General features: G+C 37.4%; 5 protein-coding genes across 8 annotated transcripts; 1 reads left to right on the forward strand and 4 right to left on the reverse strand.

Annotated features, from left to right (window-relative positions):
• Positions 1–6911: 6911 nt before the first annotated feature.
• Positions 6912–9172, reverse strand: LOC137730759 (small ribosomal subunit protein eS1y). The gene is made up of 7 exons (XM_068469719.2): positions 9034–9172; positions 8900–8947; positions 8636–8741; positions 7988–8125; positions 7707–7892; positions 7285–7485; positions 6912–7166 (listed from the first exon to the last, which is right to left on the reverse strand). The coding sequence occupies exons 1-7, from the start codon at positions 9042–9044 to the stop codon at positions 7077–7079; spliced, it is 780 nt and encodes a 259-aa protein (XP_068325820.1). The 5' UTR covers positions 9045–9172; the 3' UTR covers positions 6912–7076.
• A 976-nt stretch (positions 9173–10148) lies between these two features.
• LOC137730526 (Leucine-rich repeat (LRR) family protein) lies at positions 10149–11460 on the reverse strand. The gene has a single exon (XM_068469518.2). The coding sequence runs from the start codon at positions 11441–11443 to the stop codon at positions 10283–10285; it is 1161 nt and encodes a 386-aa protein (XP_068325619.2). The 5' UTR covers positions 11444–11460; the 3' UTR covers positions 10149–10282.
• A 1966-nt stretch (positions 11461–13426) lies between these two features.
• On the forward strand, positions 13427–18866 carry LOC137732222 (uncharacterized). 2 transcript variants are annotated; one of them, XM_068471522.2, is made up of 8 exons: positions 13427–13763; positions 15490–15583; positions 15712–15762; positions 15868–16041; positions 16372–16551; positions 16775–16894; positions 17521–17654; positions 18282–18866. In XM_068471522.2, the coding sequence occupies exons 1-8, from the start codon at positions 13588–13590 to the stop codon at positions 18349–18351; spliced, it is 999 nt and encodes a 332-aa protein (XP_068327623.2). In that variant the 5' UTR covers positions 13427–13587; the 3' UTR covers positions 18352–18866. The 2 variants fall into 2 exon arrangements, with proteins under 2 accessions (XP_068327623.2, XP_068327624.2); XM_068471523.2 differs by having other exon boundaries at positions 13441–13763; positions 17521–17648.
• Positions 18867–19238: 372 nt separating this feature from the next.
• On the reverse strand, positions 19239–24849 carry LOC137730462 (sulfate transporter 3.1-like). 2 transcript variants are annotated; one of them, XR_015957819.1, is made up of 13 exons: positions 24273–24844; positions 23825–24032; positions 23538–23709; positions 22860–22925; positions 21537–21650; positions 21275–21391; positions 21015–21141; positions 20514–20800; positions 20231–20421; positions 20053–20138; positions 19878–19954; positions 19386–19768; positions 19239–19305 (listed from the first exon to the last, which is right to left on the reverse strand). XR_015957819.1 is itself a non-coding variant. In XM_068469451.2 (12 exons), exons 1-12 carry the CDS (start codon positions 24586–24588, stop codon positions 19580–19582), a joined length of 1950 nt encoding a protein of 649 aa, XP_068325552.2. In that variant the 5' UTR covers positions 24589–24849; the 3' UTR covers positions 19239–19579. The 2 variants fall into 2 exon arrangements, 1 of the variants encoding a protein (XP_068325552.2); XM_068469451.2 differs by having other exon boundaries at positions 19239–19768; positions 24273–24849.
• Positions 24850–42068: 17219 nt separating this feature from the next.
• LOC137732402 (protein IQ-DOMAIN 19) lies at positions 42069–44510 on the reverse strand. 2 transcript variants are annotated; one of them, XM_068471711.2, is made up of 4 exons: positions 43888–44510; positions 43473–43709; positions 42564–43265; positions 42069–42474 (listed from the first exon to the last, which is right to left on the reverse strand). In XM_068471711.2, the coding sequence occupies exons 1-4, from the start codon at positions 44341–44343 to the stop codon at positions 42454–42456; spliced, it is 1416 nt and encodes a 471-aa protein (XP_068327812.2). In that variant the 5' UTR covers positions 44344–44510; the 3' UTR covers positions 42069–42453. The 2 variants fall into 2 exon arrangements, with proteins under 2 accessions (XP_068327812.2, XP_088543362.1); XM_088687236.1 differs by having other exon boundaries at positions 42099–42500.
• Positions 44511–71804: the final 27294 nt, after the last annotated feature.

Genomic DNA, 71804 nt, shown 5'->3' on the forward strand with positions numbered 1-71804 from the left:
TGCACACACACCGTCGATTTTACAACACGTTATCAGCACGAGAAGCTCTCATGTCAGTGGAAAACACAACGCCATAAATCCGGTGAAGCACTATCCACCTCTCACCTCTGTCATCTAAAATCTCACATAATAAAAGGTATGTCCATTTTTCGTCTCTCCCACTGCGCCAGAAGCGCCCCACCGAATTCCGTTGAGAATTGAAATTTACGACCTGAAATCGTCACGAGATGAGAAAACTCGTACATGACAACTGGTTTCCAGAAATCCAGAAGAATCTCATCAGACTTGGAAACCCAGATCACGTTGTTTTCGACGGATCTTGAGAACTCCCATGAATACTTGGTTGTTTGAGATGGTGATGGCAATAATGAATCCACACAGGCCTCCCTTTCTTGTGCCTCCGTCAACCCCACTGTCATCTATGTCTCTGTAAGGAGGTTCTTGCTTAATGATGCCATGTTCCCTGGGTCATGCAAGAACAACGCCAGTCTCTAGTAGCCTTTTGGATTGAATTGAATTTGGGCAACCTCTATAACTACCCAGCTGGCCTTGTCTGTCGAGACTGGCAGAGACAGAGAAGGAAGAAAAATAATAAAAAAGGGGGATTGATGAAATGGCAAGGCACATGTGAAGAAGGAAAAAAAGGATGTTGACTGCAACCTAAGAAAAAATATATATAAAAGGGATTTGAATGGTGCACGACACCATTTGGTCAAAATAATATAAAGGTTTCTGTTGGTGCAAGGCACCATGCTGCAGAAATAAGAAAAGTAACAATAATAAGGTTTGAATAAATGCTGACAAAAGAAAGAAAAATAATAAATAAAAGGAGGTATGATACTTCTTGTTATTTATGTGAATTGGTGTTGGTTTAAAACCCTTTCATAAGTTCTATTTATTTTAAAGCAATTTATTTATCATGGACGGTTTTACCGCATACTGCTTTAATTTTTGATTTATGTGAATGGTGCTGAATTAAAGCCATTGTCACAAGCTTTATTTACTTAAATGCAATTTATTCATTATGGCTGGAATTACCGCCTATTGCTTTAATTTATTTATTGTACTTCTTTTTGTTACGATCAGTACATACTGGACCCAAAGTTCCTTGATTAGATCAGAACCTGAAATTTCTTGATCCTCATCAAATAAAAATGATTGGACCTGAAGTTCCATCAAACAAAAAGATCGGGCACGAAGTCCCTTGGTCCTCAAGATCAGGACATGAAGTTCCTTGATAAGTATCTTAAGTTTGAGGTGCCGTAGTGCCTCAACTTAATTGCAATAAAAGCCATAAGAGTCTCAGTCTACAGACTATTAAATAAGGACCAGAAGTTCCTTATGTCCATACTAAAAAATGGTTTAGCTGAAGCATTTATTAAGCGGATGAAATTGATTACCCGCGCTCTACTCACGAAAACAAAATTGCCAATTTTTATATGGGTACATGCTATTTTGCATGATGCATTATTGATTTGGTTGAGACCTGTTGACAACCATCAATATTTCTTAGTACAACTCGTGTTTGGGAACCAGCCAAACATTATACATTTACGAGTTTTTGGTTGTGTTATCTATGTGCCTATTGCACTGCCGCAACATACTGAAATGAAGCATCATTGCTGATTAGGCATTGATGTTGAACATCATCTATCATTCAACATTTGGAACCCTTGATTGAGGATATATTTACCGTGTGGTTTGCAAACTGTCATTTTGATAAGACAATTTTCCCGCCGTTAGGGGGAGAAAATAACTTTGTTTCAGAAGAACGATGAGCAAATATCATTCCAGAAGAATGATAAGAAAAAACCGTTCCAGAAGAACGAAGAAAATTTGTCTTATTTTGATTTATGAAGCAATCAATATACAAACGAAGTGAGAATAATTGAATGATGCAACGATATGCAAATCAAATGCCAGATGCATTTAATGATGCAACAAAAGTGATAAAATCACATATACTTGCTGCAAATGTGCCTACAAGAATTAATGTCCCTGTTGGACAAAATAATATGGCAGCAAATGATTTATTTGTTGCACGCCTGAAGGGTGACAGACCCTCAAACTCAAAAGGTTCAGTCCTTCAAAAGAAAAAGAATGTGGCACTACTAAAACTATTGCATTCCCGAAGCAAAACTGTCGCATGCCAGACGCATGACAGTTGCCGCGGACATGGGAATATTGATGTCTCATGCATAAAGCATGATAGACGTATAGGTTCCAATGACTCAACTCCCGAAGTGGAGATTAAAATCCAAGCTCTATAATGCTCAAGAGGAGGTGATGATCCGCATTCTCTAAATTATAACTTATCCTAGAAGAGATAGTGTAATGCCCTTGAAGAGGCAATGGATATCCAAAAGAAATGAAAAGCTTTTATGCATGCGCATGCACATGAGAATATGGGATCGCAGATTGATGATAACTAATGGTAATTTTGGTTTTTACAAGTAGCTACTAAATTCATTAATGAGCTGTGTTGATATTGAGTCTCGTTCTTTTTCCATCAACAAAATTATTGGCCAAAATGGAGAAAGGCAATTCCATTACAATTTTGTAAGAACGTGGAAAAATAAACCTATATACTTGAATACAATACAAATAGCCAAAAGATGTTGAACCTAGAAGGTTACATATGAGCATCTGTAATACCGTGAAATACTCACATGATATGACACAAGGTTGTAAACGATTTCAAATAATGGAGAATTATATATGAAGGGTTATGAGTCGCCCACTTCATATCTCCATAAGTAAATCCCTCAAATATACATGGAAGCAAATTGCTCTGTATAAATTCCAAAGGAAAATGTGTCATGAAGTGTAGAAAATCCCTGAAGGATTCAAATTCCTTGAAGTAAGTCCGGAAGGATAAAGCATAAAATATGTACTCAATACCAATGGATGATATAAATTGCCTTAGTGAGTACTTTCAATTATGGTATTGTTGCAACATATTAAAATCTCTTGCAAGAGTTGATGATATTAAATTGGGACTCCTGAAGAGTCAAGAAAGATTATAAAGTGTTGAGAGAAATATTGTCTCGAACTGCAGAATCGAACAATATGCCGATACGAATCTTATCCATGATATTTATGATATTAAAGAATCATATGGATTGAAGATTATGAGTTGAATACTCAAATGATTTAGACACTAAGAATAATCATTTATCTTCGCGAGGGCAAAGATAAATTGATATTTGGTTCAGAAATACCACATCTTAGTGAAGTATATGCTTTATTTAGCACAATACATTGAATGAAATAAAGCTTATATATTAATATCTCCGAGAAATTACATACACATGAGTTAAAACAAACAAACATGAGGGAACCTTCACAAAGGTTGCTCATGTGAAGCCTCAGTATTCAGAAGTACCCCAGAAGGGGGAGACACCAGAAGTTGATTATTTGGAGTCTCAATACTTGGTGGAACTCCAGACAGCTGAGACAATGGATGTCTTTGGAATAAAGACTCGAACCCCCGATTGTCATTTTGAGTCCAACATTCGAATTCCAGTAGCTGGTCGAGCTTTCTTTTCATGCTCGTAGAGTAATTATTTACAAGCATGTATAACACTTTATTCTCGTGCTTGAACCCTCTAATCTCTTATTTAAGACTTGTCACCTCAGCCATTAATGATTCAATTTGGTGAGTTCGAGCAAGTAGGTGATGGCCCATATTGGATACAGAGCCCGCACATTGAACACTGAAAGCCAATGAGTCTTGAACGGCCGCCTTATCAGACCGGTTTGAAAGGATTTTTTTATCGTTTGAAGTAAGAAGATTCCTGGTTACCACTGTAGCAGTTATGTTATTCTTCATCACAGAGTCCCCAACCGTAAGAGGACCATAAGAAGATGAAAAGAACGGGCGCCATATGTTATTCTGACGCTGCTCGTCTGTATCACTCCTGAGACTCAAATCTAAGCAAATGTTAGATGGGCAAGCCATTTTCAGAAATGATGAAGGAAGTCAGATAAAATCTCAGAAGTGCAAGAAAGGGAAATTTGTGCAGGCAACAATTTTCTAAGTGTTTCTGAACAAAATTGATATCTCTATAAAAGGAGGGGCAACATGACCACTTATTCAAAAATCGAAGAGACATCGATTTTCGAATTTCAAAATCTGGATTTCCCTGCATGACGTCTGTCAACATTTCTCAGATGCAATCTCAGCTCTTGGATATCACATGCAACTTTGTCAAAGATCTCTGATAAAGTTGAAAACGCGTGAATCTTACTGTTCTAATTACACCACAGTTGCTGACAAGAGTAAAGGCACAACACTACTACCTGCTATTGGGAAATCCATATATATGTCAACGTCTGTCCTCCATGGCAAGGCAGAACTGAAAAATATCTAACTCTTCCTCATCTCCGAGAATGCATCTTTCACAAAGTATCTCAAAATACTCAGTTTTCTTCCTCTCTGAGAATACCTCTACAAACAAGTCACACCAGAGTAAGAGTATCTCATATCATTAGGGACGAGAGCAAGAGTATCTCATATCATGCAATCTCCTTGTCCTTTCCTTTGCCATTGTTCTTACCTGCCAAGACAAGGACAAAGAAAGCAATATGTCGGAACCTCCACTCAAACTTTCGCTGCCACCAAGAAGTGATGGCCCATTCAAATGCAAGGTTTGCATTTAACTCCTGCATCGGTGAGCAACTACTACAAGAGAAGATACCACACATGCATGGGGAAAAACTAGGGAACATACCACTTCTGCAAAGGGAACAAATAAGGCAAGTGAAAATGATACATTAAAGCATGTGGAGACAAGCACAACAAACACATGTCAGTTCATCCCCGACAAAGTCTAAGATCACTTGTCACATGAAGCTCCTCATGATCCAATTTCATTCAAGATCAAGCCCAGACGGTCTTTGAAGAAATCACAATTTCGATTCAAGATCAAGTGTCCACCACCCTTTGAATCAAATTTAGCTCCAGATAAAATAGGTAAATTCAGACATTTGGAGGAAGTCTAGCAGAAGACCCTCCAACCCAGTTCAAGAACAAGCATGTGGAAAGTTAACAACAAGTAAAACACCTCATTTGGCAACTATCACCGCTAAGAGACTAAAGCAACAAGATCAATGATCAGCCTAAAGAATTTGAAATCAGGGGGAGATACTCATCAAGAGGGAGCATCCAAAAATAGATCAAGATTTTAACGAGGCAACTAATGTTGATATGTGGGCATCCAATGGGGAATGTTGAAAATAATAGTGGGTAATGAATGCCCACATAGAAACCGAAGACATTGGGTAGATTTTCAATGCCCATAAAATTAATCTTGACTTGGGAGACGAAGGAAGAACATATTATCAAATATGTGTGCTTGGAGTTGCTCTATAAATAGAGCACTCCGTATGCTTTCAATGTAGAGAGAGCAGAGAAAGAAAGAGAGGAAGAGGAGAGGAGAGAATACATAGAGTTATCTTTGTACTCCTATTATTTCAAATTATAAAGAAAGCATTACTGCTGCCCGAAGACGTACTCCAGTCACACTGACTGTAGAACCTCGTAAATTTTGTGTCTTATTTTATTTATTCTACTGCACACACACCGTCGATTTTACAACAGTAATCTTTTGTTATACTCAGCATGCAAGAATCTCTCTTTCTCTCTAAATCTCTCTCATGCTATTCCTCACTCTAGTTCTTGGTGTCTGTTTCTTCTTCTGCAAGATTACAATTTTACTAGGGTCTCTGATCCAAATTACTTAATGTAGGGGTGGTTTTTAAATGAAGATTAAGAAATTGAGTGATTTCGATTATAAAACTTACACAACAAAATACGTTATGGGCAAGAGATAAGATATGGACATTTCCATGAAAAATGAGAAGGATTATCCGTGAGGAAATCACAATTCCCTTCAAATTAACCTCTGCAAACAACTTTCGTCCATATTTTCCGAATTCCACCACGTACGTAATGATCTTCCCAAATATGTTTATAAGACACGTCGATTTTGTCACCTTTAACAGCAGTCACCTTGCATGTAATGTGCACAGCCAGGTTTGGCTGTCCTTACTTGCGATCTCAAGGAAGTGATAACTGCATGCAGCAATGCGAGATGAAAATGAGTGAAACTTGGCAGAAGGATCAATGTAAAACACAGTGCAGGCAGCAGGGAGTTTACCAATATCAGGGGCAGGGGAAGCAGCAGTGCGAGCAGGCTTGCCAGGGCCAGGGACGGCAGTGCCAGGAGTTGTGCCAAAGACGATGAGGCAGCTATATCAGTGCCTGGATCAGTGCCAGATGCAGGGGCAACCGCAAGAGCAATGCCAACAGATGTGTTGGCAGCAGCTTGAACAAGGGCAAGGAATAAAAATGGTGGTCAACTAGTCATCTAAAATTGCATGTGTAGAAGCAGCATGCAGCAGTTATGCTTTGCTAGAGTTTAAAAAGTAGTAATACTACTACTAGTCTACTAGTATGTTGCTCATGTAAAGTGAGCTTTAACTTGAGTTTGTGTGTGTTCAACAAGGATGCCAGAGCTCTAGCTTTCTGCAATTAATCAACCAATAAAAGTTTATGCCTACACATCTAGTTTTTCAATATAGATTTATACATGCACTTAGCACTACGATTTAATAATATTACACTTCACTTGTAAATGAAAGATTTTAAGTTTGATTATTACAAAAAATCCTTATTATTGCTAGCCTATTATAAGACTTCTTTCTCTTAGTGTCGATAATATCGTTTGTATAAAAAAAATTTTAAAAAAACATCCCACATTAGTGGTACCATTTTAAAGGGAAAAAACCCATCGAAACCAACACGGAGCACAAAACCTCTACCAAATTTTGGGTCCGGATGTCTGATACGGCTGGTACAGTACAGCCACCGTGGGTGTTAACGGAAACGGTAAATAACCAAACAGGAATAAAAGAATGGAAATTTAGTATATAGATTAAAAGCACAAAATTTCGGTCAAGCAAGTTTAATCTTCTCAAATGCTAGAACAAAACAAGCAGCAAGTAACATGGTCTTCTAAGTTCACAAAAACATAAACTGAACCCTACTTAAAAGGAAATAGCAGAGGCAGCACTTAAGCACCAACGATCTCTTGCTGCACCTCAGGCGCTGCTTCTTCGGCAGGCCTCTCAACCTTCACACCGACGTCTTCGCCACCGTAAACCTAGTTACACAAAACCCATTTCATTAAAGTTAGCATACGGCCACAAAATCAAGAAGTACAGATTTTCAAGTATCGGTCCACCGAACATGTTACGGCAGAAAGAGCAGAAGGGGCATACCTCCATGAGCTTGGTGAGATCAAACTTGGGTGCCTTCAAGATCTTCACCTTCCTAATGAAGACATTTTGCAACGGATAGATGCTCATTGTAGCCTTCTCAATCTCTTTACCAATGCTCTCTGCAATGAACTTGCTGACCAAGCCCTTAAGATCACTGGATGTTGCCTGGGCAATCATGATCTCGCTCATCTTGCGGCGGATCTGACAATAAACGTAGAATTATGGCATCAAAAACAAACCTTACTATGCATAAGCACAATTCATGGTAAAGATACATCAAGCAAGTTATTAAAGTAGAGCATTGCTTACCCGCACATTTTTTTCTTTTCAAGTGTGAACGGTTGAGATTTAACTAAATATCAACCGTTCACTTGTGAAGAAAAATGTGCGGGGGAGTATTTACATATTAAGGTATACATTACCTGTCTGACTTGGCTAGACTGTGCATAGCAGGTCCTCTTGACCTGATTTGGACGTCTCTTGGTAAAGCCAATGCAGAACATCCTTAGGGTATAGTTGTCAGTGGTCTTCACATCCACATGAGCTTCAATCAAAGTTTGCCATTTACGCACCAAAGACCTAAGCTTGTCAGTGGTGAAGTTCATTCCCTGAATTATTCAATAATTCATGAGCACCGGTTCATTAGAAATCATACAAAAGATACCTAAAATATACATATATGAACATAAAAATTGAAGCATACCCAGAAATTGGTAAGAACAGTCTTCCCTTGGACATCTTCAGCTCTCAACCGCATCTTTCTGTAAGCATGTTCCTCATCACCCTGAAGGTCGGCGAGTGATACCTCAAAGACTCTATGTTTGAGTCCTTCGGAAGCAATCTGTTAAACCACAACTACTTGTTAAAAGCATGGACTATGTCAACAATTTAAATATATTTTGCACAAGCAATAATACATCTAAAACTTTTGTCCAATAACTACTGATGCATGGAAATATTTCTCAAACTGAGATATTGCGAAATGTAACAGGCGTAACAGTCATTCTATTCTACTTAAAAAGGCAAGCGATTTCCGCACATCCCTGTTCTACCCTTCCGCCCTAGAATTTATATACGGCATTTGAATAAGAATAAACAGAGTGCAGAAGGAGAACACAGTATGCGGAAACCATTTGACAAAATAAACTGAATACTGCAAGCACAAAACCCAAATCGCCACTCCAAATCCCAGCCTTCCAGACAAAACAAAATCAGGCCGTCCTAAAACTCTAAACAAAAGAGTATAATCAACACATTTGCAATCCATGAGCTGAGAAAAGCAGGGCTCAACAAATGCACCATTCAACAATAACCGCAATCTAAAACAAAGATCGCTAGATAAAAACAATACCTTGGTACCCTGAGTACGGGAGACGAGGGTTTTGCCCACATTCTGGTGGTTGAACAGTTTTGGGGCCTTGATGTCGTACCAATCCTTCTTGGCAAACGGATCAACCCTATATTTTCATTTCACAAATACAAATTAATTAATAAATAAGCAGGATTATCACAAAATTAGCAAATCACACGAAATGATAAAGAAAAACAAAACTGAAAAAAACCCAGATCTGTACAAGTCCGTGTATATGTATAGGTGTAAAAAAAATGAGCTTACGCTTTCTTCTTTCCTCCTTTCTTCGACTTGGAGATTCTCTTGTTCTTTCTGTGTAATAACAAGGGTTAATGTGTCAGTGAAAGATCCAAAAATTCAAGAGCTGAAATATCTTAGTGTGTGTAGAGAGAGAGTACCCGACGGCCATGGCTGGAACTGGAGGAGCTCGAGCTCGGGGTCCCTGCAAAGAGATGAAGGGAAAAGCGGCAGAGAGAGCAAACCCTTGTCTTTGTAAAACACAAAACCCTAAACACTCTGCTTATATAAAAATGGGATAAGATCTTGGGCTTAGGTTATGCTCGGCCCACACTTTGTTGTTTTCAAATACAATGTTTGGGCTCTCGTGTTACGTCTGGACCAAAATCCGGAGTTTGTTTATAGCGTTCAAGTTCTAGTCCAACTACTTAGGTTTTAAGCGGAGGTGTAAATAAAAAGTGTATATATGTCGGTGTAAATAATATCGTATGTAATAAAAAAATTATTTAAAGTCATTTAGCATTATAATCTAATGATATTTATCTTTACTTAGTGAGATGTCATAGATTTGACTCTCGAAAATAGAGAGCAAGTTCACAACTAATTGATTCCCGTGTGAATGCAAGTCCAGTGTTTGAGGGGCAACGCCTTAGTTCAAGGCTTCAGATTTGTGGTATATCCTACGTAAGATATATTTCAATCGTAGGATATTAACATGATAAAGGACGGATCTATACATGGATCAAAGTGGTCCTAGGACCCTCTGAAAAGTTCAAAGAAGCGCGTGTGAGGACCTACAATGACGAGAAAATTTTCATTGTGACGAGAACATGAATGGTACACCAGACTACCCAATCGAGTGCAAGGGTTTCAAATAAAAATAAAATGTGGTATTAATTAACATAACAAAGAATACTGAAATCCTTTTTCGTCTCCGACGCCGCACAACTATTCTTCCTCTTATTTCTTTTTCGGCCTTTTCCTTTTGTTTCTATAATCTTTTGTTTTTTTTTTTTGGAAGCAGAACCGTTGTTCTTTGATATGCATATCTCTAATTCGAGGTTTATATTCTAATCAATTCATCATCCAAATCGACCCCATTTTTTATTTCGTGAAATTTACAGTGAAACTTGAAAGATCCAGAAGAGTAACGAGATTTTGATCCGCAAGGTACCCTTGCAACGCTTGGTTCCTCAAATCGCTTTTGAGCGAGTCCGGCTAGCAATTCTCTTACTGATAAACTAATAATTCGAAAGAAGTTCATTCATGCGTCCAATAAATGAAAAAGTCATGTATTTCGAGTCAAAGAGAAAATTAAATGCGATTTTTTTTTTGGGATTTCAAGTTAACAATCCCTCCAATACAAAGCAACAATTAGCTAGCATGAAAAAAAATTCTTATTCTCTATGATCATAGATAATGATAAGCCACATGAGGCGGAGGAGGAGGCGGTGGTGAGCGTGGTGGTGGCGGGCTTGGACTTCTAGGTTTGCAGCCAAGGGCATCACAATTGACCAGATTTGCATAAAATGTCGCACACTCTTTTGGTGATCGTTGCAATTGCCTATATGGAATACAATTCTTCCTGTCATTTTGTTCTTGCAACTTCATGCACGTTGGTGGTTGAGTACAGAAATAGTTATAAGAATAGGTAAAGTTCTCCAACTTAGGCAAAGAGCAAATACTTGCCGGAACCTTCCCGGAAAATTTGTTATTTGCCACGTTTAGCTGCTCCAAACTCTTCATTCCACCCATAGATTCTGGCAACGCGCCCACAAGGTCATTGTTGCTTATATCAAACACCTTGACTTTGTCCAATAGCCCTAAATTTGATGGCAAACAACCCCTTAGTCCACTATTCATGAGTATAACTTCGTCTAATGTGTCCTTCAAATTCGTAAAACTTGAAGGGATGCAACCCTTAAGATCATTATTTGCCAAGACAATCACAGAGAGTGAGGAGTTGCCGATGTTTTGTGGCAATGAGAATTGGAACTTGTTGTTGTTGACGAACAACGCATCGAGTTTTAAATCGAAGAGGGTAGATGGAATTTCTCCCAGAAAATTATTGTACCTGACATCTAAGAATTTGAGTGATAGAAGGTAAAGAACAGACAAAGGAAATTGGCCTGAGAATTGGTTGTTGCTAATGTCGAGCTCGTGGAGAAGGTGAAGGTAACGAAAGCTATAAGGAACAGTGCCATAGAAGCGATTGGAGTTGACGTGGAAGAGGGCTAGGTCAGTTAAGAGGCCAAGCTCTTCAGGCAATGAACCGACGATGTTGGCATGGTTAAGGTCTATGCCGGACACTGTGACAGTGTGAGGGTCATCGGGAGCTGGTGCGCAGTAGACACCGGTGTATTTGCAAACATTTAGGCCGCACCAGTTGGCGGTGAAGTTGTTGGGGTCGGAGGTGATGACATGTTTCCATGCTTGGAGGGCTGTGTAAGCCTTTAGAAGTCTAGGGTTGGGAAGGGGTGGAGGAGGATTAGAAGCCTGATGAGAGGGTTTGGAGAGGAATATGAAAGAGAGGAGGAGAGAGAGGACTAGAGTGAGATTAGGGGTTTTCATTGTTTTGAGAAGCTTGTTTATCATTATCTGTTCGCTAATGTTTTAGCAAATGGAATATATATATATATGGATATTGAGAGGGTAGTATTGACTTATATCTTCTATCAATGTAGGAAAAATGAGCTAAGTAATATATAATTGTTTAGTTGGAGTAGTACAGTATACGCGGGGCCTTCTGCAACACCGACTTCATTGGTCAATTAGTAGGTAACAAGAATGTTCTTTCGTTTTGCATGCAATGTTTTGGCATGCATGGAAAGGATATATATATATATATATATATATATATATATATATGATTGTTTCTTGTAGAGAGTCTAGAGACTAAAGAGGGTCGGCAGGAAATTGGCAGCAAGATGTATATATATGTATGATTGTTTCTTGTAGAGAGTCTAGAGACTAAAGAGGGTTGGCAGGAAATTGGCAGCAAGATGCTACCAAACACACGGTTTTTACCAGCTCGGCTTTAAATTAATGTGTACTCGAAAAGTACGTAGAATTGATCAACAGATTAAAAATCATATATTTTTGCTATTTTAAAGTTCTATATAATTGCACTTGATGCCGCTATAATTAATGAGAAAACTTGTAGCGCGAAAGTCATAATATCATGTGATGCTATCAATTACTATTATTATAAGGTATGTTTTTATTTATTTATACATTCGTGAAATATCAATCATATTATATTTCTACTTATAATGAATAACATCATATGATAGTGTGACTGTCTTCTATAAAAATGAATTCATATCCCAAAGTACGTAATTAGTTAAGCCTCAAGGAAGATATCAAAGTCACTCGACAGAGCAGGTGGATTTAAAAAATTAGAAGGATACAGCGCGCAGTTGCATGGTCCATTCAAACATGCTTTCTTTTGATTTATGTTTTCTTTTGGAATTGGTTTTTCTTTTGATTAAAATGGTGAATAATTTAAACCCACTAATTTGCAAGTGGAAACTTGTTGAGGATGGGCGAAGATAATCCAAGTCATAATATGAGACAAGTAATAATATTGAAGACATAAAATTCGGAAACACACAGAGCGAAGTTAGCAAATATACAATTGTGAATGTCATGAGAAAAATAGAATTGTGATGGATTTAAAAGGTAAAAAGGGAGGTAGAGAAAGTACCAATATCACTTGAATTATACTAATTAAGCTCATCTTATAGAATCTATCAACTCTAATAATGTAGCTAAGCAACATACCTTCTCTTTTAAATATGAAATGGCAATGAGGAAAAGTAAGGTAGATTTAGGGGTGACGATGAAATTTAAAATCTCCTATTGCAAAATTACTATGTTTAGAATCAAATATGAGATTTATAATTCAAACTCAGTTCGTATACCCTAGACCCTATAACCTGAACTCGTATTTATACTGTGCGCTCGAGTTGTGTACCTCGTATGTAGCTTAAAACTTGAGCTCGGGTTGTGAACGCTGCAACCACAAACCTTAAACTCTAAATTTGAAATCCCAAACTCAAGATTTAATTGTAAAAGAACTTCTAAATGCATTTAACTATTCTAAAACAAGTTCTTAAATGTGGATTTGGATCCTCTCTAAGGCAACTGGTCGGGATCCTCCTAACCAGTGTTAGTGGACCGTTGAATTTTTATTCAACGGCTACAAACAGGAGGTCCTCTAAAAGTTATAATAATTGTAGCCGTTGGAAAAAAATCCAACGGTCTACTAACACTGGTCGGATGTCAGGAGGATCCGACCAGTTGCCTCGGAGAGGATTCAAATCCCTTAAATGTTGCAAAATAGGTTAATCAATGTAAAGTTGTTTCCATAAAATAAAAAAAAATGGGTTCAATGTAAGGTTGAGCTCAACTTGAACAACGCGAACCTAACCCTAATTTTCCAAGTGTGAACTATAATATCTTTGGGCCGAGCCCTTTTAAATTCGAAAAATCTTTCTGACCCAATTAGACATGAAGCGGTTTAAACCCAAGGCGGACAAAACAGCCCGACCCATTTTCACTTTTGAAGTCCAGGTGAAACCATCGGTCGGAATCACGGTTCTTGAAACGTACCAGAGGAACCAACGTGGGGTTTAATCGCAGGAGAGAGGAGCTTTACTTGCGGTAATTCATAAACCCCAGTGAGCAGTGACAGTCAGTAGAAGCATATAAGAATGGCGGAAGCAGAGGGGGGAGGATCAGGTAGGGCGGGCGCATCGGCTGGAGGTGGAGGAGCTGAGTCTCTGAAAGATAAAGGAAATGAGCAGTTCAAAGCAGGGAACTACCTCAAGGCCGCTGCGCTCTACACTCAGGCCATCAAGAAAGACCCCAATAACCCCACTCTCTATAGGTACATACATTAACCACCTCAAATTTCCTTCTTTTTTAAAAAAAAAATTTGTTTATTTATTTATTGGGATTTTGTAGTTTTGAATTTGATATGCATTTTGATTGGTTGGTTATGTAGTTATTTGACTTGTTCACATGGGTTTTTGTTGAATTTGGATTATTTTTGTTGCGTTTTTGGGTAATCGTATGATTTTAATACTTGTAGGAATTTGAAGATGTGTACTTTTTTTTTTGTCGTCAATCGGTAGACTTTTGCTAAATTAGATGTTAGATTAGCTACTGACGGGTTTGAACTCACGCCGTCATGCAAGAGCTCAACTCCTTTCCACCACTGTGGTAAATGGCCACCTGCTTGAAGTTGTGTACTTTGTTTATGTAGAAACCAGATGAATGTTCTATTGTTCATGTTGTATATGTATGCTCTTTTGAACTACCCCAGAATTTTGTAATCTGTATGAACTTCGAAGTTACATGAGGTTCGGAGTTGATATACGAGTTTGTTGTTCGTTATTTTGATTAACAAAAGTTGTGGTATTCAGATACAGAATGAATTCCTTTCATACGTTACCAGAAGAATTTCAGCGACCTTGGTAGACAAGATATAGATTTTGTAACCGAAAATGTCTGCATAACCGTACAAGTATTAGTAACATAGCAAAAATGCGTTCCTCATCATTAATATGTTTGCTTGCGGTAATTGTGGCCTCTCGGGCGAATCGATGATTGCATCTTTGATGCACTTGCTAGTACATCTGAGAATTCTTAATTGGATAGTTGTAAATAGCCCTAGACTGTGGAACAAAGGATTAACCCGGACCTACACCGAGGTATTGATGGTGATTCCCAAATATAGCAGAACAAAATGTGATACGATGAGATAGAATCCAATAGAAACAAAGACTTATGGTAGATGAAATTTTTTAGTTGATATAAGATGAGATGAGATGATGACACCAGCAGGCTGGAATAGAAGCCTCAGCTTTCCTGTGCTTGAGTGGCATTAAAACTTCTGGTTTATTTGAACTAAAAAATGGTATTGTTTCGGTAGAGAATTTTAGATTTTGGTTAGCGTTTCACTTATTTGTGTGGAAAAATATTCTTGGGTCTTATGAAATATGGAATTTATAGAAGAAAGCAAGGCCATTAGGAATAAAAACTGGGATATAAATTTGAAAACAAAACCTTGTTGGGGCAAGAATATCTACTTTGGTACCACATTCAGGATGTCAAATTGTGACTATGGTCTCTTTATGTCCAAGTAAATGTGAAAAGAAAATCTGGTCCATTATGTCAAATGCTACAATTGTTTCAGGGTCTATTATGTATTTTTTCTGCTTCAAGTGCTACCACATGCATAGTGTTTATACTATTTGTTAAAACAAAGGGTTGATCTGTGAAAGATGTTAGAGAAAGCTTAGGGTAATCTTGTAATGGTTTTTGAATAGTTCGGTAGCCTGCTGCTTTCATAATCACTGAATGATTATTGGTCGACTTTCTTTATGTATATTTTTCATTATTTTGTTTATAAGCTAGGGTTGTTTTTTCTGTTTACTGTTATTTAAAGGATCTTAATTCAAACACTGAAGTTTTCCATATGAAGTAGCATATGAGTAATGAAAAATTAACATTACCAAGGATACACTGTCTTGGCTGAACTTTCTCATGTAACAATCATTGCAAGGATACTGATGCATCTCCTTTCATTTTGATGTTCCATTGTTGGCCAGCAACCGTGCTGCAGCATTTCTTCAATTGGTTAAGCTTAGCAAAGCCCTTGCTGATGCGGAGACAACAATTAAATTGAACCACCAGTGGGAGAAGGTACTGTTATCTTATCGTATCTTTTCTAAAATCCTATTTTGCTTCAACAAGCTTTTACTTTTAGAAATCCAAAAGTCTTGATTTTTGTTATTTCTTCCTTTAAAAGAATCTTTTGTATGCATCTTCAGGGATATTTCAGGAAAGGTTGTGTATTAGAGGCCATGGAACAATATGATGATGTATGTCTAGAAGTTCTTTCACTCATCCCAATTTTATGGCCTTCTGGACAAGATCACACAAAATTGGTTTTCTGCTACTGATATCCTACTGTTCATCACATGTAGGCTTTGGCTGCTTTCCAAACAGCTTTGCAATATAACTCGCAAAGCACAGAAGTATCAAGAAAGATAAAAAGGATTTATCAGTTGGTGAGAGATAAAACGCGTGCAGAAGAGGTGGAGAAAATGAGATCCAATGTTGATATGGCGATGCATTTAGATAAACTGAAATCTGAAATGGTGAGTGTATTTCTCAAGGATTCGTGATTTTCAGAAAACACTGTACATTATTATTCTCATTTTGATTTCTTCTATTATCTTTGTGCGTGAGTGAGAAATATAATTGCTCAGTCATTTATATACATTATTCTTGTTTCAATCTGCTTTATCTTTCTTCCCCTGAATGGTGCGACTAGCCAACTTTCATATATTATATGTAGATGCATTCTTAGCCTCCTGAAGGTTTAACATACTGAGTTCCAGAAGCTTATCTAAAGACTTAAGATCACCTGCACTTGGACTGTTTCAGTCAGTCAGTCCTAATAATTAAGTCACTCTTATTCTTTGCAGTCTGTGAAGCGTGGATCTGAAGAATGTTGGGAAGAATTGTTTTCTTTCCTTGTTGAGACAATGGAGTCAGCTGTAAAATCATGGCATGAAACTTCTAAAGTGGAGGCTAGAGTTTACTTTCTCCTAGATAAGGAAACAACAGACACCGAGAAATATGCTCCAGCTGTGAATATTGATAAGGTATTAAATTTAGAGCTTTCATTTTTTTTTCATAGTATCCCTTTTCTGATTGGTTGAAAAGTAGGCATTTTTTGTCCTATGACCCCTTTTTTCCTGTTATGATAAAACGATTTATTGCATTAAGTATATTCTTTTTGAGCTGTGAGCCATCATTCTGCTACTGTTATCCATACTAACAGGTGAATTTTTTGTTTAACTAATCAATGCTTGCCCGTTATTCCAGGCCTTTGAATCACCCCATACACATGGTAGTTGTTTTTCATTTCTTAGGCAGTATGCTGAGGATTCTTTCTCCAGAGCAGCTTGCTTGGTGACTCCCAAAAGTATCATGTCATATCCACAGGTACATTTTTCACGTCATTTGTATTTACACCGGGTATAAATTTGATTCTGTTGGGAAGACAATTATTAAGGGTCATTGTGTGACATGATGGAGAACTTTCTTTAGATGATAAGCACGTAGGCAAATCTTAACATGTTTCAATTTGAATTTGGGTGCTTGCAAAGGCCCAAGAAAAAGCTGCTCATAGATGCTTTTGTAATGTACCATGGAGCATCTGTCATGCATTTTCAATTGTTACCTTCTTGAGTTATTTATAGTTAAGGAATTAATGAGCATTTTCTTCTTAAACTAAAAAAAGAAGGAATTTAATGAGCATTTATCATAAGTCGTGACTTGTTCGTGCCATATGTGTGTGTTACATGTGCCTAAGTCTCTGTATCTTTGTGTGGGGTGTAGGTGTGTGTGTGTGCAAGACTACAAGTGTTTTAATTACTTATTGGTATGTCTCAGAAAAAAAAAAAGTAGTTGATTGGTCTGTTTCAGATGTCACTAGCTCTCTCTGGTTCCAATTTGCTAAATCCAACTTTCATTCGCAGGTGATCTAAATATAGGGCGGAGTATTGACTGATTCAATAAAAGGTTTTTGTTGTTAACAAAGAATTTTATTGATCAAATACTTTTTGCAGGTTTGGAAAGGTCAAGGATCAAGGAAATGGAAACACGGGCAACATGATGGTTTCTTTGTGCAATTTGAGACCCCTTTCCTGCGGAAGCTGTGGTTTATTTCTAGTTCTAGTGAACTGGGCCAGACATTGTGCAGGTCTCTCTCTCTCTCTCTCTCTCACACACACACACACACACACACACAATCTGTTTATGAGGAAGTGCCAATTTGCAACTAAATACAAGCTCAAGTATGGATGACTTGTAATTTTATTATTTAAATTACCAAGAATGTATTGCAAAGTCTGAAGTTTCATAACCCGTCATGTGCTTCATCAGAACTTAAGTTATATTTGGTGGTTGCATTTCGAACCACCTTGAAGCTGAAGCTTTAGGTTATCTTTTATTACCACCTTGGAGTTCTAATGTTAGTTTCTATCTTCAATGTGCAAACCCATTGAAGTATTGTCCACTTTGCTTTTAAGAGAATGAATAAATGGAAAGTTTGAACATATGGATGTGAAAAATAATAGTGGGAGGTGGGTTTTTGTTTTTTTTTTTTTTTACGTTAATCTATGTAAGTTTCAGGAGGCTTGTAGGAAATTTTCAGGTAAGCAGGCTCAGTGTGGTTGCTCACTTAATAGTTGTTATAATAATGTCCAACTAACCTAATGTACAAAACCTATCTGTTAGAATATTTTTTTTGTGTTTTTCATTTCATATCTGTTAGAATATTTGATCACATCAATGGAGCTAGGGAATCTAATGTCTCTGTTTCTTTCAGGGATCCGGAGGAGTTAGACATCGGTGCCCATGAATTGATTCCGCGCCTATTCAAACAGTCCAATTCATAAGTTCCTTTATTTGCAATTTGTTGGAGGAAAGTCTCAGGCCCATTATAGTGAGAGATCGTGTATTCTAAAGAGCGGACAGCACTGGCGACAGTCTTTTGCGTTGACTCAGTTTGCAAGGTTTTCTTTGGCCCTGCTTATTTGCAAGAAGGTGCTTTCTATAATCATAACATGCGCTTACTCAAGGTTTTGTCTCTTTCTAAAATTTTAAAGCCTTTTTGTTTTGAGTGATTGTGTTTTGCGGAGAGATCCATTACTGTGAAGTTGTTAGCCTGTTTTTCCAGAGCAAGGAGTAGTTTGGCCCTTGAATTAAGTTGGATTGTTTCCAATATTTACACTCTGCTGCTTATGTATGAAACCAAAAACTTGAAATTAGGTACTACTGAACTGATTTTATTTGTAATTGTCCAAATAGCAGTGTAACTGTTGAATAGGTTTCGTGCATCTTTGCTGCCCTGTATGAATGCTCTATGTATCGTCCTTTTATTATTCTAATGTGAGTTACACCATTGTTCAAATATCTTGATGGATGCATAATTCATGAGCATGAGTCGTGACGCTTCTTTATGCATTACCTTGACATTGCTTGACAGTGACACTTTCTTTTCCTTGGATGAGTAACACGAAGACTTCTTTGTATAATGCATTTGTTAATTGCCAGTCAATTCATCGAATAGCTGGTCATTAAAATCATAAAGGAAGCTAGCTTTTAGTAATTAGGAGTTTTAGTCCAATGATTTTTCTTATTTTGTTCCCCTTCAGATTTTATGGCTTGAACTTGAACTGCTGTGTTTGTTGCGAAGCTTGCGCAAGTTTCTGTGTTATTTTGCCTACGATTACAACCGAAGTTTTGTAAAATGTGTCTTTGCTGGTGTTAGTGCAAAACTACCTTGATTTATAAATGAAGCTTCATTGATAAGGGATTATTACACCGTTAAACGATCTGCACAGAAGGCCCTCAGGCTTGATTAATATAGAAGCCTGGCCTCAAATATCATCTGCTTTCTTCATAATCGTTTAATTTTGTGCATCACAACATCAATGAAACATAAGCTTAATACTTAATAAGCACCCTAGCTATGTCTTCATCTGCAAGAAAACCCTCCTTCCTCCAAACATGCGGATCAATTATGCTCCGTGTATACAGTAATTCTCTTTCTGTCAAAAGCACCGATCGTTGAGGTCGGAGCTCTTTAGTCCTAAAAACTTTCATCCATTTGGTCATCATAGATTAAACATTGCCATCTTGTCTGTTTGTTTCTGTTTCTCCGGGATTCGGCTTGCAGGTGTGCAGCATGAAGTTACATGCCGATACAGCCTCTGCCACTGTAAGGTAGATCCATTCCTGACCAATTTTCTCGATGAACTTGGACTTCTCGAGCTTCTTGATCACCTCGCTTCGGGGGTTTGCTATTACAAGCTGATAGATCAAAAGAAAGATTAAAACATAAGTATAAGCACATGATCAAGCAAAACTATGAACTTCACTATCGAACAGCTTGCAGAACTAGTCTACCATAATGTCATACCTTGAGACCCTTACTGTCAACGTTTTTCTGGACCTCTTCAAGCATGGTGATCCCGCTCGTATCGATGCTTCCAACAGCTGTAATTTGATTTTAATTTTAGCATTAGACTCATAATAAAGCTTAACGCAGGAGATCGTAAATGTTAATTTGCGACTCTTGCAGATTGATCACTTACTGCCAATGTCTAGTATAACGTAGTGTAAGCTTGTTTCTCCAGAAGATTTTATCTTGTCTTCCTCCTCGTATATCCATCTTGAGATCCTGTGAACCAGATTTTGAGCACAGTTTAAAACTCTATTATGCTAACTACGTCGTTTTTATGAATCGATATCTATCTTAAGAAGTTTATTTACCTTTCCCTTAAGTAGTTTGCATTAGCAAAGTAGATTGGTGCATCAATTTGAAGAATGAGAACTCCTGGAATATTGTTCGCAACCGGGTACTGATCGATGCTTCTATAAATCGATGAGTTTGGAATGTTGCCTAAAATGAAAGTCCGTGGCCTCGCTACGAATAGCAGCACCCTTAGCAATGAAACTGTAACCTGCAAATACATAAACGTTGTGTGATCAGAAATGTCGAAGCAACCATTTCTTGTAACACAAGAAAAAGAAAACCTTCCAATGCTCTACTTACTGCAATGACTAGGCCGATCTCAACACTGCCAAAGACAACACCGAAGTATGCACTCAGGCACACCATGCAATCCACCTTGTCTACTTTCCAGAGATGGATCATGGCTTCGTAATCTATGAGGCCGAGCATGGCAGCCATTATAATGGCGGAGAGCACCACAAGTGGAGTGTAATGGAACAATGGCGTCAAAAACAACAGTGCGATCATCACTGCAGTCGCCATTACAATGTTGGAGACTGCAGTTTTGCATCCTGCATTGAAGTTCACCGCAGTTCGTGAAAATGGCCCTGCAAGTAATCACAGTCGTAACAAACGTATGATTAGTGAACCTGACCAAAATTACTAGATAATAGTATACGCGTTTGATTAAAAACTTATGCGTTGCTAGATTTGTGTTCCTAGTTTATACTATCAGACTGTGAACCGACATTCAAACAAACAAGAGCGCAATTCCCTTCACATATATAGTGAAGCTAGGTATGGCATGGAAATGGTATGTACCGGCGGTCAAGTAGCAAGAAGTGCAAGAGCCTGCAATGTTCATCATCCCGAAGGCGATCATTTCTTTGTTACCGTCAATGTGGTAGTTCTTCAACGAGGCAAAACTTCTTCCGACGGCTACTCCTTCCTGCACATTCACCATCAGCTCTAGCAATGTTAGCCTAAGCCCTCGTTATATTAATTGAGTGCCAAACAGTACAGGCATGTTTGAGATACAATTAGTGAGTGGCAAGTAAAATTTGAGGAATGCAGGGACTTACAGCAAGGCCTATGACACCAGTGATAATCCCAGTTTTAATGGCTGTTGAAAGATATGGCGACCCAAAAGCCAACTCAGACATGGATGGCGGGTTCAACCCTTTTTTAAGGTGTCCAATCTGCAAAAAGAAAGGATCTAATTAGCATACCATACAAATTAATCAAATAAAATGTTATTATGTGATGTAATATTGTATAACGTATATATATGTTGGGAGAGAGAGAGAGAGAGAGAGAGAGAGAGAGAGAGAGTGAAATGCTTACTACTTGAATGCCATGATTTTCAGCGTGGGTTAGGAAAACTAGAAGGCTTCCCAAGATCAGAGAGCACAGTGGCATCATTGCGTTTATCCAGAAGAAAGCCGGTTTTCTCTTGCTCTAATTGTCATAGGCACGAATAAGCATCGATCATCATTAGTACAAATACTGATAATTGTACTGGGCCTTCAATTTCTGAAAGGCCCTCAATATTTTTCATCCTCCTATATTTATATTACATATATACATATATTTTCTAAACAAAAAATTGGATAAAAAGCTTTTGGTTTACATATGACAATGAGTTTTTCTTTCCACTTCTTTTTCGTAAATCATAATTAAATGAAGTTTTCGATCGATATTTAGGTTGTAAGACCATCTCCATCCTAAAGGTATAAATCCAAAGTTCAGGACCTCAAAAATAAATTTTGGCTTCTTGAATATCTTTTTGCCTCAACTCTACAGTATTAAAGTTTAGCATATGAGTTATATTAATGGTTGTATCCTTCTAGGAAATTATATAATGATGTTTATCAAACTGTGAATCTGAATTGGTAATTAAGTATCGATTGTTATTTGAATATGTGGTCCATATTCACAATATGTTAATATTTTTTAAACAATATTATTGTTCTAATCTAAGTTAAGGGGAGGGGATATTTTAAATTTGAAACACATTGAGTTAAAGATGAATGTCTTATCAACCAGGGCAATCCACCGGTTGTAAATATTGTTAAAATTAACAAGAATCATGCTTGAAAGCGTTAGTCTTTTGGTTCAATGAACCTTTTTGCAACTTAAGATACATGGTTCATGAAAGCGTGAGTGCCATCCACTCATTTTTACTTTTCACACATCTCTCTCAATTTTCTGTCATTCAGATCAAATGAATTGAAAATAATCAAATGACAAAAATAAGATAACAAAGAGTGTGTGAAAGATAAAAAAAAAAAAAAAAAAAAAAAAAGAAAAAGGGTGTGCACATCACCCTTCATGAAAAAACTGGAGTGATTATATAACTCGTGTTGGTGCTTCTGGTGACGTTTTATTAATAGAAAGTGTTATTTTTAATATCTATTTGTATCATCATTTGTATCATCTCTCTAACAAAAATAAGGCTCATCTTTATTAAAGAGATGATACAAAAAGATGGTAACTGATAATTAAGTGTAGCATTACTCTTTATTAATTAGTTTTTACAGTAACAAGCTAGTAAACGACATGCATCAAAAGTTTTTACGTGAAAATAATTCCTTATATTATAGTTAAAGGTTGAGCTTGGAATAATGGATTGTATGTATCTCAGATAGGTCCGTGGTATATACTTACAAAGTATCTTGTGAGCAAGAGAAAGAAGAGGAAACAGCATCCCAGCACAGCGCTTTCCCACCTCCACTGCAACATAATTTACATCCATTATTACCTCCATTATGTAAATTTGATAATGGAAGCTTTTAAGGGAAGAGATTTTTTTTTTTTTTTTAAATAAAAATGGGGATTAGTTGTGGGATTCACATCACATCGAATTTTAACGATCTGAACGGTCTAGTTTTCAAGTTGTACCTCATAGATCATCCTTGCAAAATATTAGCCAAATCAGAAATATTTGAAACATCTAATTGGGTTCAAAGAAATAAACGAATATTTTGTTATGTAAGAAACAATGAAATTTGATCTTGATAATTAAATAGGCAAATGATTTCGGATTAAATTGAATTTTGCAAGGATGATCTATGAATCGAGACTTACAAAATAGACGGTTCGGATCATTAAAATTCGATGTGGAGTGGGTCCCACACCTAATCCCCAATTTTTTCAAAAATAAGAATCCCTTTGTATAAAGGGTCTGTATTAATAATAATGTCCAAAAAGGCATATGTAAAAAAAGCGACAAAATATGTGGAAGTGGTAAAGCATTAGCTAGATTGGATTAGATTAAAAAGAGAATTGTATACCTCGTGCAATATTTGGAAAAAATTAGAATAGATTAAAAAGAGAATTGTATACCTCATGCATTTGGGAAAATATAGATTTCATGACGGATACAACATCTGTCTCATGAGTGAAATGAATCAACCCTAGTACCCCTTTAAGCTGCTGAAGACATACAACAGTGGCTGCTCCACCCATGAAACCCACTATTGTTGCATGAGACAGAAAGTCCACGACAGACCCAAGTCTGCAAATACACATATAGTTCGTTTCAGAGGGTTGCTTCTTGATTGTTTTTTATTTTATTTATTTATATCAGAATTTAGTGCAAACATAAATTGGCAGCATATTAAATAACATACCTTAAGAAGCCAAGAGAAGCCTGGAAAGCTCCAGCAAAGAAGGTAGACGTGAGAGCCAACTGAACATAGAGCTTAGGGTTCTCAGTAGGGCTAACAACCTTCCCCAACATGGAAGATATGAGAAGGGATGCAACCGCTACAGTACCCACTGCTAAATCCTTTGAGCTTCCAAGCATGGCATACACCAATGGAGGCACAAAGCTCGAATCTGCATTCATTTTTCCAAAAAGAAAATAAAAATGACATTTTTGCATACAAGATTCCACCATAAAGTACTTTTGTTGTTACTGTGAAACTAGAACACTGATCTTGCTAGCTCGTTCTTGAATGCATGACCGAGCAGATTAATAGTTTGACAACAAAAGCATTGGTCTCACAAGAAAATATTATTCTATATGACATAAATTTATATAATACGTGTGATAACTCATAATTTTTCTGGACTTACATAGGCCAATAATTGGGGGCAAGTTGGCTAAATTTGCATAGCTGATCCCTTGAGGAACTGCAAGACTGGCAATGGTGATTCCAGCAATGAGATCAGATTTGAAGAAGTCAAAAGTGTAGCTAGGAGCCCATTCGAGGATTGGCACAAAGTGTTGCAATCCCAGAACAAGTTTTCTAGACGTGGGTTGGTTCTTAAATTGCCTGAAAGGGTCATCGGGAAAGAAAGTTTCTTTCAGAGATGATTTCAGAGCCTTGAAAAATGGCTTGGTAGGAGGAATTTCAACACGGTGCGGGCACTCATAATCTGCGTTGCCCATTTTACCTAAGAAAAAACACTTGAGGCTAATTAGAGACAGCTAATTAAGTGAAGCTTAATTAAGAGCTGATCAAGTTTGGCTAATATTGCTAATTGTGGCAATGATGCGTAAGTAGGTTTTTGTTTAGCGTTTATGGTATAGGTTGTATAGATTCGTAAGATATGGTTTGCATGCTAGCTAGTGAAGCAAATGGGTTTGCATCAGAGAGGTATAGTGGAGAAAATTGGTGGTTAAAATGCTTAATTAGCGCTAGCTTGCAATGACACACATGGTGGACTGGGTATTATATAAGGTGGCGAATGTGACACAGAGGGAGAGGGAAGGAAGGAACGAAGGATGGAGGGAAGGAATCTTTGAGTGCGTTGTGGGACCCACACGTGGTCTCACTCGTAGCACATACATAAGTCCATTGACCAGAGCACACCCCTCCCTACTAGGGATAGTTTTATCTGTTAGGGTTTTAGGATTGACGGGTGCAGAATTTAAATACAACCAGCAAATGCGGATTAAGCCAAGTAATTAGCGTGGAGAGTGAATTTTACATTAATGAGATGAGAGATTTTGTATGAACTTATAAGTTGGATTTTTTCATATTTTCAATTGGTTTAATGGTAGAACTACTTTATTTATGTTATTAGAGTAGGTTGTTGCACGTGTGAAGCCTAATGGCTATACGTGTTCCACATCACCCCGTTTGTGTTGTTCACGTGTTAGGCTTAAAATTCGACACACGTGAGGGGACGTGTTGAGAATGAACCGCACGTTGTTGAGAGGATGGACATTGCATGGAGAAATTTTCAGTATGCCGAGACCATTGCCTAGTACACCAAGGTCATAATGCAAGTAGTTTGGATATTATTTTTTTCAAGTATCCAACCACTTGTATATTATGACTCGTGTAACAAATCGTGTTCTCGACACACCTAAAAATTGCATAGGCGTATAAGTAAGTTGTGTTACTTTCCATATTGCCAAATTAGTTTTAGAATGCATCCTCAACTTTCTTTAATTAGTACAATAGATTTAATTAAGGCGTGTGCTATCCACACACCCATTTTTACTTCTCACACATCCCTTAATTATTTATGTATGTTGATATTTTTCAATTTATCCAATTCCGATGGCCGAAAATTAAAAGGGTGGGTGAGAAGTAAAAAGCGGTGTGTGGATATCACACCTCTTAATTAATTAACACAGTATGCTTGCTGAATTATTTTCTGTAAATTAGAGTGCTTTAAACATTTGCTTTAATAAAAATTTGACCTATGTCTCAATTTAGTGAAGGTTTTCTAACATCGTAAGGATAGTGCTATTTAAACACCTATATTTACCTCTCACATACTCTTATTATTTATCATTGATATTCTTCAATTTATTCTATCTAACGGTTAAAAATTGAGAAAAATGTGTAATGATTGTATGAATAACTTTTTACCTTTTAACTTTTTACAAAAAAAAACTTTACCTTTTAACTGAACCTACCACCAATAACAAGAAAATAGGAAAATTGTACCGGAAGAGGTTCCTCTCAGGATCCACTTCGCTATGGATCCCCACATCTTAATCATTCATCATACATTGTACGACCAATTTTTATCAAATAGTATTCATGTTTAATTTTAAATAAAAATATTCAAATTATTTATAACCGTACGATACACAATATGAATATGGAGAGGATCCTCTTCCAATTGTACCAGCTCACCATTAGCAGCTAGCGTGGCATGTAGGGCACGTGCTCCACTCTCATTGGGCTGGGGTAGTCAAACCCTACATGTATTAGGTCAATGATCTGGAGAACCTGTAAAGTTGGGGCCCTAAAGTTAGAAAAGATCCGCAAAATTTGGGGGAGGATCCTCTCCGGACCCAAACCCACCGGATCCTCCTTCTTCTTCTTTTTTCTCCGCAGATTTTCATCATCCTCGTCCATTTTTTCCAGCTGAAACACCATTTCCAGTCATCCGATTCAAAACACAGCCTATATATACACGGAGGATAATAATGGAAGAAGAACTGAAATCTTCATACGTGGAGGAGTTAAAGAGATTATGCTCCCAAAATTTGAAGAAGCATAAGGAGGGGGCAGATTTGTAGAGTTTGGAGAGTTGACTGGAAATAGTGTTTCAGCTGGGAAAAATGGATGAGGGTGATGAAAATCTGCAGAGAAGAAAGAAGAAAAAGGAAGATCCGGAGGATCCGGTGGGTTTGGGTCCGGAGAGGATCCTCTCCCGCAAAATTTATATACAATTAGCACTTTGGCAGTTGATATAATACAATAATATTTTTAATCCCACCAATGGTTTTGTTGCAAGTCGCTAGCATTAAGATCATCTGTTTCCAAGTGGGCAGGATGGGAAATATCGAGTTGTTTGCAGCTGTGCTTAACTTTTCTGACAAGGGCCGGTGCCAAACAAACGCCCACCAACTTTGATACCCAGAGAATGTTTGAGATCTTTGGAAATCACCTACCGGCCTACACAATATCAGAATATTTTCAAACTAGCTGTGCTACCTTAATGGGAAACATTAAGGAAAATAATTTAGATTTTCATTTCAATTAATGGTAAGAATGCTTGTTTATTTTTTTTTTTCTACCTTAATTATTTTTAAATGAAAAATACCAATTATTTTTATTATAAGCGATACTCTATACCGTTCTACAATAAGGAAAGAAAAATTTTTTAGATTCGAGTCGTAGTAGAACGTAGAATGACCTACAATCCACTACTTAAAATTATTATTTTTAATATGGTTGAGATCAAAAGTTAGGAATGCTAATTAAGACAAAAACGAGACGAAATCCCTTTCCGTAATTTGCTTTCTCTACTTTTAGCAGAAAAAAGATGCAGAGTCCTTCACCAGAGTCTGGTGGCCTGTGGCCATCGCAATCGGCATTATGGTTTACCATTCACCAGTCACCATTCACTTCTTGGTATTAACAATCACACTTCTCAACCTACAATTCATCAACCAATTATTACACAAGAGGGCTCTAGCTGTCATGAAGATTCTTCCTTTTTTTTTTTTTTTTTTTTTTTTTTTTTTTAATAATGAAAAAAAAGGATGATGTTTAACTGAATCAAAAAATTAAGAAATAAAAAGAGGGCTCTATTATTTCAAAATACTGAGATTTACTAGATTAGAGCATATTTGCGTAAACAAACGTTTGAGGAAGAATTTGACAATTATAGCAATGAAAATAATACAATCAGACACATATATTCATTGATTTTTTTTAGATCAAATAAGATTTTATTATGAATGATCAACAACGAAAAATCGCATATGTGGAAATAAAGTAGTGTACATTACAGGTCTTTTCTCGTTTCTCTTTTCTCTTCGTTTGTGAGAGCCTCTCTCTCTCTCTGTCTGTCTGTGTGAGTGCATCCAGTCTTTGAAGATTCACGTCGCCGCCGGCTCTAGCTGTGGCTAGGGTCGGTGGCAGTCCCATGGTTCTCCTATGTTTTTTTTTTTCTTTTCCTTTTCTTCTTGTTGTTTGCTTGCTTATCTTCCCTGTTTTCCTTTTGATTCTACCATCTTTAACCCAATTCCACATCACCCGTTTCCTCCATATCCCTCTCCATCATTTTCATTACTAGGTTCAATCATCTTTCCAACCATCTACAATTTCGATCGATTGCCGTCTATTTTCTTCGCGATTCGTTGCGCAATCTTGGGAGGGTGTGTAGAGCTTCGGCTCTGGTGTTCACACCACCACCTTTGTTGGCCCGAGTTAGTCCTTCCCCCTATTCGCCTTTGTTGGCGATGTTGGCCGTGAGATTTGTCTTCTCGTGGTCTTTCTTTAGCTACAGAGTCTGTAGCTTCTTAAATATGCGGCGGCGATCGTTGTTGTGGTGGTCTCGGAAGGATGCTACAACTTATCTCTTAATCAGATTTGGGGTTTGTGTTGGTGTGATTGCAGGACATTGAAGGGGGCGACTAATCGGGTTGCTTGTGGAGTGGAGCGAGAAGTATGCGGCGGCGGTGATGGCTACAAGGACTGTAGCTGTGTTAGGGGTTTTCTGTTTGTTTTTTTCTATATGCTTGCCTCCAAGACTGTCTTTGGGCCATTTTGTGTTTTATGGTCCATCTTATTTCTGTACTTCTCTTCTATCTGGACCTTTTGTTTTGTAATTAGTGGTGTTGGTAATAAATTTATCTTTTGAAAAAAAAAAAAAAAAAATCACATACGTGAAAAGAAATACTACATAATTTTATTATTACAAACTTATCATGTTTATAATTCAAATTTTCAGCCACGGAGGACGGCATCTGACCGACGTGAGATAACACTCACGAGGACTAAACTTTGTATATTGCTGATTTACCATAAAGACACCACGAGAAAAAACTGTACCACCCTATAATGGTATTGTAATCATCAGCAAAAAAACATTGCTATGAGTTACCTGTAATAAATATTGAGCCTCCTCTTAATAGTCTTTTTTCATGTGCACACTTGAACTCTGAACAATAACCGTTGCTCAAATAAGTTTGAGTCGTAAGTTATAAACGCTATAGACTATTTTAAATAGAGCAAAAGAACTGCCACACATAAAAATGATTAAAAATGAGAATAACATAAAGAGAGCTAAGAAAGGCCAAAAGAAATTTGCCGTCAACCAAAACCAAAGGCAAAAGTCCGTATCCCAGGTATCTTTTCTCTGTTTTTCTCTTCAATGGCTAGGTTTTATTTATTTAATTTTTTTTTATTTTATTTATATACGTTCAATTGATATTTAGTTTATAGATTACATTGATATTTTAGCGGCTATTGTTTAGTTTATAGAGAAAATTGTAATAATGGTTTCTCAACTTTAATCTAATTGGATGAATGGTCTATCAATTAAAAATTCATGATCATTGGTATCTTAACTCATTAAAAAGTGCAACTACGATCTTTTTCGTCAATTCTGTCAGAATTTCATCAAAATGACTCATGTTGGAAGGATCATTGCTACAATTGGGTTAAAGTTGAGGGACCATTGCTACAATTGAGTTAAAGTTGAGGGACCATTTCTCCAATTGAGTTAAAGTTGAGAGACCATTATTATAATTTTTTTCATTTAGTTTTCATATTTGTCCCTTGATTTAGCTTCATGTGCGTGACACGTGACTTATTTTGACAGAAGTTCTAATGGAATTGATGAAAACGACCATATCTGCACGTTTTGATGAGTTAATGAATCACTAATCATGAATTTTTAATTAAAAGATCATTGTTCCAATTTGATTAAAATTGATGAATCATTGCTACAATTTTTTTTAGTTTATATATTCCATTGATATTTAGTAGTGAACTTGTGATACTTGTATCAGCTGTCACTTATCAGCAAGTTGGACGGTTTTACCTGTTTTTATAGTTGACTTGTGGTCCAGTTTCCAAATCCAAGTTCCTCATCCTAAAATTAGGAAAGTTGACCAAAGCCCTACATTATTAGGGAGGGTCAGAGTCTCAGAGACACTTGTCAACAAGATAATTGTGAGGCTGGTTTTTAGGTATATACCAACCTTTCTCCTTTGTTTGTTTCATCTTTCCGTATAAAATCAAATCAATTTGTTTCTCTATAATTTCTTTACTTAAATATCATGCACCTTGTAAATGGGTCTAAACGTCTTAAGCAGCAGCAAAAAGGCAAGTTCTTGGTACTCCATCTTTTACATCAATATAGGTACATGCACTTTTTAAAATGTGGATATATTTGTGTATATTATTAATACAATCGATACATACATAATATGAAATATGTATGAGTATATATATCGATCTTACAATTATTAATATTTGGTTTATTTAAGTGTTGATATTCGTCAATATTCTTTTACCATATGTAACTTAGTATAATTTAAGATGATAAGACACATATGGTTCATTTGACATTATTATTTCTTGTAATATAATACAAATTTAAGATGATTAGACACATGTGATACATTTAACGTAGTTATTATTTGATGGTACATTGATTTGACTTAATGAGAGCTTTGTAACGGAAAGAGATTCTTTCCGGATCCCTTCCACCAAGTCCTTCTCATCAACTTATCCGGACCGTTGAAATTTGATCCAACTGCTACAAACAGAGTCCACTTTAAAAATTATAATAACTTTAGCCGTTAGATCAAATTTTAAAAGGTCAGATAAATTGATGTGGAGGATTTGATGGAAGGGATCTGGAGATGATCCCTTTCCTTTTGTAACCTACAAATGTTCAGAGCTATATATTTTGATCTTTTCTCTCTTCTTTTTTTCACTAACACTCAAAATAGAGCCGAATAAAAGGATGAGCACGTTTATGCGGAGAACCGTTGTGACTTAGAAAAGAAGGTTCTTCACGGGACGCCATGGAAACGTTAAGAATGTGCTAAACTTGATGCGTATGATTTCACGTGGAGGGGAGTTGATGATGGATTTTAAGAAGGCCACAATCAACAGTGGAGTTTGTTTGACCTATTCATAAAAAGCTAGAGGAATAGAGCATTCCCCTTTTTTCTTTTCTTCTCCATTGCCCTTTAATCATGGCAAGAAAGAATGGTCATGTATTTCCACATTCATCTCTCCAAGTCAGACATACAAATTAAGACTTGTTTGATAATTATTTAGAGCCGGTTTGATAATCATTTTGTTAAAATTTTTATTTTCATATTTTTTTTCTCTATATCTTCTTCTGCCTCCCACCACCATTCTTCAATTATCATTTCTCCTATATAATTTTCTCATACCTATACCACAAAAAGTAAAAAGTTAAAAAACAAAATTGTAGCACCAAAGGGCCTTAAGAAGTCACTCATTCTTCATTTAGTCCTATGAAGATGCTATTAACGTATCCAATTCCATGGTTAAGTATGGGAAGTTTTCACGCACACCCAATTTGTCATCCTGCATGTCATCTGAGAACATTAATTTCCAGTTAAATAGGAGCATTATCTCACTGATCTTGATGAAATATGTGTGTGTCTGTGTGTGTGTAGAGAGAGAGAGAGAGAGAGAGAGAGAGATGAGTTATGAGCATAAACAAGAGCCTATATACACTATTAGACAACTAATTACAAGAGGATTGGTAATAAATCACTGTTATGTATATTTCGCCTTTTCAAATCAGAATGATTGTTGACGAACAAATTATCTTTGCATTGCATTGCATTAGTGGACCTTCTTAAGCTAAATTTTATCTAGCTAGCACATCCAACAGTAATAGTAAATTCCATTACCTTATTAGTTATCAATCCTAGATTAGTTTGATCTCTTCTACCTCTTTTAAATACTCTTTTATTTTGCTTTAAAGGGAACCAAATTGTTAACTTGTGCCAAATGGATTAGCTAGGTATCAAAGATCCCCGCGTGCAGGCATTAAGAAACAATTATATATAATGATCTTTATAATTAACAATGTTTGACCTTAATGAATCATACGTAAAAAATGGCCACGTAAGAGTTTCATAAGTTGATGACACCATGGATCACACAAAGTATCATTAATAATTGATCTGAAATCTTGATTATTCTATTAAATTTGCAAAGACGAGGAAGGTTTAAATGCACTATAAAAGAAATAATTGCAGCATGATTGAAAACATGCTCATCACATGATTGAAAACATACAAAAAGTAAGATGGAAAAATTAAAATACAGGTAACTTTCTTGAGTACATTTCATGGAACATCGTTGAAATTAAGCTCCCACTCAACGTGATATTGTTTTCATAAGAGGGATAAGGGTTCTTGACTTCCATATGAAGACATCACAAGTTAAGAACCTCCCCAGAAGAAACCTATCGTTCCCAGCTCTCTCTCTCTCTCTCTCTCTCTCTCTCTCTCTCTCTCTCTCACATATAAGCAGACTAACAAAGTCCACTAATGTTAATGTACGTGTTTAAGGATGGCTCCTTAATTGGTCTTTGAGCAACGCGAGCTACATTCCCTTTATATGTATTTTTCCTTCTATATATACCTTCTTCATTATTCTTTGTCAATTAGCAAAGTGTTCTGATTATCGGGACGTTCATTCCCTAACCCACGTTTTATTTATGAGTAATCTAGGGAAACCAAAATTTTAAACCAAAATTGTAAACCAAATGATGTGTTATCAATAGGAAATAAGCACGTTAATCAACGCTTAAGTAATAATCAAATCATTAGCAAAAACATCATTTGATTTATAAAATTTGGTCTCCCTAACATTATCCTTTATTAAAACATCAAACCACATGAAAACATGTTTGGTCTTTTATTGGTTTACGTATACGGTACTCTTTATAATAAAAAAAGTACTGGTACCCCTTCTATCCAACGGTGTTTTTGTAATGTATTTACATCCACGCATTAAACCCTACCTTGGAAGTGTAATACAACGTATATAGCATAAAATCCACCTTGTTACAGTAATAATAATACTATTATTTGATATTAACTATAACCCTACCGTTCTGTAATTTTAGATTCTAAAGGTTGACGAATTATAAGGTATACCTCTTTGTACTCCAGAAAGTGAGTGTTAGAGGTCATGTTGTAAGACCATTAAACATGAAGGTAGAGAGTACAAAAGTGAGTGACGATAACGGATAATTTCATGACATCCACTAGTAATAACTTACGTATGTTGTAACCAGACGTTTATGGTATAATAGTTAACGTTGGTAGTGTAATAAACAATATCATTCTATAACCTCACTATTATAAAAGGATAATGTTTGTGTTCCCTCCATGGGAGACCTACTTGTCTCTCCACTTAGGATTAACGTATCTTTACCGTACGAACATCATAATCGAAACCTCTTTATCATTATCTAAAGATCATGTGTTCCTTTCATGTGGGAACCTACTTGTCCCTCCATTTATGATTAACGTATCTTCACCTTACGAGCATCATAATCGAAACCATTCATTCTCTTATATCATCATTTGAAGATCATATATGCAAAAAATCATTTAATTTGGACCATTCATATGCATCAAACAAATGGAAGATTCATCATGAGGATGTTACTTGTAAAGAAAAATGTTGATTGGTTTGACGGTATGGATGGCTAAACAACCTTCAAATTTAATGATTTTTACATATATGACCTTTAGATGATGATAAAAAGAATGAATGGTTCCGATTATGATGGTCATATGATGAAAATACGACAATTGTAAGTGGAAGAAAAAGTAGGTTCCACCATAGAGGAACACAAGCATTATCCATTATAATATAGTTGTACAATAAATTTCGACGATTATAATGTAATTTAATTAAAACAAAAGTATTAGTATGTAAGATCCCACATCGCCCAGGGGTGAGGATCTGGTAAGCCTTATATGTACATTCCCACCTCCAAATAGTATGAGGCCTTTTGGGAGCTCACTGGCTTCGGGTTCTGTAGGAACTCAGAAGTTAAGCGAGAAAGGGGTCAGAGCATTTCCCTGGATGGATGACCTACTGGGAAGTTTTGCTCGTGTGAGTTCCCAAAAACAAAACTATGAGGGCGTGGTCGGGGCCCAAAGCGGACAATATCGTGCTACAGCGGAAGCGGGGCCCGGGATGTGGTGGACCCCGGGTCGGGTTGTGACATAGTATTATTTTTTTCTTAAAGGTACTGTAGAATTTCTCATCTTCTAATTGTTACCAAATAACTAGACTAACCCCTAATTAAGGTATATCACCATTATGATGCAATCAACTTCAAGGATGTTAATTGTGGAGTTGAAGAAAACGTTACTAAACTTGAAAAAGCTCATCCTGAACTTAAATATATAAAACCACAAAAAAAAAAAAAATTGTAAAAGAAATAGTGCATGATAGCATTTTTTAAGTGCCTATAATTATGATGTTAATGCGAAAAAGGAAAACAAATTGGCTTATGTGTGCATCCATGCAGACCAATTTTATTTTTTTTTGGTCGAGTTGATAGCAGATGGTTAAGGATGAAAAGAGAACAAGTTTCGTATTCTACCTTGGGAAATAATATATAAGACAAATTAGATTTATCTATAACCGCATTTGGTTTCATGCTAAATTTAATTGCATTACTATACAAATTCTTTTTGTTTAGAAAACAAAAACTATAAAATAAATTTTTTTAAGACCACAAATTCTTCTTTAATAATTATTGGAGTAGCGCAGACTGGAGTGAGCATAGAAAATGCGATTGTGGGGTTAGAAGTAACATACTAGAACCACAAAGAGAATTCTAAAAGGAATATGTGACGCAAAGTTATTAAGAGATCATGAGAATTCATATCAAATCATCAATAGCTGAGTTTCTTCCCATTCAATTGTGGGAAGCACTGTTTTGTGCATCACCATATGAACTTATTTGCTTAAAAGGATGATACGAAGGCCCTGTGCAATTATGTCTTCTTGAATTTGATTTACAATGAGACTCTCATAGGCAATAGGAATTTAATTTTATTGGTAAGTACCATATATATTGATATTGATGTGGAGCTGCAAATTAAGGACAACCACATTTGTTAAATTGAGGTGGTAAATTGAGTGACCATATTGTGTCAACTTTCAACATTTTAGAATGGCCATATATAACTAGTCCCTTATCACAAGTGCGGCACATGCAATAATGTTGCAAGGGGAAAATTTTTTTGTGGATCAGCTGGTTGCTCGCTACAGAAAGACTTATAAATAGTCACTGCTGCAAGGCAATGGATCCGTATATGTAGTCCCTCTTTGATTCCTAAAGAACTTATGGTCGGACAATGAGAGGAGGATGATTAAGGGCACTGCATCTCACACCGCTAGTTTTTCCTTCAGCTCTTCTTCTTTGTTTATATACTTTAATTCCTTGAAGAGAGAAAAGGAGTGCATAAATTATTTTCAAAGTTAATGCTGACATTCCTTCTATAAGAATAATTTTTTACCACAAAATTTGAAGAGTTACTTCTTTGGCAATATTGAGTGTATCCACTAGGTGAATACATATACATCTTTTGTTGGCCGGGAAGCTCTTCAATGGGACACAATACTCATCTTGATAGAAATATGCAAATGAGAATCAAATGTAATTTTTAGATTTTAAATTTTCATCTCTCTATTAGAAATACTCTTAGCTTTGTATTTATAAGCTTAATCATATATAATCCACGTATGGATGTACAAACAAACTTATTGTATGTCAAATAAAAAATATTGTTTGATATTGGATACCAATTACTTGGCCACTATGTTGATGCAATATTGACTATATACAAGTTATTGTAACTTGACACTCAATACTAGCCAATCAAACTCTAAATTTTTATTGGACCTATAAAGTTCTCAAATTAATTAAATACGCTTAATATGTCTCCAAATAATGCAAAACATGCCACATTGTAGGAACATGGAGATTCCTATAAAGTGCTTTGTATTCTTGATATAATATAGCATTTTAAAACACATGGTATGATCTATTTTGTTTAAAGATGCATGATTTAGTTGAGGAATAGTACTTGATCAATGTAAAGCCACAGAAAAAGGTCCACGAGAAATGGTGAGTGGAGCAAACGGCAATGTGCTAGAAGGGAAGACAAAAGTTAGTGATGCGCACAGAGCATGCCAAAGTATTCACATGCTGCTGCCATCTCTTTGTCCTTGTCATTCTCTCACAGTTCCCTAAAGAGTTGTCAACCTCCACCAGGTCAGACCTAGGGATCCTTTTTTTTTTTTTTTTGGTGTTGAACGAAGACCTGGGGATCTTATATGTCATATTTCTAATGATATATGATCGTACATATTAATGTAATAATACAAATAATTTGGGCCATAATAAAATTAAAGCTTGCTATGGAGTCAATTTATTTTTATTTACACAAAGCCGTACAACTCTGAAATCATATCCTAGGGCTCAGACGATCATCTCACGTCATTTCAACCCGTGCGAGGGCTCGGACATGGTTCTCTAGAAGCGCGTCTATTACTCAGACAACCAAGACCGGGAATATCTTACCTCCTTAAATGTTAATAAACGGGTCATATGACAAGTTGATGTCACCGCAACAATTGTGTGAATTGCCACAAGACACAGCTGAATTTAACCAACCAAGAATTATAGTCACTATCATCAAATGACCGATCTACCCCTACTCCAGTTCAGAGATAAGATCAAAATTGCTCCTTATCCACTGCCTATAAATAAAACCAAAGGCATGACGTAGCTAAAGATATAATCAAGGATCAATAAGTGTGACTTTTTTTGTCGACAATGTATTATATTTGGTATATCATCGACAAGTACCAAAGTTCAGATAATGAAATCGATATACTTTAGTGTTTCTTTATGTGGAAGTTAGTATTTTATTTATGTAAGTAACATGGAGGGAGAATACGTAGAATGGAAAGCATGACTGTAGTGCAACGTTAACTACTCTTAATTGCGTGCATGGAGCTAGCTTAGTTATCCTTTACATGAAAGTTTCACTTGAGGCCAAATTTTTAGCTTTAGAAGTAATTTACCTTTGAGTTTGAAGATTACAAAATCTATCCTTCCTCTAATATAGAAAGAGGTATTATAAAATCTTTCAATCCAAATATGTGTGGAACAGTTTTATGTATGATAAAGCTAGTCTTACATAATCAAGATAGGTTCTTCCAAAGTGATCTTTATGTAGAAATGCAGAAATGCAGAAGGTAAAAGCTACAATGAAGATTGAAGAACAAAGAGATTGAATCTTGAAGAAGAAGAATATATGTTCTCTATTTCATTAACTCAGATGACTTAATTAGAAAAGTATATATAGTTTCATTTTCTTAATAATCACTAAGTAAACTCAGCTTACAAACTAAGCTAACTAGCACAATAACTATCAGCTTATCTATTGACACTTGGGACCATCCCAAGCCTTGATTGCCTTTATATCTTTACACTTTATGGTTCGATTTAAGCAAACAAACAAAGGTTATATATGGAAGACTTCCATCCCATTTCATCGTTTATTAACATGTATAAATACAAGACATAAAATGCATCAATACAATCTATCAGTCAAAGACTTGACGAACATAAAACATATGCAGTTCATCTGTATCAGTGGAAACAAAACAAAAGACAGACAGACAAAGGTTTGTTGTTGGCTGTCATAGAACATTAAAAATATATAATCAATATTCCAAGGAAAATAAATGACAAAAGAAAGTATGAGAGCTCAAATCAAATCAATTTGTCTTGTCCAAAACCTTGACAACCGATCCAGCTAGAGTTACATTTCTTAGGTTATAGCAGTCATGAGTGCAGATAAGAATACTCCTGAGCCTTGACGATGCATGTAGACATTTAAAAGGCGACGAGGTGACATTTCTAACTATCCATGAGTATATATAGATAAGAACATAACACTGTTCAGCTTCAGAGAATGCTAAATGCTTTGTCTGACAAGCTCCTGGGATTCAGCTTCAGGTTTTAGGTTATGAGTTCTGATACATTGCAGAAACAATTATATCTATATCATTTATGTCAGTCTGTATATACTTCATTTAAAGAAAGTGTTGCCAAATGCTCCATGCTGTTGTAACAAAACATTCTCAATTATATTCCACCAATACCCCAATGTTGTTCAAGAGCAGAAGCAAGTATGGGCTGTAACGGTGTAGCCCATTAATTAGGGATTTTGAACAAAAGAAATTTGTATTAATTTTTGTTAATTATTTAGCCCAAAGTTGCTCAAAAGAAGATTTAGGAAGTTTAATTTAGGTTAATAAATAATTTTATATTTCAACTTAGGTCAATCTTCATTTTGTTTTTTAGCATTGGTCAATTGAAACAATTCTAATCTTAAATTAAGGTCAAAAAACAATTTTCCTCTCTAACTGAGGCCAATAACACTTACTAGAAATTTTCTTATTGACCTCTCCTTAAAAAGCATAAATGTTGATTGACTTAATTTTAATAATGAAATTATTTTGTTGTTAAATCAAGCAATGTTCTACGCTAATTCATTTAAATTTTTTGAGTGCCATTTGAACTTACGTTTAAAGAGAGAAGTACATTGCTCTCGATAACTTGGTTAAACTTAGGTGTGCAACACATTCTATGTTAAGTTTACTAAGAATGAAGGAAACTTTTGCTTTACATGTCTATCTAATCTAGGATCGTTCATGGTGAGAAGTTTATTCTTAGTTACTCTTAGGGTTTTGACACACATATCATTTTTTCTTTGGGGATCCAACCTATACCTCGCAAGGCACCGACTGTTCTTCCTTTGCTTTGGTCTTCTCCTTGGTTTTCTGGGATTAAACTTAATACAAATGGTTTGCCTAAAGGAAATCCTGGTCTTGCTGCTTGTGGAGGAGTTTTCACAAATTGTCATGGTCAATTTCTTGGCGGTTTCTGCCAAGGGATCAATCATCACAACTCTTTCTTTGCAGAATTATCAGTAATTATTATTGGTATAGAGTTTGTATATCAACTGAGTTGACATTGTCTTTGGTTGGAAAGTGACTCTTTTAGTGTTATTTCTGCTCTTTAATTGTCTGATTTTGATCCTGCTTGGCATCTTTGTACACAATGGTCTATTTGTTTGGACCACGTTTGGAATATGACTCTCTACTCTTCTCAGATATATTGCAAGGGAAATGTTGTTGCAAACAGTTTTGCTAACATGGGCTTATCTTCTCCAACTTTGGTATGACATGATTCTCCTTCGATGGCAGCTCATGATCCTTTGTTTTCAAACTAAGTTGGCTTTCCTGGCTTCCACTTATCAAATTAATGTGCATCACAACATACAAGTTTGTCTGACTTTCTTATTTTCTTTTCTTAACCTGTTATGTTGCTTGATCTTTTATGCAGGTTTAGACCTTTAGGTTTGACTTTAGAAGAGTTAGGTTTCATATCCACCCCCCTCTTTTCCCTATATCAGTATTGTTTTCGTTTCTAGAAGGGTAAGGTTTATGTCTCCCCTTTCTTTTTCATGTATTTTGTTTAATCTTTTTTTTTCCTTGCAATATGAGGGATTAGATTTATGTCCCTTTGACTAGTGTAACTTCTTTTTTTCATTATCAGAAAAATTCTCTCGTACTGTCGAAGTTTAAAATAAATAAATAAATAAAATTCCCCACGTTCTACGAGCAACAATTACTTTTGGAGATATCAGCTAGATAGTGCTCGGTAGGTCAGATGGCAACTAATATGTGGCTTGGGATGCTTCTTGACGAAAACACCTATTGGCAATTACTCATGCAAATGTTTATACTTATATTTGGCACCTTATAGCATGATTATCATCTTGAATTGACTATAGCATTGAACGAGGAAATTAGTTGCAATTTGAAGATGGAGTGAAATATATTTTGATTTTGTAGCGGAAAGAAATCAATGCTCAAGAGGCAATTAAGAGAAAGACATCAAGAATGGATGCTATCGCTACTGTAAATAAGACTCTTTAACTGATTGTTAGTGATCCTCGACTACATATTTAACTTATCTTTTTAGTTTCTCTACACCCCACGTGCTTTTATCTTATTTTTGTATTAAAAATGTATCCCTAATTAGATTTTTATTTCATATTAATCTTTAATTCCCACAAATTATTTTCTCATAGTTAGAGTAATTTATATTTTACCGCAATTTATTTTCTCACAATTTACTTTTTCAAAATTTATTTTCTCACAATTTATTTTCTTGCAATTTATTTTCTCGGATTTTTTATCGCAATACATTATTGAATTGTAATTACTTATCAATTCGATCCATTCGACAAGTTCAATTGGGTTGATGCGATTCACCTCCTCATGCATACATTATCAACATATCAATCACCAAACTCGCTTCCATCCATCCATTCGCTAATTATGTTAGCACAAACAACACCCATCTCAACCTACTAAAAATTCTTAGGAATCCACCGTTGTTGTTTTTCCTTTTTTTTAGTCGATTATTTTCAAATATAACTCTCGACATTCTTGAGAATTTTCGTCGTGTTGGAGCTCAAAGTATCCTCCGATACCACACGTGAATTTAGTTTAGAGGAAACTAATTAATATTAATGGCCATAACAACTTTACAACCCAAAAGCAAGTCTGATCCACTTACAAAACCAGGCGCATGAAGCCTACTATTGTCCACACTATCTGTTATCCACTACCTCCTCCATTCAACAGTAGAAAGGCAGAAACCCAAAGCTCAAACAAGAAAGCAAACATTCCGAAAACAAAGTAACAAGCAAACAACGTTGAGGAAGCCCATTTTACAGAAAGAAGATTGTATACTATTAAAACAAGCTATCGTCACTGGGTGATAAAAAAAATATTTTTTTATACAGTCACGACTCACTCGTATACTATATATGAGAATAACGATGTGTTAGTAGTAATATATTGCCGTAATATCATACATCTATTTAAATTAACACTAGAATGCATTCGTGATTCATTATTTAGGTAGGATATAAATATAATAAATATATGTGTGTTAGAATTTGAATGAACTCGAAGCACCACGTGAACTTGTCATGCATGAACAATAATTTCTCCAATTTACCTTTTATTGACTTATAATAAAGTTGAAGAAAGAAAATTAAGAGATATGTAGAAGTAGAAGGGTTTATTAAGGAGCCAAACATTCTTTCTTTCAAGTAAAATCATGACAAGGGGAAGAAAGATGGATTACAACATCTCGTTGTTTTACCACTTAATATTACAGGTTAGAAATTTTCTCAACCAGTATATTAGTTAACAAGTAACATGTCGTTTTGCTTTCATGACTTGTAAGATATTCGACAAGTCGTGTAATGCCATTTAATGATATAATATTCTCATGGATGGTGACGTCGCCGACATGTCAATTAGCCACTTATTTGATAAGAGGGAATGGGATCCTCTTCGGATCATTTCCATCAAATTCACCCAATCAATTAATCTGGACCATTGAAATTTGATCAAACGGCTACAAATAGGAAGCCCCTTTAAAAGTTATAATAACTTTAGCCGTTGAATCAAATTTCAAAGGTCCGGATTAGGTGATTTTATGAATTTGGTGGAAGGGATCCGGAGGGATCCCTTTCCTGATAAGAGTACAGACGAAAGTGAGTAATGCAGGAAATAATCAAACAACGTGTCATTTCGTTTTACCAATAGTTGAATTATGGGTCACTATTGTTCCTTTCTTTTGTCTGGCTGAAACCTCTTCTGCCCTTATCCAAGTCTTCACCTTACAATTTTTTATTTTTCTTTTCAATTTTATGTCCTGCAATGTAAGTTTAATTTTAAGGTAACTGTAAAGTTTATTTATTAAAAATTAATCAAATAAAAAATCGATTAGTTATTTAATTGTTATAAGCGGTGCGAGCGAATTTAGTGTTTTAATTGAACTGTGAATTTTTCTATGTTAATCAAATCACTGATTGATTTTTAATTTTCTTTTTTAATTTCAAAATTTGAGTGTAAAGTGTTTATTTATGAGTTGTTGAAGGATGAGAGTTTAGTTCTTAACATCCTATCTTCTGATTTTTCTTGTTGCCATAGATTAGACATTAATCTAGGAATATGCGTTCTGAATTTCTATATAGACAGATTCAATCAAATACATTGTTCTGCTCATAAGTTTAGTTGAACATATAAACTCACCAACACATTTAGCCAAAATGTCTACAAACATCAAATGCAAAATGGGACACTACACAAGGAAGGCACAAAATAAATCACACAATCTTACGACAGAAATATTCTGCTTTGTCACCAGGTGTATATCCGATGGACACACAAGATTTTCTCGTTACAATGATGCACAAACCGAAAGAAGTTAAAAGAAAATAATAAATAAAAAGAGGTCATTGCACCACCTAGAGGAAGTTCTTCACTGTATTTGTCCATTCCATGTTGGAGTTTGCATTCTTCTAATTACACTATGCATAGTCTTATGCTTTGGGCCAAGCATAATTATTGGAATGGATGAGTTGTTAGTAACTATTTCTATGTGCCTGCAAAACCCAAAAAGTGTTTAAACCTGATCAGATATTAGATTTGAAGTTTTATCAAATACCTTGATTTTAGGTTGAGCAATACTCACATCATATGCAACAAGAGATCTGAAGTAATCGGTGTTTGTGAGCACTGTACTGCCGGAGCCACACTCACTTTCTTTGAGTGAAACTGTGGACCTATCAAGCTTGATATACGAAGGGTACTGATAACCCTGAGCAGTTGAACTCACATGAGAAGATGACCTCTGCATCGTCACAGCCCTTGGGATTTTCATTCCCTCCATTGACGCCCTCCGCTGCCGCCTTGGCGGCCCCTCAACTGTATCAATAGGACTTTGCTTCGGTGCACTCTGTGATCGGGCTTTCGCCTTTGAAGATTGTGTGTTGGCCATGTAGTTTGGGAACCAAGGGTAGTCATAGGACAAGGGCTCTCCATAATCCGGCCTAGGGAAGGCGAAGGGAGCTTTTGAGGGATCAATTTTGGACATGGCAGAATAGCACTGAGGGCTGCTTTGAGCTGTTCCAAAAGAGTAGTCCTCAAAATGTGCACTGCAGGCTCCCGGGCTTCTATGAGTCAATGTTGATGGAGCCAGAGAGGCCTGCTGGTAGGTTTCTTGGTTTGAGTATGCTTGATTTGGTGCATACTGAGTTGAAAATCTATGTTGTTCTGTTCTCTCTGTTTTCGAGTGATTTGAATAGCTGCTGTTTCTGCTCTTCAAAATTCCTTTTGATTCACCAAGATCCATCTCCACAGTCTTAATGTTCTCTTCAATTCCTCTGTCCATTTCCTACATTTATAAATAACGACATTTCAAAACATTAGTTTAATGAGAAATTTATGCAATAAGAGTAACAACACTGAAATTCGAAACTAAACTCAGTTGGTTAAGAGCGTTTACCCATGCACTTGCGGTTCTGATTCTATCGCTTGTATCATGAAACAATAAAATCAACAAGACAAAACAAAGAGCATTGAGCTGGATCATTGAACTTACGTTATACGTATGCCTGGACCGGTTTTCCTGTAAAGATCTTCTGGGGGTGGAATGTCTAGGATTGACAGTATTTTTGTCTTCGGCCATCCGGATCCTCTGAGCTCGAGCTCGAGCCTGAGCGGTCACCAATGCTTGCATGTACCTTAGAGTAGCTTTGGCCTGTTTTCTCACCAGGTGACCCCTCACCAATGCCTGCAACTTCACTAGTCCTTTCAACGCACACAGCGCTTTTCTTGCCTGTAACAAATCCAATGCAATAGTACTCATTTCATTTTCTCGACATTTGATCATTTACATTACCTAAAAAGAGTCAGAGTATCCAACGCAAAATCAATTGGAAATAAAAGCAGAGTCCTAGAATCCGCCAGATGGAATTTAAATTCTCAACATCAATAGGGAATGAAGAGTTGCATACCAAATATGAACGGAAGACGGATTGAATCTTTATTGCAGCTGCTTCTTCACTTGCACCCACCTTCTCGTTGGCAGCTGCCGTTAGCCGCAGCACAGCAGCTGCGGCTTGTGCAGCAGCCACAGCCGCATCAGCAACCGCTGCTGTAGCTGCCGCCATAGCCATGGCATGCTTTTTCTGCTCATAATTCTCAGACCCCAATGTGCTCATGTGTACAGGTGGTGGTGTGGCCGGCACTGCATCTACACAATTGGAGTCCTTTGGAGCAGCTGCTGCTGTGGCTGATGATCTTCTGAAACTCCATCTCTTCTTCTCTTTCAGCATTGTCTCTGAAGAATTGGAAATTGGAGTGGTGAGATTTTCATGACTTGCAACTGAAGAATTCTGATTTGTGAGGTTTTTTTCCTCGTCTTTCTTCCCTGTCAGGATGCTTTTAAGCCATTTTCCTGTCTTTCCCATCTCTGTTAGCTCTCGTTGTTCTTCTAAGCTGCCATTGATTGACCAATAACGTAGAAAGAAGAAAGCAACAAATGAGAAATTATAGGCAGATGAGATAGACCTCTTCTTTGATATGTAGCTTTCAACAGTGTAGTTAGAACACACCAGTTAATTGCTAATCTCCTCTAGGTAATTCTGATTTTGATATCACCGTAGTTATTATTAGATTTCCGTATCATTAGGCACTCGTATATATTTAGTGGTGTGTTGTTTTTCGGGGGGGGGGGGGGGGGGGGGGTGGGGGGTTTGTTCATGAGTGGGTATCTGATTTTTATAAATACATTTGATAGGGCCATATGCGGGGTGTGGGTTCCACGTACGAGTGTTGTGAGTTAAGGGGGTTCTGGTTTTATCACGTGCTCATGCAAAATCCCAGCTGTTAGAGTTTTTGCTACGGTTTTCTATTCTTTTGGTCCATCCCAGGTGAGAGTGAAGAGCTGAGCTGTGAATCTGTGATTGTGAGAAGGATATATTTTGATTCCAAAACCACCCACCAAGTATGCGTCCTATAGACTTTATGCTTGATATATATAATACTGAGATTGTAGGTAGTGGCGGATCTAGAATTCTTACATCGGGTGATCCTAATCAGGGGTTGCTAGGCACTAATCAAATGGTAGACTTATGCCTAGCGCCTATATGCCTAGACGGTCCTAGGCGAATTTAAGTAAATTTTTATATATATCATAGATTAAACAAACAGGTGTGTAAACTTGTATTTTAGTGAATTTGATGGTATGAGATGACAATTCAAGTGATTACGATTTCGTAGTACCTTACGAAATATTTTTCAGATGTCTTATGAATTTATAGTGAATTTAAAGGAAATGACAGTGTCAAACATATAGTATAAAAAGTATTGGTTGAGTAATACATCATCTTATATTAATTAAAATGCTAATTGACACAACCTCTTTAGACAAAATTAAAAAAGAAGAAGAAAATGGGGAGTTGGTTTCGTGTGAAATGGAGAAAGAAAGTTTTTTTCTCTTTCTTCTTCGTTGGAGCCAAAGTCCAAGAACAATAGAGCCATGTTGGTCTTTTGTTTGTTCATTTTCGTATGCAATTAGATTATTTTTTTTTTGGTTCAAAACTTTTGTTGCACATCATCTACAGCCATAGTGGTCTTCCTTCTTCCATCACCTACCTAAACCGTTGGATGGTCCAATCCTAACAAGCGCTTCTTCAAACTTTTAAATGGTCCCGATTCATGAGTGGATCCGCTAGTGATTGTATGGTCTAAGATTTGTGAGAGAGTGTGTGTGGGAAGAGTTAATATATTCCGGATAGTGAAGGCCTCAAAGGGGTCCGGGAGGAAGAGACAAGTGTGATTATTAGGGTTTCTTTATTTGAAGCCACATGTCATGTGAACCAAAACAAAATTATTGCATGTACGAAATTGTGGTCACCAATTGGTCTTTAGCCACACGCAGACAATCCATACAAATCCAGCTAACCATTGGGGTTGAGCGCAATACTGTTTGGAAGCTAATTAACTTCTTAGCACTTGACCCCAAAGGATCCTACTACCTAATTTGTTAATTCGTGGGAAGGCACAAGTCGGAGATGAAGCTTCTAGACCAACCTCTTCCCCGGTCTCTGTATGACTTCAAGGGTTGGTCACTAAGAATGGTAGAGAGAGTTCCTTTTTTGTTCATCTGGCCCAGGAAAAATGCTCTTTATTGGTCTCTATACAGTTCTAGAAAAGACCTGTTGTGCTCTTACACGGGCCTCGCAATGCCTATACCACTACGTTGAACTATATGACCATGCTGCAAGGATGGGCCAAGTGAAAGTGAACAGCCCCGAGTAAATCTTCTAGAGAGCTTAAAAAAAAAAAAAAAAAAAAAACTTATAGGGAGTACACAATTAAATTTTGGAGTTCCAATAACAATTCTTTTCTTCAATTTTTTTTATTGTGCCACTTGTTATGAGTCATGACCCATTGTTAATTTGACAAAACAATTGTCACGTAACGTGAGAGAAAAATGTTCTCAATATTATTATTATGTTTGCTATTAACTTTGACAGAGTGGAGGGGACATAAATTTTGTACTCACCAACTGAAATCGGGTATTAGGCGGAATCTCTTGAAAATAAAAATTTGACTTTGCACAGTAAACTAGTCAAATGAGCTAATCAACTAATTATAAGTTAGTAAGTGATAAAAAGTGCAGTTGCATGAGCAAAACCTAACTGACCAATATGTTCAACTAATCAGCGTCTACCCAAATTAGTTTCACGACAATAATCCATAAACTTAAACACATTTACATATCAATTCATTATGCAAACAACAATGACAAAGCAATTATGAATTAAAACATGCTGGATTGACCAGTCAAGCTCATCAGTCAATTAAGTACAAATTTGTATTAGTTAAACAAACGCAAATCTATGAATCAAACTTAGTTCACTACAAGTTAGTCTAGTCAACAACAATTTAGTTCAATGCTCATAATATGTAGGGTAAAATTTGAAATCAACTGTACTGACTAGTCAAACGTACTAGCCAATTGAGTACAGATTATTAGGTGCCCACAAACATATAAACCAACCAAACTTATAAAGCAAAAACAAGACAGTGTGATCTTCAGTTATGTTTTAGCCTTGATTCTTGAGTTATGTTTACTTGGTTAACAACATGTCAATATTAGCAAATCCTACAACGTTTATCTCTATCAATGATTATTTGATCACAAAGAATGCTATGTATAATATTGAACACAAGAAGTTTTTTTTCCTAGAAAAACCCACCTCTGGGTTAAAAAATCAGGGACTCTCCACTGAGTCCAATCAGCTAGTATAATCAAGGTTCATACAAAGACCGCGCAAGTTCAATTCCTAGATCCCTATCTACGGAGTAGCTTTACCTTTGTGCAACCTTGCCTTACACGAGATGGATTCCTTTGGTCTTCATGAAGTGGCAGCTCCTCCTAAGCTTTTCACCTTGTGGCACCGATATAATATTGTTTCCAGTCATCACAAGATGGCAGCTCTTCCTGAACTCTTCACTTTGTGGCACCGAGACCAACACACAGACTATGCATATGATGATATGGCAATGATATGCAAATCTGGATTCGATGTCTAGTCAGTTTCACCAATCAAACACTTGAAAAATGAAACTGACGAGAATCCAAAAACAGGTCAGTTCACAGATTTGAAACTTGGAAAAACTTGACCTAAAACAGAAATCAAAATCATAAAAACAATGTTACCCTAATATGCAATGATGTGTGTATTTAGTGCATGTGTGTGATTTTGTGGCTTAGGTTTTCAAGTAAGAACACAAGAGGTAGCTCAAAACTATAATCAACTCTTTTCTAAAAAAGTAAAACTCCTAGCCAAAACAAATGAGCATATGACACGAATTTAAGCAACCAAATTCAAAGATAGGTTTAGAAATATTCAATGAAGAACACTACCCATAAAATATGCTTGATGCTCTTAAGAGATCTGAGATGGAGATGAAGAATAAAGCTTTCAAAAATTTGCAATCTCAAACCCCAAAAACAAATGAACCCTAGATTAGCTTTTAAAGAGGGCTTGATGTTCAGACAAAAAAAGGACCATAAAAGCCATGTTTTAGGTGCAAAATCAATCTGGAAAGATTTAAGGCTGAAAATCCATTTTCGAGAAAAGGCTGTCAGAAAGCCTATGTGTGTTGTCTTAAAGTGTGTGCCCAGCTCGCGTGAAAGCAATGAAGTTTTGACTAGACATAACCACTAGACATAATGAACTGGAAATAATGGCATGAAATGCATATGAACGAACAAATCTTTGATGAGAGAAGTTAAGCTCTTAAAATGATATTTCCAGTAGCATGATCCCATAATATTTGAACCCTAAAACTAACTAGAGCATGTGTGGTACAATTTACAACATTTGACAAGGGAAGCCAAACAATAAATCTAAACCTCACAATCACCCCTTTGGCTTTCCTTGACAAAATAACCCAAACTCTATAACTAAATTTACTCAATCTCACTCAAAAGAACACAAAGGACAAATCCTGCAAAGAAGAACTCTTGACAAAGAACAAGTGAAAAGTTATCATGGTTAAAGCAATTGCAAGGAAGTAAATTGTTTAGCATATTGTACATAATTGCAACACAACACAACTTTTCAAATTTGTATTTTTCTCACCCATTTTGTCATGGCAAAGACAAAGGATGTTAAATGAATGATATGCCAGTTTCATTAAACACAATAAATGGATATGTCAAGTAAGCTCAACAATGAAATATTCAACCACAAATGAAGTATATAAGAGCCAACAGCAATGGAGTTTAAGCATAAGGTACAATTCTCAGTACGAAAATAATAATAGCACAAGAGCATGTCAATGTAATCAGTTCAAAGCACCTATTTGTTTAGGAAAATCAACAACAACGAAACCAAGAGTAGCACAACAAAGTACAGCAAAAGGAGAGTTTCAAATACAAATAAAACACAACTATTCAAAAAGTAACCTAATAGATATTGAACTCGCCCAAGATTAGTGCTCTCCTACGATACTAACTCTCAACTACTCACTCCTCCATAAGCAATACCCCAATGACTTTCAAGTTGAAATGCATGAGAGAACCAAAATTACATAACTCCAAAGAATAGAACTCGTCATCAGAGATAGTCACCCAACCCAAACTAACTCGAGATTAGCACAAACAAAGTTCAACAGAAGAAATATTCAAAAACAACAAAGCCAAAATAGGTCAAGTTTACCTATAAAAATTTGAACACCTCCATAATTAACACTCTCCTAGACATAAACTCCTTCATAAACCTAGAAGTCTACAGACTAAGTGGCAGCACCAGATCGGAAATGCCCAAATTTGTGGCAAATACACAATGCAAGGATATCAAAAGCACAATGGATAGCAATGATTAATACATCATATGAGTACACCCAAGCAAAGTGTAGTAACTGTAAACACGAAAAGTTCCTGAAACAAGAAACAAGAATACCGAGTACAAAATATATTTTATGATTATGGGGTTACAATCTCTTTGTAATTTGATCCTCTGATTCTATCTTCGTAGGGTGTAGGTTTGTGGATGAGCTGTTGATCCAAAGGGCCGTCGGGGCTTGATCTAAGGATGAACAGTTGATGAACGGATCTTCGAGGGCTTTTGAGCTTGATCTTGAAGACTGGGTGTATGGATTTCTTCAAGGGGCCGTCGGGGCTTGATCTTGAGGGTTGATGAATGAGCGGATCTTCAAGGGCTTTTGGGCCTAATCTTGAAGACTGAGTGTATGGATTTCTTCAAGAGGCCGTCGGGGCTTGATCTTGAGGGTTGATGGATGAGCGGATCTTCAAGGGCTTTTGGGCCTAATCTTGAAGACTGATTGGATGTGTGGATTTGTTGAGGTTGTTGATCCAAAGGGCCGTTGGGGCTTGATCTTAGGACGAACGGATGATGAACACTTTCTTCAAGGGGCCGTCGGGGCTTGATCTTGAGTCGGCGGAAGTTCTTCAAGGGCCGTTGGGGCTTGACCTTGAAGGAGGGTTTGACGAAGAACGAAGAGTGTTTTCTTGATCCTTCGGGATTTTGCTTGAGAGCTTTAGAGTTTCAAGGCTTCAAGGTTTTGGTGTGATGTAAATTCCCTTCTTTCTTTCTTTTCTTCTTCCTTTATTTCCTCTTCTTTCTTCCTTCTTCCCCCCTTGAAATGAATGCCTTGGCCTCCTATTTATAGAATTCCAAAACTTGATTTTTTGGATTTAAATAATCAGATGAAATAAATCATTTCTGCCAGATATTGACACGTGTCATATTTGATGACCTTTCCAATTTATTTCGATTTTTCGTTGAGTCACACGCTACATGTAAAATTTATGTGACACGTGAGCGTTGAAATTTTAATTATTGGTTAACATTCATTTCACCGAAATTTCGATGTCTACAAATGCCCCCACTTCAAGGCGCGTCGTTGACATGTGTTTGTCACGTGTAGAAGATGCGTTTTGAAGTCCCTTAATGTAGATGTCAACCCAAGGGCCGTCGAGGCTTGATCTTGAATTGAGCTGGAAATTTCTTCAAGGGCCATCGAGGCTTGATCTTGAGTTCGACTGGAAGATTTTCTGGTTTCCTCCAATCGTTGATTTTCCACAAGTTTAATCTTGAACTGGGCTGGAAGATTCTTTTGGTCTCCTCCGAAGGTCTGAACTTACTCATTTTATCTGGAGTTGAATTTGATTCAAGGGTGGTGAACACTTGATTTTGAATCGGACTTGTGATTTCTTCAAGGGCCATTGAGGCTTGATCTTGAACTGGGCTGGAGGATTCTTCTGGTCTCCTCCGCTCGTTGATTTTCCTTTGTGCTACTCTTGAACTGGGCAGCAGGATTCTTTTGGTCTCCCCCCGAAGGTCTACGAGCGGTTTCAGGATATGGCAGGCAAGTACGAGGTGGAGGTGCTGACCTGTTTCTTTGTTCAATCTTTCCAATTCGTATTGAATACGAATCGGAAAGATTGAAGTTTCCTTGTCCCTTCTCTGGCAGTGTATCAACCGTTGAAGATGACTACTCGAGAGCAATACTAGGTAAGCAATCAGGAATAGATTCCAGGTAGTCGGTTCCAGATCGGAAGACTGACTCCAAGTGCCGGTTGATTGCTTCTTTCACTTTGCCATGCGAGTAAGAACAAGGACAAAGGAAAAGACAGGGAAAAAGCATGATATGAGATACCTTTGCTTTCGAAGAAGCAGCGAATGAATCAACACATATATTTGTTGTGCTTGTCTCCACATGCTTCGATGTATCATTTTCACTTGCCTTACTTGCTCCCTTTTGCAGAAGTGGTATTTCCTTATGCAGGTTTAGCATCTTCTCTTGTAGTATTTGTCCTCCGATGCAGGAGTTGAATGCAACCTTTGCATTTAAATGGTGCTTCACTTCTTGGTGGCAACTGGTTTGAGTGGAGGTTCCGACATATTGCTTTCTCTGTCCTTGTCTTGGCAGGTGAGAACAAGGGCAAAGGAAAAGATAGGGAAAAAGCATGATATGAGATACCTTTGCTTTCGCCCTTGATGATATGAGATACCTTTGCTTTTGAAGAAGCGGTGAATGAATCAGCACATGCTTCAATTTATCGTTTCCTCCTGGGTCATCTGTACTCCAGGCATCTGGTATCTTCAAAGGTTGAATAGGTTTTCTCAAAGGAAGAAGAAGAATTGTGTATTTCGAGAGGCTTTGCTGGGAGTGCGCCCTCAGAGGTGAGGAAGAGTTGGGCATTTTCTTCAGGTCTGCCTTGCCATAAGAGACGAAGGTCGACACATATAGGGATTTCTTAATAGCAAGTGGTGGTATCGTTCTTTTACCCTTGTCGACAAACGTCTCTTCGATATCTGAACGACGCCTCTTCGATTTCTGAACGACGCCTCTTCGATTTCTGAACGAGCGCCACTTTTGACAAAGTTGCACGCGTTTTCTGAAAAGCAGAGAAAGCGTCGCCGAACTTTGCGCTTGTCGGCTAAAGACGTGTAGTTACGATGATGGCCTCCACGTGTTTTCGACTTTGTCAGATATCTTTTGACAAAGTTGAACGCGTTTTCTGAAAAGCCGCGAACGCGTCGCCGAACTTCACGCAGGAAAATCCGGATTTTTGAATCGGTGGTCGTGTTGCTTGGCTTTTTACAGAGGTATCGATCACTCCAACATACACACTCTGAAAATTGCCCATTCTTGAAAATCGTCTCCGGCCTTTTGAGAATTATCTCCATCCACCCCTTCTCTCTGAACACCTTTGAAAAATGACTAACTCATCGAACCTTTGCTTAGATTTGAGTCTCAGCAGCGATCCGGTTGCACCCGGTCAAGGTAATGTATGGCGCCCTTCTTTTTTATCTTTTAACGGTCCTCTTACAGGTGAAGACTCCGTGATGCAGGACGCCACAACAGCTACAATAGTAGCTAGGAACCTCCTCACTCCAAAAGATAGTAGGCTGCTGTCAGGACGGTCCGATGAGTTGGCCGTTCAAGAGTCCCTCGCTCTCAGCGTTCAGTGTGCAGGCTCTGTGTCCAACATGGGCCAACGCCTACTTGCTCACTCCTGTCAGGTTGAATTGTTGATGGCAGAGGTGGAAAGTCTCAAGTAAGAGATCAAGCAGCTGAAGTATGAGAATAGAAGTTTGCACGTGCTTGCAAACAACTATTCGACGGGCATGAAGAGGAAGCTTGATGAGCTGCAAGAATCTGAAGGTCGGACTCAAAGTGATCGTCAAAGGTTTTCGTCTTTCCTCCAGAGGCACCTTTTTCCTGGGTCTTCCAGCGTTTGGCCAAGTATTGAGGCCTGGAATGCTCTAACTTCAATGCCTCCCGCTCCGATACCTTCTGCTCCGATGCCTTCCGCTTCTAGAGTTTTGCCAAGTAATGGGGCTTCACGTGAACATCCTTTGTGAAAGCTCCATCTTTTTTTTTTTTTTTTTTTTTTTTTTTTTTTTTGTACACACTTGTAATTTCTTGTAGATTAATGGACATGTTTTATTTTATTCAGTGTATTGTGCTAAATACAGATAAAACATATACATCACCGTCCATCATCCTTCCTTTTTATTTTAATTTATTATATTTTTTTTTTCTTTATTCTTTTCTTTGCTTTCGGTGGCGCTGATCCACCATTCATTTATATATATATATATATATATATATATATATATATATATATATATATATATATATATATATATATATATATATATATATATATATTTCAGATGGTGCCAGAAGCACCACCATTGTTTTTTTCTTTCTTTTTATTATATATATATATTTTTTTTCTTTTTACACATGGTTCCAGAAGCACCATCATTGTTTTTATTATATTTTTTTCTTTGCTTTCGGTGGTGCTGATCCACCAAGATAGATCCCTTTTTTTTTTTTTTTTTTTTTTTTTTTAATAATATATTTTTTTTTATATATATATTCCCCACATGGTGCAGGGAGGAAATGCAGAGGAGCTTGGAGTAGTAGGAGGTAAGAGACGGAGAAAGTCTTTGGGTGTGAGTTGCCAAACTTTGATTTTGTCAATCACATTCAAAGGCAGCAGCAGAGGCGAGCAGATGTGAGTTGACAAACTTTGTTTTTTGTTAATCACATTCACAGGCAGCAGCAGAGGCAAGCAGATGTGAGTTGACAAACTTTGTTTTTGTTAATCACATTCACAGGCAGCAGCCATGGCGGAGGTGCAGCAACAGCCAGAGCTTGAGGTAGAGTGTAAGGCGTCGAGCTTGAAGTGGAGGAATTGCAGTGGCGCTAAGTGATGAGCAGAGGGCAGATCACAGCCACTAAGCACAGCCAACAGGCTCCCCCTCTTGAATTCCTACCGAGCCCATGCCAACATTATGCACGCCATTCCCCCGACAGCTTTAACGCATTCAGCAGTTCAACCAATTCACACAAGCTCAGACAACTTCAACCTTTCATCGAACTCGTTGACTCGGGCTATAGTTTCAGACATTGCACAGATCTGGTCCTCACCTACCGTCGTCTTCTACCATCAGAAATTTCACGGAACCAACGGCCCACCACCGATGCCAGGGCCACCAGTAATGAACTATACGTCGCAGCTGACGCCAAACAGAAAGCATGTCAATAGATCGGTTGTTGATGGATCTGGTGGAGAAGATGCACTACCTCTTCGTCCGAGTGGTGAAGGCGAGCATCAATTTGGAATCGCGATGAGTGGATGACGCTGATCCTCCAACAAACCACCTCCTGTCAACACTCCATCCCCCTCACTTCACGGGACCACTCCCCTCCTGCGGGAGCGTTACTCACTTCTGGACTTGGGTTTCTGTTTTGGTTCCTCGGTGGGCTTGGGCGCTGCTTCTTTAATGTCATCAGCCCCATCGTCCTGCATGTCAGAGGTCCACAGGGTGGGGTTATCACGGAGAAGTTGCATTATCAAAGTGCTGTCCTGTCGAAATGATCACTGGCTCTCTCATCAAATCCAATGATATGGGGCAGCAAAAGTCCTTCGGAATCGTTATAAAAGTCTCCGCAATCTCCTGAGCAATCAACCCTTTTTCGGGGCTTCCTCTGATTGTTCCCAATCCCCAATTCAACCTCGTCTTCTTCGAAACCGAAAAGCAAAAACCTGCAATACCGGGTGAATGCCACAAACCCATTAAACACCGAAATGGTGGGCTCAACGTCACCTTCGTGGTTCACAATCTGCTCCTCCAAGAACTCGATTTCGTGCCGGCAACTCTTGGCGTCTCGAATCCCCAATCTTTCAACGAAAAACAACCACAAATCGGCCGAGTCAGGAACCCGGCCCTTCTCGAATTCGTCAAGGAACGAAAAGAACTGAACCCTTAATTCTTCATCTCCTTTGTCGATGAACAGCATCGCCCTCCTGGCCTGTCACTGCAGGAGCTCAATCTGTTCCCTCACGTCCTCCTCATCAATTTGACTCTCTCTGCCCGACCCGTACCCGTTTGGCAGAATCATCTCGAGCTCCTCGCCGGAATCGAACACCAGATCGGACCCACCATTTTCTTCCGCTTTGTTTTCGAATCCTGCGACCAGGCTGCCCAGTCGGTCCGGGACATCCGAGTTTGGATTCAGCGTCTTCCAGAGCTTCCAGAGAGTTAGCCAGTTCTTGCCTAGGCCTCTGTGGCGGGTTTAGAGCGAGAAAGTAAGCGTTTTAGAGAGAGAAGCTAGATCTTAATGATCCTGGGCGCTGAGTGAAGGACTGCTGTCCGATCCACTGAGACGACGACGCATTAAGCTTCGCGAAGCTGGAACAGGCCATGGCTTCGAGCAAAGACGATCAAAATTACTTTGGAGAGGTCGACTGGTTGTTTGTTTCCCGAGAAAATGCTGGTTTTCTTGCTGATTTAAGTCTGACCGGGGAGGGGGTAGGTGACTGCGAAGAGAGAGAGAGAGAGAGTCGGGCCTGGATTTGGGTATATGGGCCTTCGTCCTCAACACAACAATCCAGCCCACCATTTTGGGCTTGTCGACATTTTGCTTTCTCTTTTTTTTTTTTTTTTTTTTAGTAGAGAATATATATATTTTTTCTAATACATAGTAACATATGTATTTTTTTTTTCTTTTCTTTTGTAATAAAATTGACTTTCTTTAATGAAACATTTATTTATTTATTTTGATGGGACTGTACTTGAAGTTTTGAAGTTTCAAGTTGCCTACGTACTCTTCCAAAGAAGAGATCAAGTCATAACGTAGTTCAAATGAGTGATGGTTTTTTTGATGATGATTTTGGTGATGATTTTGCCGTACACAGTTTGTGCTCTTGCGGGCCAGGAGCGTTTGGTGCCGTTTGCAGTTTCAGCTCATGCAAGCAAGGAGCATCTTGGTGCCGTTTGCATTTTCAGCTCATGCTAGCAAGGAGCATTTGTTGTCGCCTTTTATGCTCGTACGGACAAGGAGCTTTGGTTGTCGCCTTTTAGGCTCGTGCGAACGAGGAGCGTTGGTTGTCGCCTTTTAGGCTCATGCGAACGAGGAGCGTGTCTTTTTGATGATTTTGTCAAACGATCTTAGAGAGGCATTCCTTGCAATCTTCATAGCAATGAGTCTTGACTGAGTGATTGAAGAAATCTTCTGGGAAGAAATCGCACATCGTAATGGCAACGGACGATCTTTGTGTCATAATTTCATCATCCTCAACATTTTCATGTAGCTTTGAAGGTTGACGGTAGCTGCTTTGCCCCCTTTCCGATTGGTGAACTTGTGGAGGAGACCTATGTTTCTTGTGCATTTTCTTTGGAGTGACATAAGTCCATCCTTCAACTTCACTTGACTTGACTGGCATGGTTTTGGAGCATGCCCCCAGCGGTTGAGGTGAAGATTTTGAGTTCAAAGAGCCAGAAGTGGCGGTGATATAGTTTGACTTCACCACATCATTAAGATCTAGCTCGATGATCCATTTCTGAGCCAACTTCATGATGAGATCTTTTAGCACAAAGCACTTTTCCGTCGGATGACTAATGAAGCGGTGGAATTTACAGTACCTTGGACTGTCAGTACGGTTCATATCTTCTGGCCGTTTACACTCAGGTAGGTCGATCACCTTTTTGTCAAGCAAGTCTTTCAACATGGCAACCACGTCAGAGTCGGGGAATGGATAAGTCTTCTCCTCAAGCTCCTTCAAAGTGCGTCTACGTATCTCTTGATCACGAAAAGCTTCGATTTGAATCGCCTTGCCTCGTGTATGGGTTTTGACTGGAGTTGTGTTGAGCGTCATTGCTTCCTTGGTGGGTTTCCACGCAGCCTTATCCACCTTGGGCCCCAAAACTTTGTCATTCTTGTAGTCAGCGATCTGTTCTTTCTTCCCATGACGGGTGATGCTTAACTCCATATCATGGGCGCGGGTGGCTAACTCCTCAAATGTTCGTGGTTTGATGCCTTGAAGGATGTAGTGTAGTCCCCACTGCATGCCTTGAACGCACATCTCAATGGCGGAGGTTTCAGAAAGCCGATCTTTGCAATCCAGACTTAAAGAGCGCCATCTATTTATGTAGTCGATGACAGGTTCATCTCTCCACTGTTTCGTACTGGTCAGCTCTAGCATGCTTACAGTACGACGAGTGCTGTAGAAACGGTTGAGGAATTCCCTTTCTAGCTGGTCCCAACTGTTGATAGACTCAGGTTCGAGGTCAGTGTACCAGTCAAAAGCGTTACTTTTCAGCGAACGCACGAACTGTTTGACGAGGTAGTCTCCCTCTGTCCCAGCATTGTTGCATGTTTCAACGAAATGGGCGACATGTTGCTTCGGGTTGCCTTTTCCATCGAACTGCATGAATTTTGGGGGCTGATAACCCCTTGGCATCTTCAAAGCATCAATCTTCTTGGAGTAAGGCTTTGAGTACAGTACGGAGTCATGCGAGCTTCCTTCGTACTGTGTCTTGACAGTGCTTGCGATCATCTCCTGTAGCTGCTGGATAGAGAGAGATCCCATGAATGCCGTTGCTTGGTCTAGCTTCGGCTTCTCTTCAACTTTCTCCACTGGTGGCTCCTCTTCTTCGTCGTCTTCTTTCTTTAATAGGCCAATATGTGGGTCGACTTTCACGTCGGGCAGCGCATCTAGTTGGTTGACAAGTGCGGCAATCTGCAAGTCCTTCTCTTCCACAGTCCGTGTGAGCTTTGCGATTGCTTCATTCATCCGAGCTAGCTGCTCCTCGATTGAAGTTGCTCCAGTGGTCATGACTTGCATGGTTGTACTGCCGCTTGGATCAGGGTCGGAGAGTAGGGACTCTGAGTATTTCCTCGGGCTTTCGTCTTCTTTACCTTCTTGAACCGTGATGTAGAAAACATCTTGGATCTCCTCTTCAGTGCCGTTCTCATGGGTTTGTGGGCATGAAGATTTGTCAGTGTGGACGATGATGCGCCTCCTTACCTTCAGTGGTCCTTTTGTGTCGACCTCTAGGATTGCTTGGCGCTCCATCCTTGAAGGAATCAAGCTTCGAGCGTCGTCTTTTTCTCCTAACCCATCGAGCTTTTCTTCATTTGGTGTTGTCTTCCTCTTTCCAAAAGGCTTACCATTATCTTCAAATCTTTCTGAAGCTGATCGTCGCAGAGGAGAGATAGCTGTGTAGCTTTGTTTCTTAGGCTTTAACAACCTTTCAAAAACAGAGCTTTGGGATGTCGGCGCGTTAAGCCTCTGGAAGACAGAGGTTCGGTCTTGACCACCAATGCGATTAAGCACTGAAGTTCTGGAGCTTGAATGGCTCATCCTATCGAAGACCGACGTCCGAGGGGAGGGTTTAGGCTCTTCTTGGTCTTGTTCAATGCTTACGCTGATGTGTTGAGCGCTAGCTTTCTTCACTTTGCTTGAAATCTTCACGGGTGCATTTGGTGTGAAGCCAAATCCAGCCTTGTTGTTGTCAACTCCATAATCATGCTCCTTCAACTTCTTTTGAGTCTCGGTGAGGTCGCGATCTTTGTCGTTGACGGTGTTTGAAACCTTCTTTCCAAGATTTGAAGAGGAAGCAAAGTCATGCCCATCCTTTGACATGAGTTCGTAGGCATTTGGGTTGAAGCCTTCTTCGGTCCTCTTAGTTGGAAGAGAGCTTGGTTTCACTATGACACCATGTTGCGCCTCCAGACGGTTGATGAGTCCGGCGGTTTGCAAGTTTTTCTCCTCTGCAGTCTTTATTAGCCTTGCAATTGTTTCCTTCATCTGAACCAGCTGTTTTTCAATGGAGGTAGTGCCGATAGTCATGACTTGTTCTTTGTTTGAAGTCATGGACTGTGCTTGAATATCTTGAACGGAGACAGAGATGAGAGGTAGAGATTGTCCCACCGAGCGTGCCAAATTTGTAAACACGAAAAGTTCCTGAAACAAGAAACAAGAATACCGTGTACAAAATATATTTTTGTATTTATGGGGTTACAATCTCTTTGTAATTTGATCCTCTGATTCTATCTTCGTAGGGTGTAGGTTTGTGGATGAGCTGTTGATCCAAAGGGCCGTCGGGGCTTGATCTAGGGATGAACAGTTGATGAACGGATCTTCGAGGGCTTTTGAGCTTGATCTTGAAGACTGGGTGTATGGATTTCTTCAAGGGGCCGTCGGGGCTTGATCTTGAGGGTTGATGGATGAGCGGATCTTCAAGGGCTTTTGGGCCTAATCTTGAAGACTGAGTGTATGGATTTCTTCAAGAGGCCGTCGGGGCTTGATCTTGAGGGTTGATGGATGAGCGGATCTTCAAGGGCTTTTGGGCCTAATCTTGAAGACTGATTGGATGTGTGGATTTGTTGAGGTTGTTGATCCAAAGGGCCGTTGGGGCTTGATCTTAGGACGAACGGATGATGAACACTTTCTTCAAGGGGCCGTCGGGGCTTGATCTTGAGTCGGCGGAAGTTCTTCAAGGGCCGTTGGGGCTTGACCTTGAAGGAGGGTTTGACGAAGAACGAAGAGTGTTTTCTTGATCCTTCGGGATTTTGCTTGAGAGCTTTAGAGTTTCAAGGCTTCAAGGTTTTGGTGTGATGTAAATTCCCTTCTTTCTTTCTTTTCTTCTTCCTTTCTTTCCTCTTCTTTCTTCCTTCTTCCCCCCTTGAAATGAATGCCTTGGCCTCCTATTTATAGAATTCCAAAACTTGATTTTTTGGATTTAAATAATCAGATGAAATAAATCATTTCTGCCAGATATTGACACGTGTCATATTTGATGACCTTTCCAATTTATTTCGATTTTTCGTTGAGTCACACGCTACATGTAAAATTTATGTGACACGTGAGCGTTGAAATTTTAATTATTGGTTAACATTCATTTCACCGAAATTTCGATGTCTACAGTAACAATTAAGCATAGGTAAGTGAACCAACTCCCCACAAAGGATGCATGTGGTATAATTGAACTCTCCCAGAAATGATGCTCTTCATATAAAAAAACTCCCCCAGAAGCCAAGAGCATGGTTTGAAACAAGCACCAACAGTGAAAACCTTAAAAGATTTCACTTTTTTTTACGAGGGACAATGACTCAGCAAAAAAGGAAGATGTCCAATTACAAACGGTTTTGTGCAAAAGCATAAAGTAATGTACTCAAACATATTTGTGCAAACACATAAAAAGATAGAGAACATGATAACAGTTGTAATCATTGCACCAATAAATAACAGTTAAACCATAAGCCATGAAGAGAATAAGAAATAGTTTGAGACCCCTTTTAAAAGTATGGAGTGAAGAATCAAATATCTAAAAAGCACATCAGAAAGAGATCATAACATGCAAAACTTTTGGCAGTATCAAGATTTAGATTTCCATTATTTAAGACATGACTTGTAGGCTTGACCTTTGGACAGAGGAACAGTGGGGTCCTAATAGGCTTGACTGTGGTAGGCTTTTATGTCATAGTGACAAGTGAACAACTCAGAAGGGTGTATACTAGAAGCGGAGGTGAAAGTGAAACCCTAGAGATGTTAGAAAAGATAAATGCCTAGGATATTGTGAAGAGATCTAAACCCTAGAAGAGATATGAATCGATTAGGATGAGGAAGTTAAAAACATAAAGATCACTGACAAAAATACCCTCAATATTTTTCATTTTTCTAATGAGAACTAGTGACTTGACAGAAGAGAAAATCATCCATTTAAAACCAGTTTTATGCACGAGCTCAAATCAAAGTATACAACCAATTAGGACACCACTCAAAAGTAAAAAAGATCATAGAAGACAATCATAACCTTAGCACCAATAAACTACAGCTAACAAGACAAACCACAATGAATGAAGAAATAGCTTCAATATCTATGCTTCAAAGAAAGAGTAATAGAAAATAAGGACTTGAATTAGAAACATGCAATGCACCTCTCAACAGACAAATCTTCAAGGTCATACATGGATAATAATACTAAGATTAACACTTGCTCATGATGCAACAATGATGTGTCAAGGTATAGGAAGAGGGACATGTGATAGCCTTCTTGAAATCATAGCTCCATGCCACTAGGCCCAAAGTTAATTCAAAAGGTAACCAAACTTTGAATACTCTATTAAGCTTAAGAAACAGCACTTCCTACATAATATGAACAAAGGACAAGACTCGCAAAAAGTAAGATACAAGCCTTGAAAGAGAAGTGAACATTGATGTGGAACTTTGAGTGAGGCACCAATTTAAGATATGCCAAGGTCATTTGAATGAAGGTGAATTTTTATGAGACACCATTTGATTTTTAGATTTTTGAATTAATGACTTATAGAGGGGATCTTGAAGCACAACCTCATGACATTGCATGGAAGGCCAAATTGATGGCATTTTCCCATTTTTGATCATATATATGATTTCTTTTCAAAGATACCCCTCTCATATAACTCTCTCCCATTTTGAATTTTTTGATTTGATTTGGGGATAGGACTAAAAGAAGAAGAGAAATGACTTATGGTTTAGATTATAGAGTAAGTAAAGTCACTATCACTCAATCAAGACCAAAGTAAACTTAACCCTCAAATCAACTCAAGCTTTTATGAGGTAAGAAAAATGATTTTTTTAGAGGCTATTTGAAGTAAAAAGAGAGAACCTTTGATATCATAGTGAAAAATTCTACAAGGTTTATCCAAAAATTACTAACAATGTATGATAATCAAGATATGCATATAAAGATTAAAACAATATTATCTGATGAGTTGATAGACAAGACAACACAATCACAGAAACAAAACATGCTAGAAAAACTTGGAAGCATAGTTATTCAACCTATTCAAATAATAGCACAAAGACCAATAGACCATCAAGGAATTTTAAGCCTTCGACTGTCCAAAGTACTTGTGAGATGGTTAGCTAGCTATTTTCAATTGATACTGAGATTTGAACATAAATTTTCTTTTCATAGACCCTCCAAAGTTGTGAAATTGTGTTCCAAACAAAATTGATTGTTAAATGTTGGACAAGGTTCTTCCAAAAATTTAATTTCACACACATAACCACAGACTCACAATGACAATGAATGGTTAATTGTTTCAACCCAAAATTATTGAACAGATATAACAACCACAACATAAAAACACAAGTAAACATGACAAGATCACAATTTTCATTCATATAAGAAAGAGAAGCATACCTTGGATTTTCAATGCATCTAGCAATCAACATTGTCTTTATCTTACCACGAAACATCATTAAAGTTTGAGCACTGGGGATCATTTCAACCAAAAGATGAGCTTTAGAAATTCCAGTGTTAGAGACTCCTACCTTTAGGAAAAACAAAACTGCAACAATTATCCTCTGATCTTGAACAACCAGCAAGTTCGTTCCATTTTTAACAATAAATGTGCAACACTTCTTGGAGAAACACACTTCATTAGCAACATCATTACAAAGTTGGCCGATGCTAAGAAGGCTTGTTGTCAAAGTAGCCACATCATAGACATTTTTAAGCTGAGGAAAGACCATAATTCTTAACTATCCATTTTCTAGCAATCAAAGCCATGTAACCTTCACCAAACTCTATTTCATCGTTATTAACAGAGGCAAAGGACAAGAAGACATCTTTGTCACCAGTCATAAGATAGGAACACTCATTGTCAAGGTACTAAACATCTAGTTTTAGGACATAAAGAGCATAATGAACGACCATACATTCATCAGAAACTTAAAAAAAAAGCTGACTTGGACGAGACTTGATATTGCCAAGCTAGAAGAATCAACAAATTGAGTCATTTTGTTGACTTCGATGGCTACTTGTTCAGCTTGATTCTTCAAGTCATTCTTCTTTTCTGAGGAATGTTTTCAACACTTAGGTCAAATATGACCAAGTTCACCACAGTGATGACATGTAGGAATAGATTTTGTCTTTGAAGAAGTACTGACCATAGGAGTCATAGGCAAAGATTCCTCCATAATTTGTGTGCTTGTGCCCCTGAAACATGAACCATTTTCTACAAAACCAAGATTATTTTTGGCACCATATAGACTTCCAACACTTAGCATTTTGTCGGATCATTCAGCACCAAGAATCAGACAATCCACTTTATACATAGCCTCAATCAATTCAAACTATATCTTCAAGTTAACCTTATGATACATTTCATTGTTGACTTTCAACACATGAACTTGTTGTAACAAGTTTTCTTGAGAAATCATAAAATCTGAAACATGAGTTTCACAAGTAGCAATAAGATCGTCTCATTCATCTTCATCAACACACACAAAGCCCATTTCATTTAAAATCTTGACTTAAGCCTCAAGAAAGACAACTTTTTCACTCAGTTCCATTCTGACTAGTCGGATAAACTCATTTTCTTCTTGCAGCACAGAAACCATTTTGGTCAACCCAATATCATCCATTTGTGCAACACAATCACATCAAAGAAGGAGCCATACTCAAGACACAATTTATCATTAGTCAAATCTTCAGACTCATCTAACACAAATGCATCACCACTAGGAGACATCTCTTCAACTAAGGTAACAAAGGCAATGGCTTTCTCTTCATCATTTGATGACCCATTAGAACAAAGAGAATCTTCACTTTCGCTATCATACTAGGTAGCCATCATTGTTTTGCCATGTTTCTAATGTGATTTCTTGTTGTTTGCACACTTAGCAGCCCGATGTCTAATACAACCACAAGAGAAACAAGGTCCATGTTCACTAGTAGAAAGCTTGCTCATACAACTGATAATTCTGCCTTGCTTCATACCAAAAGTGAAATTCCCTTGAAGTTGAAATATGAAATCTTTTGAAAACTCTCTAGCCTTTTTGACATTCATTTCTTTGTTCTTGAAAGTTCTTCTAAATTGTTTAACAAATGAAGCTAGATTATCTTCAGAAGATTGATCAGATGATCCCCTGGTGACCATAGCTTCTTCAACACTTTGAAGGGCAACACGTTTCCTCCTTTTTTGAATCTTCTTCTTCCATGTCAAGTTTTGCTTGTAGACTTCATGAATAATTTTGAGTTTATCCCATGCATGCCTTGCGTCGAACAATATCGAATGTATCCCAATTTCGTTGAGATGGCAATGACAATAGCATTCCTTACTTTCCTATTAGCCATGGCCGATGCGACTTCACCTGGGGTCCAATCACACTTTGCTTTTACCATAGATTCACTAACCATATTCCATAAAAGAGCCCCCAATTCAATGGTGAGGTAATCAATTGCATTTGAATCTTGTGCCTTCAAAAACATTTGAAACTTTTCACACCATGCAACATAGTCCAACACACAAGCTATGCATATGATGATATGGCAATGATATGCAAATCTGGATTCAATGTCTAGTCAGTTTCACCAGTCAAATAATTGAAAGATAAAACTGATGAGAATCCAAAAACAGATCAGTTCACAAATTTGAAACTTGGAAAAACTTGATCTAAGACAGAATTCAAAATCACAAAAACAATACTACCCTAATATGCAATTATGTGGGTATTTAGTGCATGAGTGGCTTAAGTTTTCAAGTAAGAACACAAAAGGTAGCTCAAAGCTAAAATCAACTTTTTTAAAAAAGTAAAACTCCTAGCCAAAACAAATGAGCATAGAAAATGAATTTAAACAAGCATATTTAAAGATAGGTTTAGAAATATTCAATGAAGAAAACTACCCGTAAAATATGCCTAATACTCCTAAGAGATCTAAGATGGAGATGAAAAATAAAGCTTTGAAAAATTTTCAATCTCAAAACTCAAAAACAAATGAACCCTAGATTAGCTTTTAAAGAGGACTAGATGTCCACACAAAAAAAAGCCCAAAAAAGCCGTGTGTCAGGTGCAAAATCAATATGGAAAGATCTAGGGTTGAAAATCCATTTTCAGGAAAAGGCTGTTAGAAAGCGCATGTGGGTTGTCTTAAAGTGTGTGCCCAGTTTGCGTGAAAGTAGCAAGAAGTTTTGACTAGACAGAATCACTAGACATAGTGAACTAAAAATAATGGCATGAAATGCATATGAATGAACAAACATTTGATGAGAGAAGTTAAGCTCTTGAAATGATATTTCCAATAGCATGATCCCAAAGTAGCATTTTAACGTTAAAACTAACTAGAGCATGTGTGGTACAATTTATAACATTTGACAAGGAAAGCCAAATAATAAATCTAGACGTCACACCAACTCTAACTATCTTTTTGTATTAGGGTTACCTGAAATAGGAAACTGAAATAGGAAAACTTAAAATCTCTTTTTCAATTATTATTTTTTAATACATACGATTATCTACACTAAAACCAACCATAAACAGTTTTTCTCCTCCAATGGTTGACTTAAAAATTTAGCCCGAAATTAGTAAACAATGATTTTAGCCTTTTTTTTTTTTTTTGGTAATTTAAAAAAAATTATGTTTATTGTCCTAAATTATTTTTATGAATATTTTAACCTATAGATATTTAAATTCCGATAAATAATGAAAAATTACTAAACCCAATTCTTACACATGTTTGAACAAATACATAGGCATTTATAGAGTTTTTTATTGAATTTTGTTAATTGTTTTAGCCAATGGATTTAATTTTGGGTTGTTAGATCTTTTATTACCGATAGATTTGCTCATATTCGATCTCAATCGTTGAATTTATGTATTTCTAAATTCGAATTTTTTTTTAAAGAAATTGAATTTTGACCGTTATGTGAGTCGTCCGATCAAAAAAACAGTTGTTGGTCTTTCCACAAGTAGCTAACATCCTCAACAACTGGGTAACTTATTTTAGCCCAATAATAGGAGAAGCTTTGGGCAAGTTTAAAACTTAAATTTTGAGTTTTAAGCCACCATTAGAGTTGGCCTAAGAGTGGAGGAATGGGTTAATCTTCACAATGGGCTAGGCATAATATTTTTTTTTGAATTCACCTTTGAAGAGAATTGAACTTAAGACCTCTCACTTTTAAGTGAAAAAATACCACTAAACTATAGTACTAAGTGGCATCTTTCGAAAAAATTTAATCCCTTTATTTTAATAAGAGGAACAGTTTAAGATGTGATGAAATATTTCTAATAATGAACAATCTATAAGGCTATAACCAAGTTGCATATTCATGTATCCAGTCGGGAATAAGAAATATGAATGTACAATGCACATATTTGATAGAATTTTCCTACCACCCTATATTCGTAACTAAAGAGTTACATGCTCCATTTTTTATCAAGCAACTCACCAAAAAATAATGGTAAACGAAATTACATAAAGTTTGCATTCAAAACTAATATATATGTAGGGAAAAACATATCAAAGTTATTAATTAAAATCATCAGTAAACTGTATTATTGTTCAACTATATATACCCGTACTAATAAATCTATTATAGTTGTAGGCCTATTTGATCGAACTAATTTAGGGGATTAGAGAGAGGGGGCCGGCGGTATTGAGGGAGAAGAGAGAGTGATTTAATTGTGAGGTGTGTTTGAATCACCCCATTGTGCCTTTATTTATAATAGTAGGATGGGCAAAAACCTTTCCCTTTAGGATTACAAATCTTAATAGGTAATTAACTCCCAATAGGAATATAAGATACATTCTTATATCTACTAGGATTTATACAATCACATTCCTATTCTAAATACGACTGCAACACTTCCCCTTGAGTGTGTAAATACTCAACAAACCATCGCATCAGATCTTCAGCAGAGAAGGTAGAATAGTTGATGAAGTCATTGCCACAACGGGTGAATGCGAGTCTCAAATTTATGAAAGTATGCATTTATAGTAAAACTCACAAAACCTCGCTATGGTAAAACCCAAGGTATTGGGAAAACCCATAGACTAAGGAGAAAAGTGAGAAGTATGCATAATGTCTAAAACAAACGTCAAACAAGATGAAAGTAGTGAACTCAACAAAGTATGATCATTTTAGGATGGGTGCCTCATCAAAACCTCGTTAGGTAGCAAAAACCTAGTGGGAAAAATGCTCCTAATCGTAGGAAAAAGAGTACATTAAGATGAAGTGAGTATGCTTCGAGATACCCCCCTGAGTTAGACATAACTTCTAAATAAGAGAACTATAAGCGATTCAACTTAGATAATTTACGCATACCAATTCCTTGGACGAGCTTCTGAAAAGTAGACTTGGGTAATGACTTGGTGAAGAGATGGGCCAGGTTGTCTTGGGAACAGATTTGCTTAACTTCAATGTTCTGATGTTGCTATTGTTGATGTGAGTAAAAAAACTTTGGCGCTATATGCTTGGTATTGCCTCCCTTAATGCATCCCTTCTTTAACTGCTCGATATATGCTGCATTGTCTTCAAAGATCGTCGTAGGAAGGTCAACGACGGAAATAAGACCATTAGTGTTTCGAATATGTTCCATAACTGCTGTCAACCAAAAACACTCACGCGATGCTTCATGCAGGGCCAGAATCTCAGCATGGTTCGATGAAGTCGCAACTAGCCTTTGCTTGGTAGACCTCTAAGATATAACGGTGTCTCCAACAATAAAGACATAACCCGTTTGAGAACGTGCCCTATGTGGGTCAGACAGATATCCAACATCTGTGTAACCAACAAGGTGAGAATCAATTCAAGGACCATTGGTGCGAGATTTATACGCATACAAATTAAACCCTCTTTTTGTCAATTGTAGTGAAGTATGTAAGTAGGGATCGTTCTGGACCGGGGATTAGGAGGGATTGTTAATCTCTTGGAAACTGACTCAAAAACGTAAAAACAATATAAAACACTAAACTAGACTCAAAGATTGTGAAACTAAACGTTAAAACACTAAGACAAACCAAAAACTCAAAATGCTTTAAAACATAAACTAAACAGATTCTAAGCACTAAAGAATAAGAAAGTAAAGGGGATTGAGTTTTAGACTAAATTAAACTAAATGCACAGATTGTAAATTAAAGCAGAATGTAAATATGAATGTGATGGAATTGAATGGATGAATGCTAGCTAAGGGGTTCATCTCCACATATGTTAAACTTACATAATAAAAAGACTTCCAATTGCATTTCAATAAATTATGAAACTCATCACCCCGGGTCAATTAGGTCCGCTTAAATTAACCGTCAAGTTTTCCTTAAGTTAATGAATTGGATGGGTTAGGGCAACGCAATTCACTACATTCTCCAAAAGTCCTTTACGTGAACAGCACAATAAAGATACAATCAAAGATCATTAAGCATTATGAAAACTATAAGTGTTGACGAGGCATTCGTTACTATGATGAGCATGAAACTCGTGCCAAGAATTCATTTAACGCGATTGTTTGTAAGCAACCTCCACTACTTGTGAATATAAGTTCATAACGATTAGGTGAAACTCACTTATATTCTAGCGTCATATTCATGCATGAAAATTAAGCGTGCACTCTCAATAAACATACATAAATAAGTTATCAATCAAACGGTTAAACAAATTGAATCCACAACTTATGAAACGCAATTAGAAGTAATCAAATCAAAATGCAAGCATAAACATTTATTTCGAATCCCCCCCTAGCCAAGGGGGGTTTAGTTCCTCATGGTACAAAACAAAGAGAATTGAAATTAAACATTGAAATCAAAGAAACACCTAAACATTCCAACAACTCAAACTTGAATTGTATGAACGTTTAGGCCCTCTTCTCTTCCTCTTCGTTGCGGCATAAGGTCTAAGGATAGTTGGTTTGGGGGAATGGAAGTGTGGAATGGAGTGAGGAGTGATGGAAATGGAAGAGGAGTGGTGTTTGGATTATAAGGGAAGGGGGACTCACGGCTAAAGAAGGTGGAGAGTGAATGTGGTGTGTTGTGTATGAAAATGAGATGTCAAATGAATGAAGTGTGTGTGGTTTATATAGGGAGAGAATGGATGAGAGAGCATGTGAATGATAGCTAGGAGAATGATTTGCTAGGTTGGAAATGCATGTGGATTAGGTGGAATGTATAAGGGGTACACGGCAAAGGGGGAATGTTGGTGCTGAAATTGCATGTGTGTGCATGTGAAAGCTGGAAATGCATGTGAAGATGCTGGAAATGGGAGTGAAAGCCACGGCAAAGGGGATTTTTGGTGGTGTAAATGCATGTGTTTATGGAGATGTAAAGCAAAGGATGTTTTGTGAATGATGGCAGGTTGTGTGATGGTGTTGTTGTGCATGTGTTTGCATTTGAAAGCTGGAATTTAAAAAAAAAAAGAAAAACATGTGCACGGCAAAGGGTTTGATAAAGGGGAAGATGGTGTGTGTATGGGAATCCATGTGTGTATTTTAATTATGCACGGGTTAGGGCTGTTAAGGGGAGAGAAATGGGAGTGAATGTGGCTTAATGATTAAGTGGGAAAGCTTGGAAAGCATGTGGATGCTGGAAAGCAAAGGGATGCACGGCATGGAATTGTTTTTGGGTGCATGTGTGTGAATGTGTGGTGAATGTTGAAGAGTTGGTTGAATGATGATGATGCATGTGATTGGTGGGAACAAAGGGGGAAACAAGGCACAAGGGTGCTTGAGTGAATGATTGAATGTGCATGTGGATTAATGAATGAATGGTGGTGTAATGATGAAGTGAAATGGCTAGAAAGGGTATGAAATGCACGACAAAGAGTTGGGAAATGAATGATTAAATGTGCATGTGGGTTGAAATGCAAATGGAATGCAAAGTGAATGAATAATGAATGCATGTGGGTGAATGTGAAGGGAATGCATGTGTTTGATGAAATTGCATTTGGAAAGGTTGGAAAGTGGAAGGGAAAGGCACGGCAACAAGGAAGTGTTTGGTGATGAATGCAATGATGAAGAGTGAATAAAAAATGCATGTAGGGTTAGCTAGGTTGGCTTTGTTTGGGTGCATGTGTGTTAATGGTGGTTTTGCATGTGAATTGATGGATTGTTTTTTATGGAATGGATGGTTCTTTGCATGGCTATAAGGGAGAGAATAAGAGAGAATGGGCTAGGCCCTTTGTTGTATGTCCTAAAGTGCATAAATGGCCTTCAATTTCGTCCATCCTCTTGGCTCCATGGATAAGCTATCCAATCCATGCCCAAAAATGCTCCAAATAGCCTCAAAATGCACTTTCTTGCTCCCTAAGCCCTTAGAACCTGAAAACACACAAAAGAAGCATAAAGGACTAAAATAACTAGAGAAACATAACGTAAACACACGAGAACAAGCCATTTAAGTCGCATGAATATGCTCCTATCAACCATAGGAGGTGGCAACACTTGGAGATTCATGGGTATAGAACAAGCCCAAATCCGTAGTACCTTTGAGGTAACGAAAAATGTCTTTAACATCATTCCAGTGTCTGCCTGTGAGCGCATTGCTGTATCTAGCCAAAAGATTAACAATGAAGGAGATGTCGGGTCTAGTGCACTGGGCCAAGTATAATAAAGCCCCAATTGCACTTAGGTAAGGAACTTTAGGTTCCAAAATCTCTTCCTCATCCTTCTTTGGATGGAAGGGATCTTGTTTAACATCTAAACTCCGAACGACCATAGGTGTACTCGAAGGCTTCACTTTATCCTCATTAAAACGTCGCAACACCTTTTGGGTGTAGTTCGATTGATGTACTAAGATTCCATCCAAACAATGCTGGATCTCCAGGCCGAGGTAGTATTGAGTTTTTCCAAGATCCTTTATCTCAAATTCTGAATTCAAGTGTGCAGCAATTTCCTCAAGCTCTGCGGGAGTCCCAATGAGGTTCATGTCGTCGACATAAATTGCAACGATTGCAAATCCGGAATGTGACTTCTTTATGAACATGCATGGGCATAAATCGTTGTTCACATAACCCTGACTTGTCAAATATTCACTCAGACGGTTATACCACATCCGCCCGGATTGTTTCAATCTGTAGAGTGGCCTCCTTAACCTAATTGAGAGAGTGTTTCATGTGGTCTAGAACTATTTGAATTAGTCAATGGTAGTCCTTCCGTCACAATTCTGTCAAAAATCTAATATGTGCTAATGTAACACATAAATGGGTCACACAAATCTAATTAAATTAAAAAAAAAATTACAAATAGGCTTAATAATTTAATAGTTAATAAAAAAATTGTCAACCCAAATACCCAGTCTTGCAATCACTTCCGATCCCAGTCCACATTTCTATACCTCCTTCACTCTCTATTCTCTTAAGAAAACCTCAATACAACAATCTTTATACACTTCGGCACCCTTCACCGAATTGAACCTGGATCGAGATCACCTTTGATGACGGCTTGGCCCACTGGTAACGACTTCTAGGACATCACTGTTAACATTTAGGCGATCAACTTCCTCATAACCTTAATATTGGAGAGCTTATTTGGCGCTTCCTTGGTGATCTGGTAATGCAAAGAATGACGATGTCTACCTTAAGATAATGAGGTTATAACCGAGGTGCGTCCATTGTTGGTTGAAAACTATTTCCACACCCCTTCTTAGGCTTTGGTTAAGCCTTGTGCCTTTGAGAATTTATGGAAGGGAGCTCTCTTCGGAGTAGGTCCTATAAGAAGAAAAAAAAAATTCGTTGTGCAAAAAGGTATTTAGACAACTTTTTAAATTAATTATTAAACCCACATTAGCACCTAATAATTTTTTTTATAGAATTATGGCGGAACGATCATATTGATTTGCAATACCTATTTTCAAGGACTACATTGATTGATTTTCAATTACAGGGACCATATTGATGGTGTGGGTTAATTTCAGGGACAATTTGTAATAAAAACTCATAAATCTTGTAGGGTCCATTTATGTACCACATTAGCACTTAACTGAATTTTAACAAAATTGAGAACCTATTTTCAGAGACTACATTGATTGATTTTTAATTTCAGGGACCATCTTGATGGTGAGGTCAATTTGAGAGACCATTTGTGATAAAAACCTAATTAAACTATAATCTTTAGACAAAAAATAAATCATATGCAAAATGGTCTATGATTTAGTATAGTGTAGACCAATTACAACCTCATGGAAGATGACAATAAATAAATTTGAAAGGAATATTATTGGAGTGAAGTATATATGAACATTATATAATGTATACGATTTTTTCGTTTGGCAAGTTTTGATTCAGAAGATGTATTAGATGGGGCCAGTATTGAGATCTATGTCTTGTG

Source organism: Pyrus communis, chromosome 16 (assembly GCF_041283825.1).
Source record: "Pyrus communis isolate YQ-2024b chromosome 16, ASM4128382v1, whole genome shotgun sequence".
Classification (NCBI taxonomy): Eukaryota; Viridiplantae; Streptophyta; class Magnoliopsida; order Rosales; family Rosaceae; genus Pyrus; species Pyrus communis.

Bases quoted from the DNA above. Each gene is read 5' to 3' on its own strand.
- LOC137730526 (XM_068469518.2), bottom strand. From the start codon at position 11,443: ATGAAAACCCCTAATCTCACTCTAGTCCTCTCTCTCCTCCTCTCTTTC.
- LOC137732402 (XM_068471711.2), bottom strand. From the start codon at position 44,343: ATGGGAAAGACAGGAAAATGGCTTAAAAGCATCCTGACAGGGAAGAAA. The intron at 43,710-43,887 runs GTATGCAACTCT...GATTTGTTACAG, and splicing joins CCGTCTTCCGTTCATATTTG to GCAAGAAAAGCGCTGTGTGC. The intron at 43,266-43,472 runs GTAAGTTCAATG...TTATAAATGTAG, and splicing joins GGTCCAGGCATACGTATAAC to GAAATGGACAGAGGAATTGA.
- LOC137730759 (XM_068469719.2), bottom strand. The intron at 7,893-7,987 runs GTATGCTTCAAT...TGAATAATTCAG, and splicing joins CTGTTCTTACCAATTTCTGG to GGAATGAACTTCACCACTGA. The intron at 7,486-7,706 runs GTAATGTATACC...GTTTATTGTCAG, and splicing joins AGTCTAGCCAAGTCAGACAG to ATCCGCCGCAAGATGAGCGA.
- LOC137730462 (XM_068469451.2), bottom strand. From the start codon at position 24,588: ATGGGCAACGCAGATTATGAGTGCCCGCACCGTGTTGAAATTCCTCCT. The intron at 21,392-21,536 runs GTAAGCATTTCA...TTCTTTTTGCAG, and splicing joins AAAATCATGGCATTCAAGTA to ATTGGACACCTTAAAAAAGG. The intron at 19,955-20,052 runs GTAAGTGATCAA...ATCAAATTACAG, and splicing joins CGTTATACTAGACATTGGCA to CTGTTGGAAGCATCGATACG.
- LOC137732222 (XM_068471522.2), top strand. From the start codon at position 13,588: ATGGCGGAAGCAGAGGGGGGAGGATCAGGTAGGGCGGGCGCATCGGCT. The intron at 16,042-16,371 runs GTGAGTGTATTT...TATTCTTTGCAG, and splicing joins ATAAACTGAAATCTGAAATG to TCTGTGAAGCGTGGATCTGA. The intron at 16,552-16,774 runs GTATTAAATTTA...CCGTTATTCCAG, and splicing joins CAGCTGTGAATATTGATAAG to GCCTTTGAATCACCCCATAC.